General features: G+C 31.8%; 5 protein-coding genes across 5 annotated transcripts; 4 read left to right on the forward strand and 1 right to left on the reverse strand.

Moving 5' to 3' along the window:
* Positions 1 to 13,336: 13,336 nt before the first annotated feature.
* On the forward strand, positions 13,337 to 17,736 carry LOC145952198 (uncharacterized). The gene is made up of 4 exons (XM_083064422.1): positions 13,337 to 13,755; positions 13,854 to 13,936; positions 16,407 to 17,042; positions 17,189 to 17,736. Exons 1-4 carry the CDS (start codon positions 13,337 to 13,339, stop codon positions 17,734 to 17,736), a joined length of 1,686 nt encoding a protein of 561 aa, XP_082920548.1.
* Positions 17,737 to 25,423: 7,687 nt separating this feature from the next.
* Positions 25,424 to 27,904, forward strand: LOC145952199 (dehydrodolichyl diphosphate synthase 2-like). The gene is made up of 4 exons (XM_083064423.1): positions 25,424 to 25,683; positions 25,739 to 25,831; positions 25,934 to 25,996; positions 26,521 to 27,904. The coding sequence occupies exons 1-4, from the start codon at positions 25,424 to 25,426 to the stop codon at positions 26,966 to 26,968; spliced, it is 864 nt and encodes a 287-aa protein (XP_082920549.1). The 3' UTR covers positions 26,969 to 27,904.
* Positions 27,905 to 29,096: 1,192 nt separating this feature from the next.
* DDB2 (damaged DNA binding 2) lies at positions 29,097 to 34,290 on the forward strand. Its single transcript, XM_020354733.3, has 11 exons — positions 29,097 to 29,370; positions 29,469 to 29,559; positions 30,022 to 30,149; positions 30,726 to 30,848; positions 30,956 to 31,044; positions 31,141 to 31,261; positions 31,672 to 31,763; positions 32,478 to 32,607; positions 32,718 to 32,966; positions 33,063 to 33,259; positions 33,673 to 34,290. Exons 1-11 carry the CDS (start codon positions 29,164 to 29,166, stop codon positions 33,902 to 33,904), a joined length of 1,659 nt encoding a protein of 552 aa, XP_020210322.1. The 5' UTR covers positions 29,097 to 29,163; the 3' UTR covers positions 33,905 to 34,290.
* Positions 34,291 to 46,850: 12,560 nt separating this feature from the next.
* Positions 46,851 to 62,990, forward strand: LOC109811196 (ABC transporter G family member 31). The gene is made up of 24 exons (XM_083063053.1): positions 46,851 to 47,638; positions 47,884 to 48,004; positions 48,099 to 48,187; positions 48,432 to 48,516; positions 51,392 to 51,554; positions 51,934 to 52,010; positions 52,278 to 52,422; positions 52,896 to 53,197; positions 53,618 to 53,899; positions 56,178 to 56,494; positions 56,574 to 56,734; positions 57,228 to 57,331; positions 57,752 to 57,908; positions 58,060 to 58,125; positions 58,232 to 58,368; positions 58,506 to 58,838; positions 58,919 to 59,209; positions 59,308 to 59,391; positions 60,009 to 60,142; positions 60,353 to 60,580; positions 61,291 to 61,462; positions 61,548 to 61,635; positions 62,123 to 62,289; positions 62,521 to 62,990. Exons 1-24 carry the CDS (start codon positions 47,301 to 47,303, stop codon positions 62,800 to 62,802), a joined length of 4,323 nt encoding a protein of 1,440 aa, XP_082919179.1. The 5' UTR covers positions 46,851 to 47,300; the 3' UTR covers positions 62,803 to 62,990.
* A 734-nt stretch (positions 62,991 to 63,724) lies between these two features.
* LOC109811214 (vacuolar cation/proton exchanger 3) lies at positions 63,725 to 67,562 on the reverse strand. Its single transcript, XM_020374886.3, has 11 exons — positions 67,243 to 67,562; positions 66,620 to 66,687; positions 66,461 to 66,489; positions 66,115 to 66,311; positions 65,282 to 65,497; positions 65,009 to 65,122; positions 64,793 to 64,909; positions 64,651 to 64,704; positions 64,424 to 64,540; positions 64,245 to 64,338; positions 63,725 to 64,162 (listed from the first exon to the last, which is right to left on the reverse strand). The coding sequence occupies exons 1-11, from the start codon at positions 67,489 to 67,491 to the stop codon at positions 64,104 to 64,106; spliced, it is 1,314 nt and encodes a 437-aa protein (XP_020230475.1). The 5' UTR covers positions 67,492 to 67,562; the 3' UTR covers positions 63,725 to 64,103.
* Positions 67,563 to 72,089: the final 4,527 nt, after the last annotated feature.

Genomic DNA, 72,089 nt, shown 5'->3' on the forward strand with positions numbered 1-72,089 from the left:
CTACATTTTTACATATTTGCACAATATCATATTTTGCACCATAGCATATTGCTAGAATAAATTAGAGTCTCGTATGCTTTGTATTTTCCTCTGCTACCTATCGTTCTATGTAGAGACTCAGGAAACTTTGATGAATCTCCAATTACAGATATTCGAATTCCTTCCCTATAGCAAATGAAGGATTGTATATAAAGTGACAAAAATTCATCGCATATTACTTGATATAAGAAGGAAAAGTAAATTATAAAAATTAGAAGATGAAGAAAAAAAAATATTTGGTTATGATCACAAGAGTAAAAATGTGGAATGTGACCATATGTAATATCTTTGAATGCTTATCTTATCGAAAAATTGTGTTTTTGTTGACATGATGTGAATGTCATATGAAAGGGGAAGATTTACCCATATTTACATAACACCAAAAAATAACAAGATTCCAATGGCTTTCTATGAGGATCCATTTTTCCCTGTGTGTGCACTGTGCACTGTGCACCATCATCAACATCAGCTCAGTGCTCTTCTAGCTCAGTAGAGAGCACTGCTGATTGCTCCATCACAAAGGACAAGTGCACAATTCAGGAGAACAAAGTTACTGTCCCCACCAATAGTATCGATAAATTGGAGGGGTTGTTGGAGTTTGGTACCAAGGTCCTACAACAACAAAGGTTTGAAGAGCTTGGGGTGTTGCTAAAGCCATTCGGGCCTGAGAAGGTTTTTCCAAGGGAAACAGCTATTTGGTTGACCATGAGCTTTAAGGAAACTGTGGTCTAACTTGGGGGTATTTGGTGTGTGTGTGTTTTTTTTTCTTCTGATCATATATTTATATGGGCTTTAATTACTGATCATGAATTATTTGCGATTCTAAAACATTCAAAATGATTTGGAATTTAAACATCACAACTTGATTTGTTTTTGCCAAATTTATTAGATAATTACTAATTTAATATTTTTTTTCAAAGACTACAATCGCTGTAATGTTTCACTTTTCCTTATTCATGTCCGGAAAGTGAATATTCTATCTTAACTTAATATGGTAACAAGTATGTGATCCAATAGACTCTTCATTTATTTTTGTGTCAACATTGCAAAAAGCAAAACATGTTATATAAATGTATGTATATGATTGTGTTGTTGTTTTACGGAGAAACTTTTACATTTCTTTTTCTGTTGATTATTTCCTACACATATATAGAGGGAGAAAGAGAGAGAAGAGAGATTCGTTTATTCTAGAAGTAAATTTATCTATACTTTCTTTCAATAACTCATATTCTACATTAAATTTCAACGATCCAATCGTTGAATTTAAAATCTTTAATGTATAGATTAAATCTGTAAATTTCTAAAAAAAATTGAAAATCATTTGATACTTCATTTCATTAATTTAAATCAACAAATAAAATAATTTTATGATTATCCATTAATTTAAATTAATGAAATGAAATATCATATGATTTTTAATTTTTTTAAAATTTAATAGACTTAATTTATGTATTAAAAACTTTAAATTCAATGACTGGATTATTGAAATTTGATATACAACATGAGTTATTAAACGAAATAAGTCTAAGTAGACTTACTCTTATAATTTGATATATATATATATATATATATATATATATATATATATGTATGTATGTATGTATATAATAATAATAATAATAATCCAAATTAAAAACATAAATTCTAAGTTGTTGGTCAAGAAACATTTATACATGTTGTGTCTAAACAACCACCAACATAATATCGTCATCTCCAACATGTCAAAAGGTCTAACTTGCCTTCTGGCCTATCTCGCCCTACTCCCATATAATATGATTATTGCAATCTAACAAGAAAAACAAGGATAAGCTTATGGACAACAAAGCTACATATATAATATAACACCAAGATACTAATTATATTAATAATTTTATTCACAAATCAACAACATCCTAATCTTAACTGATCAACAAACTAACACAACCATTTCAACTACTTAACATGTCAACTTTATCATTACTGCACAACATGTCACCATCTCAAATTTTCAACCGCATATAAACAACACAACAACTCACAATTGAACAACAACAAAAATTAAAACAACACTACAACATCGCAACACAACAACATAATTTGTCATTTATCATTCAACTAAGAGATCTCTTACAATACAAGTGGACATGTGGAGAAAAGGCACACACTAGAAGGAGGTTGAATGGTGTGTATCAAAAACTCACATGTTATTATGCAACAAAAAGATAATAACTTAACAGACAAAGCGTTGGAGAAGAGTCAAATGAAACACTGAAATTTTTATACTGGTTCGTCTCAACCACCGAGACTACATCCAATTCTCAATTCAACTAGATTGAGTTTCACTATCTTAAACAAGATACAAGTATTTTTTCAACAAGCCACCTCTGACGCAATCCTAAGTAGTTTTTGACTTACCTCTTCAAGCAACTACCTAAGTATTTTTTGAACAATAAGCCTCTTTAGGCTTAACACCAAATATTCTTTCAAACAAGTCTCTCCAAGCTCAACACTAAGTATTCTTTCAAACAAGCCTTTCAAGGCTCAACACTGAGTATTCTTTCAAACAAGCTTTTTTAGGCTCAATCCTTAATTACGACAAAGGTAATAAATGATTACAAGGTTGTTTCATCTCTTTTATACATGGTGTAATCAACAATGAAAGTTAAAGTATTCAACAAAGAAGTATATACAAATTTTTTTGTGGCAATTCAAAAATGTGGGCAGAAGAAAACAAGTCGTTAACATGAGTAAGTAAATTTTTCTTTAAATTTGCAATCAAAATAATTAGTTGCACAATGATTTTGTATGGTTTAAATTCCCCAATGTATGGCATAACTAAGCCTACCTTTAATTACTATTACAATAATCTAAGCACAAAACCAGAGAGTGAAAATGTTATTCAATGGCTTGATCAAATCCCATAAGATAAATGGACTCACATAGGCATGAAGGTAAAAGATGGGGACATATGACCACAAATCTAATAGAAGCAATCAAGTCAGTACTTGAAAAAATCATAAATAGAGCGTTGATTTAATAGACTTGTCAAAAGTCTAATAACTTATTCAATCAAAGTGGGGGAGAAGTCACAACTAAATTGAGATCCGATCAAATATACTTAGAAATATTAAACAGGGTCTTAGTTGACGCACAAATAAAGGCAAACTCTCACCGTGTGCTTGAGTTTGACAAATGTGATGTGTTTTATAGTACAAGAGATGCTTTACACAAGAGAGAAATAACCAACTGGACAATTCACAATCACACTGGATGTAATGTGATGTGATTGTCTCAAATTCCAAAAATTTCACATGCCTTACTCAAATTTCATTGTTGTTTGTAAGCATGCTCATCATGATTACACATCTTACATACATTTTGTTTACACATAATACATTTGAATAAGCACATATGATTATTTGGAGAGTTGCACAATGAACAATATTAACCACAATGTAATGAACCACAATTCTGTCTCAATCCACACATGAAAAGAAATACAAAGAAGGTCATCCAAAATCTTAACGTATACATATGCACAAAAATGGATATAAGAGAGCTAGGTCAATTGAAAAGATGTTTTATGTATAGGAATCCAAACCATACAAAAAACAAATGTCCTCCTAGAAGCTTTCAGTCAATAATAATAATTTCAATTTTTTATTATTGCTCCTTTTCATTTTGTTCTTAATATTTTTTATTTAAATTCAATTTTAACAGTTTCATATGTTATTTAAAATCTTATTTTTACTATCTATAATATATTAAAAATATTTATTAAAATAATATTTTCACTTTCTCTTGATAAATTATCATACACATTACAAAATTTATTAATCATCATTAATAATATTGTCTTTATAACATAAACCAATACATTGTTAAAGTAAAAATAAAAATATATATATATATTAACTAATTTTTCAAGCTAACTAATTAAATATAAAACTATATATTAAAATAATAATATTAAAAAAATTTAAAAATATTATACTCCCTTAACCAATTTCTCAATACATAAATAAAAAATGAAAAATTTAGGTGAGAAATTGGTTAGTGAAAAATCAAAATTTCATAATGAATAGTAAATGTAACACTTTAGTAAAAATTTGTTTGAATATAAGTTAGAAGCATTTTTTAGAGTTTTTATATATTTAAAATAAAAGTATTTTTTAGTAGAATTTTTTTTTAAATATTTATAAAATTGTATTCAAACAAACTTTAGATATATTTAAGGTATAATATTTTGATAATTTTTTGTAAAATTAAATAAAAATTTATTAAGTCAAGAAAAATTAAAATTTAAATAGATCAAATTATAAGACTCTTTTTTAAGATTTGAGTTATTTTCATTTATAGCAAAGTATGATAAATCACATCTAGCATGTAACGCCCAATTTATAAAATATTAAGTATAATATTATATATATATATATATATATATATATATATATATATATAGATTGTTAGCACAAGTATATCCTTAATAATATTATACATAAAAATAAAGGAAGATTTTGTGAACTTGTTTACAAATAGTTAGCTTATAATTACATTACATATTATTTTAAAAATATTTACACCAACATGTGTAATTAATGAATGTAGGGATTTCCTAGCCAGAGGTAGGAACCACTCTCGGTCCATCAATGAATGTAGGGATTTCCTAGCACTAGTACAGAATAGTAAATTTACGTCGGTTATTTTTAGGGATTTTACGTCAGAAAAACCTCCGACGTAGAAGCAGGAGACGTAAATTTACGTCGGACATGACAAATCCGACGTAAAAAGTTATAAAAAAATTTAAAAAAAAAGAAAAATGACTGCAAGCAGAACGGCCCGTTCTGCAACCCGGACTTGGCTTTTCTTTTGGTTTTTCCTCTGGCTTCTCTTCTCTTCTCTTCTGGTTGTTCCTACTCAAAATATAAAAAGGAACACACATAATAAGTACAAAATACACATTTAGGATAACACTATCAACAAGAAAATTTTTTTTACTAGGAAATCACAATGTCAACAGAAAGTTTTGCTTCCTCACCCATTTGTCGTATGAATGGAGACTGAAATGTCAGAAATCTTCAAATCTTCAAATCTTCAAATCTCCTCCAGCAACGCGCGCGAGAGAATGAAGGTTTTGAAATCTTCAAATCTCCTCCAGCAAGTGTGAAGCTTCTTTTAAGTGCGGTGAAGTGGATTATTTACGTCAGCCTGGTGGGGGTCCGACGTAAATTAGCAAATCTACGTCGGCTTCTATTAGAGATGGCAAAGTAGGCCATGGCCCGCGGGCCGGCCCGTTGGCCCGCCAAAAATTGGCGGGCCGGGCCAAGCATTTTAACCCGCCAAGCCCGCCCCGCCAAGCCCGCCAACCCGCCGGGCCAAATAGCGGGTCGGCCCGCCACAACCCGCCGGCCCGCATATATATATATATATTTTTTAATTTAATTATTTTTATGTTTATTTTATTTTGATGTAGAAGATGAGGATGAAGATGATTAAGAAAAAAAGTAGAGACATCTTCTTTTAAGAGAGCTTCTAATATTCTTAAAATTAAAATTTAAAGTTAATTAATTATATTTAAACTTGTTTGTGGACTATCAAAAAATTTAGTGTATAAATAATTTGTAAGTTTATAATTTAGTTTTGATTTTGGTGTAAATGGACTAATTTCTATTTTATTTTGTTTTAAGTTTGTAATTTGTTTTTGTTGAACATATATTAAGTATAATATGTATGCATTTTTAATTTCATATGATTATATTTATTTATTTGTAGCAAAAAAAAATTTATTTAACCATAAAATAATTTTTTTTTTCCATTTTTTTTTATTTTTTATTTTTGTAAGCGGGCTGGCCCGCCAGCCCGCCAGCCCACCCTTAGGCGGGGCGGGCCAGCATCTCCAGCCCGTTTTACATTGGCGGGCCGGCCCGGCCTGCCCAGTTTTTGGTGGGCCAATGGCGGGTCGGGCCAAAACGGGCCGGGCTGGCCCGTTTTGCCATCCCTAGCTTCTATACTGCTCCGACGTAGAATTGCTAATTTACGTCGGACCCCCACCAGGCCGACGTAAATTAGCTTCTCTTTATTTACTATTCTGCCACCGCGTTTTTATAACGTCGGCGTTGGCCTATTCTGACGTAATTTAAGTGACGTAAAAGGCTCTTTTTGCACTAGTGTAGGTAGGAGAAAATGTGAAGGTTGATAGTGTCACTCCTTAAAAGGTAACCGAATTGGCGACAACATCCACACTTCAAGTGGTTTCGGAAAATACTGTTGATATGATAGAGGGGAAAGGACCCAGGATTTCCGATAGATCCATCTATTTTTTTCTACTATAGTTAATTAAATATTTTAAACAAGAAACATAAAGAGTAAGAACAATTATCCAATAAATATCAATAATTAAATAATATGCATAGAAATATTTTTAACTAATACTAATAAATATATATTAATTTTTTTCTTGATATAAAAATTTGAATTATACTTGTAATAAGTAGTCAAGATAAATGAGCATTATAATAAAAAATAACTAAAGGTTATTTCACTTTAAGTTTTTACTCATTTAAACCCACAAGGTAAACCTCCAACTAGAAATTAATTCAAACTTTATTCCTTATGACCAAAGAATAATATTTTTTTTTATAAATGCATGGAGAAATAATAACAAGATGAGTTTAAGATATCTTTAACAAAATTATATTATAGTTAATATTAATATAAAAATAATTAAGTTAAATAAGTTTGAGTATTTTTCATTATTTAAAATTTAATAAAATATAATTTACGTAAATGAAATGTATTAAATAATATTAATCAAGTAAATGACAGTGATAAACATCATAAAATAATTAAACAACATAAACTAGTAAATATATCATAAATTAAGCAAGTAAGTAAGGATAGGGACACCTCACTAAATAAATATACATAAAATATCATAACTAAACAAACATAATAGCATATCAAATTTTAAAAAAATAAAGGTTTCCTCCCTCTTACCTTAAGGAAAATGATATGACTTGAAGATATTCCAAAGTTGTATATTTCTTTCCCTCTTTCTTTTTTTCTTTTTCTCTCTTCCCTCTTATTATTTTTTTCTCTCCGTAAACTTTCGCTTTCTTTCTTCTCAAATTTTCAACTGCATGTTCTTCTCAATCTAAAGTCTATTTATAGTAAAAATTTGTAATGATTACTTGGTTAACATTTTATGAAAAATTTTCTCATTTAGTTTGATTTTAATCTCCTATTGCATGTTTAGTTACTTATAGATAGAGATTAATAAATATAGGATAAGATGATAGGATTGTATATATAGTAGAGATTTTTCTACTGCAGATTTTTTTTCCTCGTTTTTTTTAATCCATTCATAATATATTTATATGTATAAAAATTTAATACAATTACTTATATTAAACATTTGAAATTTTAACAATTTAAATATATATATATATTTATAATTATTAAAATATTATTTTAAAAATTATAAAAAAAATTGAATCATAAATATTTCTATTTAATTTACTGAAAATATAAAAATCATAAGATATCAAAATAAAATATCCATATTTATTTATTTTATATATGATAACTAAAAATTTTAAAAAATATTATTTGAAAAAATAATAATAATAAAATTAAGAATATTATATAAAAATTTAGGATATTACATAGCATACATAAAGTATTATTAACCATATCTCCCTACAAATTTAAATACCCAATCTATAATCTGTCTATTTATTTAAACACACCCCTCATCTTTATCTAAATCATGTGTGATTGATTTGGATGCATTTATAACCTTTATCACGTAGTTAATAAAATTTATTTAATAGCTTTAACGAGGTTTTAATCTTCATACTAGAAGCTCAATATTACTTATTTCACACAACAAAAACATGAAGTATATATTTATTGAACTTTTTATTTATTTATTTTATTCATCCATCTATCAAATTTATTAAGAATAAATTGTTTTTTTATTGAAAAATAAAATATTATACTTTTTTTTTTCTTTTGTGATAAGATATACAATTTAATTCATTTAACATAATATATTTAATATAAATATCATTTTTCTTTCTTGAGAAATATAAGTATTATACTATCAAGTCTTTTGTATGCTAGAAAATCAAATAAGTGATATTTTTTCTTAACCTTTAAAGATATAAGTATTATATTATTACTCTTCTATTACATTAATTTAGAATATTTAACTTAATTTTATTAAAGAATAATCATTATAAAATTTTAAATATATTCTTAATTCAATTATTCATAAAATATATTTTTATATTAATTATTCATAGAAAAATATCTTTAATTAAATTATATTTCAAAATATTTTTAATTCGTTACCATTCATTCACTTGATTAAATGTAAAATATATAATTAAATTTAAATTAATTTATTAAATTAATAAATAAAATATAAAATATAAAATAAATTATATATGGATACGTTTTATATATATAAATTAATAAATTTTGTAATAATTATATTTTATTTAATAGTAAATTTTCAATATAAATATATTTACTAATTTTTTTAAATATATATATATATATATAATATACATATTTTAGCATAATATTAATTACATATAATAAATAATACTTTATCAAAAACATCAGTATTCGTTAGACATTATTAAAATATTTTATTAGTAACACCAATAAAATAATACCTTAATAATTATATATTATCATTAATATATATAATTTATATATAACTTGTAATATATATTGAAAATAACATTTTAATACTTGTATTTGATTTTATTATATATATATATATTATTTTTGTTTTGATAAAAATATTTCATAAAATTAGCAGCAAAAATATTTTTAAAAAATATACATTTAATTTTAGAAAAAATTATATAATTTTTAAAACAATAATTAAATATGTAAATTAAGAGATAAATTATTAAAGTGAGATATATTTAAATTTGTTAAAGAAAAATATTTATTTTAACACAAGAAGGTGGGGTGATGTAATATTTACATTTATGAGAAAATATTAGTGTAAAAACTATTTTAATAATAACTTTTTTAATAAAAGTTAACAAAATTTTAATATTTTTTTAAAGATAAATAAAATACTATATATTAAAATATACTGAGAAAAGAAACTATAATTTTTTAAAATAAAAATAAATTAATATAATATACGTATCTCTCAAAAATGAAAATGTAGGTTATCAATATATCAATTTATGTATCCATCCTATCAATTCTATAGTATATACATAAGTAAGTCGATCGATAAAATAGGTAATTGATATATATTTCATTATTTAAACTTAGTTGAAGGGTGTGTTATTACGCATATAAAGAAAGAGTAAACACGCATCCAAAAATTTTAGATAGTGGGACAATACTTATTCATATATTTGAAGTATTTTAAATTTTACATATTTTTAGAAATATAAATATATGTCATAATTATTTTTTATATGTTTTTATATTTACGATTACGATTAAAAATGAAAATAAATTATGTCACATTATGTTATATTATAATTTAGTATGTTTGAACCTAACTTTCTTTAAAAATATATATCCTAAATATAACTTATGTATTTGTCATAAACATTTTTAAAATATTTGGTTATAACTACAATCTTAAAAACATATTTTATAATAATTTAACACTAATAAAAATATAAAAATAAATATGTTAAATTGTATAAAAATAAAGTTTAATTTATTTATAATATAAACATATATTTCAAACATATATATGTTTTTAATATCTAATATAATTTTTAGATGATAATTTATTTTAAAATATATTTTATAATAAAAATTCTAAATTGAACATAAATCTTTCAATCTTTTATATTTTGATTTTTTTAATAAATGTATACAATCTTAAAATCTTTACTATTTTAATTTTTTTAATTAACGTATATAATAAATAGAAAGTACAAAAGGTAAACATGCATGTTACAAATTTTATTTTATCAAAAATTAATTTTTTAAATATATTACATTATATATGTGAGCATTAATATATATATATATATATATATATATATATATATATATATTATAATTAAAATTTTTTAAAATTTGATTCATTATTAAAGATTATTTTTTATCACATATGAGAACTATTCTTTTTCGAAAGTTTAACAAATATCAAATAAATGAATATCTCTTTTGAATTTATATTTTACACATAAGATAATTTAAATATATATGTTTATTTTATTAGAATATAACTTTTATTTATTAAAATATGTATATTTTTTATTAAAAAATTATGTATGTGTAAAATAATAGTGGGGGGCAATTGCCCTCATTGTAACACCCCAGTTTTCATGCTTTCTATTGAGGGTAATTTAATAATTTTCAGGGTGACTTAGTAGCTCAGAACGGACCGTTCCCAAATTTGAACGGGACGTTCCCAAATTTGAACGGGACGTTCCAAACTACTAAAATAAGCGTGATTTAATAGCCTAGAACGGGTCGTTCCCAAATTAGAACGGGTCGTTCCCAAACTGGAACGACTAAACGAGATGTTCCAAACTACTAAAATGGCCTACAAATCCTAATTGGGAACGGGGTGTTCCCAAATTGGAACAGGTTGTTCCAAACCACCAAAAAGGCCTGTATACCTAGTTGAGAACGGACCATTCTGGTTTTAGAACTGGTCGTTCTGGTTTTAGAACTAACCGTTCCATTTTTAGAACGGGTTGTTCTAGATGAGAATTTAATACATGATGAAAGGATCTGGAACGGGCCATTCCGGATTCAAAACAGGCGTTCTAGCCACTCCTGAAATCTATAAATAGAGTACTCTGGCAGTGCTTCTAGACACACTTTCTAGAGACCAAGGAGAACCAAGAGAAGGAGATTGACCAGATTTTGCTCTAGCTTCGTCTTCTACTCATCCAGGTAAGGGGAGAGTGAGAAACCTCACTCGAGGGTGTGGGAGTAATTGTTGGGTAGTAGGATTGGCCCCCAGTCCCTTGCCTATGCATGGTTCTAGGAATAGACAAAATATGAATATTTTCTGTTTTGCTTTCTGATTGCTCTATTGTGTTCCCTGTTGGATGTGGTGTGTGAATATGTAATTGATTTCGAAATTAGATAAGTTTTTATATGAATTAGAGTGTTCCGTAAGTTTCTACGAGAAACCCTATGAAAAACAGGCAAAATATGAATTATTTCTATTTTGCTTTTTGAATGTTCTGTTGCGTTCCTTGTGTGATGTAGAGTATAAATATGTAATTGATTTCGAAATTAGATAAGTTTTGATATGAATTAGAGTGCTCTATGGGTTCCTGTGCGAAACCCTATGAGAAATAATTATAAGTATCACTATGTGAAATATGAACAAATGACATGAGACATGATGTGAATGAAATGTGCTATTGTGAAACGTGATGTAATGAGATAAGCTATGCGAATGTGAAATGTGATGAAATGAGATAAGCTATGACTATGAGAATGTGAAATGTGATGAATGTGATAAGACCTGAAATTTCATGATAAGTGAAATGTTGAGTCAATGAAATCGTGAATGTGTGACATGCATCATGTGCATATATGAGCTAACAAAGTGTACCTTAGGGTCACTGGTGATGTAACAAGCTAACAAGGTGTACCTTAGGGTCACCGGTGATGTAACAAGCTAACAAGGTGTACCTTGGGTCACCAGTGATGAAATGATGAGAAATGTGATTATGAGACACGTGACTGGCGCCACATGCATTTATGAATCGAGTCCATGAGATCATTGTATGATGAATGACTGTGCTTGTGTTACTGTTGTATGTATAATTTGAATTTACACCTGAATAATGTGTAGCTATGGTTGTGATTGTTATGTTTCGTGTGTATGTTGCCTAACTGTTATTTCTACACTTGGAATCGAGTGAGATATTTCTCATTCCCTTGTTATTCTTTGTATATGTTTAAATTGTGTTGTAGATGATCATCAGCACGAGGATGTTGGTGACGAGGTTTAGGCTTTAGTTGAGCATGCTCTAATAGAATATCTGACATCAGGGCATAACTAGATTTAGTTTAGGATTTCCTTATTGTTATTCTGTTTTGGAAAAGATTCATTTTGCTATGAATTTCGCATTTGACCATGTTTGAAGTATACGAATGTGAATTCTCTACTCTTTTGTTAATAGATTCTGTACTATCCGTACCGCTATGTCAGGCTCGAGCTCGGCATCTAAATGCAACGAGACCTCGGACACGTAGTAAGCCACGTCAGCCTAGCATCCAAACAGGTCATAAACTGATCTCAGGCCCAAGGCCCAACAAAACCCTAATCCACACAAAGGTACGTGCATTACTTATACGAGACTTATACTCCCACAAACACTAACTTTAGCATCGGAGTCTCTTTTGCAGGTACCACCCCCATCTTGGAGCATCAAACGTACCAGTAAAGGAGGCTCGCCGATCTTACCCAGAAGATCGTCCTCTACGATCGATCTCCGGTAAGAACATTTGGCGCCCACCGTGGGGCCGATCAAGACAGCTCTTATCGGCCACGCTTATGGTTTTCACCAGAAGCCATAGCATACGCGCAACAGACGACCTATATCACACAACTAGCATGGACAATGAAGCAAAATTGAGGAGACTGATCGAACAGGTCGAGCAGATGCGACAGCAACACACCACCGATCTGCAAAGCATGCGTGCCAAGCACGAAACTAACCTAGCAGCGATGCGTACCGCTAATGAAGCTGACCTGGCGGCACTGCGCGCCGAGAATGAACGTATTCGCGGTCAGCTCCCTCGGTGCCCCTCTGATCAACCCCCTCAACCGAGTAACCTACACGAGGAAGAGGGGCACTCGGTTTCTCAACCGCCGACAGCACCTAGGGCACCAACTCCCAGGCCTGCCACACATCGGTCGCACGCGTCGACGAACAGGTCGGCCCATGAAGTCAGCATTGCTCCTGCCGAGGCTCCAGGAAATCAAGCGAGCATCCACCGCCACCCTTTTGTGGATGGCATTATGGAGACCCCCCTACCTTTCAGCTGGAAACCCCTCCACATCGACCGCTACGACGGCACGACAGATCCGGACGAGCACATCGACCTGTATATCACGCAGGAAAACCTTTACACTAACGATGATGCTATTTTGTGTAGGGTTTTTCCAACCTCGCTTAAGGGGGTTGCGCTCAACTGGTATACCCAATTACCTGCTGAGTTGGTAGACAACTTCGACACCTTGGTAAGGCGATTCACGACGCAGTATGCCACGAGTCGCCCTCACCATGTCACCTTTGCCGCCTTGGCCAGTCTTTGACAAGGCGACGACGAGTCATTGAGGACGTTCATGGAGCGCTTTGTCAGCATCTTAGTGAAAATTCAGAACCTGAACCCCGAAGTCGCCTTGCACACCATGCTCATAGCGCTCAAACTGGGCCCTTTTGTGGACAGCCTGTGTCGCCGAGCTCCCGTCGACATGGACGAACTCCGTGCCCGAGCTGCAGGGTACATACAGATGGAAGAACACTCCGCCTTTCGTGATCAGGTTCGCAGAAAATCACAAGCGAAGCCTGACAATGGTCACAAAGACAAGATGAAGGTTACCAACGACAGCCAGTTCAAGAAGACCGCCAGGGAAAATAAGGGGGGGAGATACGACTTCTACACTCCCCTGAATACGCCCCGAGTACACATCCTGGAGGAGGCCACTAATAGCAACCTGCTCACCCTGCCACCACCAGGTCACACTCCCAACAGTGCAGACAAGTCCAAGCATTGCTGATACCACAGAAACCACGGTCACACCACTGAAGAGTGCTGAGAGTTGAACTGAGTGTGAACCTACTTGAGTTGAACTGTTGTAGAGGAGGAGAAATGGCACGCGTGACCTTGAGATGGAGAATGCTGAGAGTGAATGATGAAGAGAAGTTGAAGGAGAAGAGGAGACGTGAGAGAAGAAGAGTTGTTAAGTGAACAGAGAGAGTGGGAGAGTAAAAGAGTGAGTGGGAAGTTGAGAGAGTGAAGAGAGTGGGCAGTTGAGGGGTTGAGAGTGAAGAGTGGGAGAGTGGGAACGTGGGAGAAGAAGTTGAGAGGTTAAGGCCTCTGAAGGGGCGCGCCGGGCGTGCCATTTTCCACGACGGGCGCCATATCAGTATAAGCCCAAAGGTTACCCTAATCTAGTGTGGCGCCGGGCGCTGCCGTTTCGCGCCGGGCTTAACTAGGGTTACAACGTTCAAACATTCAATGCGCCGGGCTTGGGCAGATACGCGCCCGGCGTATTTAAGGCTCAGACCTTCTAGTAGTTAATGCGCCCGACGCCCCAATAAATGCGCCGGGCTTGGTCGTTCCAGGGGCTCTAATGAAGGCTGGGCCGGGCGCAATAAAATTGCGCCCGGCATGGGTCTTAGCAGAGGCCCATTTACTCTAGGTGCGCTGGGCGTGGCTAAGTCGCGCCCGGCGTGGTTAACTCAATGAAGCTTCCACCTAGATTTTTCCACTCCTCAGACTCCTAACATATTCTAATCTATATTAACCCACTCAAGCAAGATTCACACAATTAATACCTAACACAAAACACATGTAGCACAACACAATACAACATACATATCACAGAACATAAACAATCACAAAACAAGTCCCATAAACAAGTATAGCATACAATTATAACACAATCATAATAAAAGCTAAAACACAAGTAACTGAAAAGCACATAAAAACACAGTTTAGATCTCTGGGTTGCCTCCCAGGAAGCGCTTGTTTACTTTCCCGAGCCTGACAGTGACCAACTTGAATTGCTCTAATTCTCCTTCTCCTCATGTTGCTCTTGTTCCCCTTTGCCCCGTGTTCAACCTCATGAGTGCTCAACAACGGCTCAGAAGGATTGGTCAATCTAATTTGAACAGTACCTTGCATACAAGAGAAAGCTGAAGACTAGAGTACACAGGTTAGCTCCAACAATTCATTGCTAACATAAAAATAACAAAAACAATAAAGGATTAAATCACAAATAGCTATAAATACTAAATTGCCTTTCTAATCCCCGGCAACGGCGCCAAAAACTTGTTGAGATTTCCGTTGAAATACTTTTGTTATAATTGTAAATCAGTTTAATTCTATCAACGGTCTCAAACACGGCAAGTATACCGGCCATTCAAGTAGTAAAATTATCGTATCCACAGGGATTAGAAGGTAACATAAGCATTTATTGACTATTCGTGACTAAAGAATGATTCCAATTTCATAGTTGTCATGTGAATTCAAGGTTATGACTATTGGAATGTTAAACTACAAAAATAATTGATTGTGAGTGGAAAAGGTTAGAGATGGTATAATGGTTTTGTGAGGTTGTGGGGGTTAGATTTCACCGAACGTCAAACTAATGAATCCTTAATCTCTTGTTACATACATTGCTTAGTCAACCCATAAGTTTACTCAAACCTAATCCCTTAGAGAAAGAGCCTAGGTGCGGATATTGAATATCAATCCCTTGAGTACCCAATACCTACACCCGCATTACAGATTAGGGTTTAAGACTACTAATGGGTCAAGCTCTATCCCTAGATACAATCTTCACTAGGCATATGTTCCAGAACTAGTTTCAATGGTATTTCTCAATACTCAATGGAACCTTAAATCATGCAAAGGGTGATCAATTCAAAGCAAGCATTAAGCTTAGAAACGTACACAACAAAGAATGAAACAATACATATATATATCATTAAAAACGTAAGGATTACAATAGAGTACGTTAGTTACATCTAACCCCACAAAAATGGGTAGAACCACTCAACAATGAGGGTAAATACAAAATAGAGATGAAGGGAGAAGTGAAGAACCAAAGGAAAGATCCACACACGAACGGTCCCAAGCCCTGAGAATCCCTTCCGCAGCTCCTGGAGGCGCCCCTGCGTGAATGGGGAGAAAAGTCCCCGAAAATGCCTTCAAATACGAGCTTGGGGAGTCAGATTAGGGTTTACGCACCCGGCGTATAAATCGTTGCGCCCGGCGCAGGGCCTTCCAGTGAGGTCAAGTATTCTCTGCCTCAGAACATGCCCGGCGCAATTCCTTTTGCGCCCGGCGCGCATATTACTTGCAAAGACGAGGCACTCTATTCTTCTCAAGCCCGGCGCGGGTAATGTTGCGCCCGGCGCAGCCACTCTGCTCTGCTCCCTACTCCTTAGATTTCCAATCCTAAGGGTCTTCAATCCTCAAGTCTCTAGCTCAATACCTGCACAAAAAATGAGGTGTATTAAGGTATTGTTAGCTAAATTATGGGTTAGCTATATCTGCACACAAAATGAATCAAAAAGAGAACAATTATATTGCAATGGTTCAGAGGATGAGTGGAATTGTTCAATAAGTCTCATCCCAAAAAGAAGTAAAATTGAGACTTAACAACGGGTCCTCCAACTCTAAAGGTGGTGGTGCAGGTATCATCTTGGAAGGACCGAATCAAGTCACTTTGGAGCAATCCCTCAAGTTTGGCTTCAAGGTGACCAACAATCAGGCGGAGTATGAGGTGCTTCTCGCAGGGCTAAGGCTGGCTCATGACCTCGGGGCTCGGAGAGTGAGTTGCAACAGCGACTCAAAACTCATGGTAGAGCAGCTCAGCGGGACATACCAGGCCAAGGACGTTCTTCTACAACGGTATTTCCACATGGCATCACACCATATCTCGTCCTTCGACGAGTTCACTATCCAGCATGTACCGCGAGAACAAAATACCAGATCCGACCTCCTATCAAAGCTAGACAGTACCAAACGCCCCAGACAACATCAGACCATTACCCAAGAAACCTTGCATTCGCCCAGTCTGGACGACAAGGTCGTCAACACCAGCGACAGCCAAGAACAAGGGTGGATGATAGGTATTTGGAACTACTTGAAGTTAGGAACTTTACCCGAGGATAAAGATGAAGCTCGGAAGATGAGGGTAAAATCGGCTAAGTTCGTAATTGTCGGAGACGAACTGTTCAAGCGCGGCATCTCCACCCCTTTGCTCAAATGCTTGACCACACCTCAAGCCGCTTATGTCATCGAAGAAATCCACCGAGGTATATGTGGCATGCATTCTGGAGCGCGCTTGATGGCGATCAGGGTACTCCGAGCTGGATACTACTGGCCCACTTTGAAGTCGGATTGCCAAGCCTACGTGCAATAGTGTAAAGAGTGCCAACAGTTCGGCAACACACATCGACAGCCACCCGAAGCTCTTCACCAGATGATGTCTCCGTGGCCTTTTGCCCAGCGGGGAATGGATATCCTGGGACCGTTTCCCCCACGAAAGGGAAGCTCAAATTTCTCCTGGTGGCAATTGATTATTTCACCAAGTGGATCAAGGCATGCCCACTCGCCAAGATCACCACCGACAACGTCCAAAAATTCACTTGGAAAAGCATCATATGCAGGTTCGGCATCCCTCATTTTCTCGTCACCGATAACGGCAGACAGTTCATCGCACAAAGCTTTGAGGACTTCCTCCGGGAGCTCGGTATCAAACACCTCCCAACCTTGGTGGAGCACTCCCAGACTAATGGCCAGGCTGAAGCTGCCAACAAGGTCATCATCCGAGAGCTTAAGAAGAGGCTAGGGAACGCTAAAGGGCAATGGACCGACGAACTCCCCAGCATCCTCTGGGCATACCATTGCACCCCCCAATCAACAACGCAAAAAATGCCTTTCAGGCTGACTTACGGAGCTGACGCAATGATCCTAGTGGAAATCAAAGAGACATCTCACCAGCACTAGGTCTTCAACGGCGAGCAGAATGCCCAAGAGATAGCAACCGATTTCGACCTGATTGACGAGCTTAGAGATAAAGCTCGGATTCACGAAGAAGCTTGTAAACTCCGAGCTTCCAGAAGATATAATACGCGAGTATGACCTCGCTCTTTCTGAGTTGGCGACTTGGTATGGCGGCTGTTAGGCGACGCACGAAAAGACACGTCAGAAGGAAAGCTTGCACCCAACTGGGGTGGCCCATTCCGAGTTGCAGAAGACTTAGAAAATGGGGCGTACAGGCTAGAAGAACTCAACGACAAAGTCATCCCGCGGACTTGGAACGCCACGTACCTTAAGTTCTATTTCAGCTAAACCTGTAAGAATGAGCTGTGCACTCTTTTCCCGCCTCAATTTTTTGTCCCAAAAAATAGAAAAATGGGTTTTGGCTGAGAGAGATTTTAACGAGACACACATATACAATCAATAAAATAACTCATTCTTTTCCATTCATATTTTCTTAATTTTGCATCATTTTACCATAAGATGCTTTATGCTAAATCGAGGTCGAGTTCGAACCTTAGCACGACTTATTTTACTTTATGCCGAGATCGAGTTTGAACCTTGGTCCAACTTATCTTGCTCTTAGTCAAGGTCGAGTACGAACCTTGATACGTTTCGCTTCACTTAAATTCAAGGTCGAGTTCGAATCTTCACATGGTTCATTCCACTCTAACCCGAGGTCGAGTTCGAACTTCGGCATGATTGCTCTAATCTGAGGTCGAGTTCGAACCCCACTGCAAAAATATCTCGCTTTCAACCAAGGTTGAATTCGAACCTTGGTACGAATCACCTTGCCCTGTGCCAAATTCGAGCACCAAAGCGCAAAATACAAAGCAAATTCTGAATGTGTTTTAGAACAACACAAACAGGCAAAAACTAAGCCTACAACATGAACGCAAAACCAAAGGTCCAAATAAACTCATAAAAGGCGCAAGTTGAAAAGCTCAAAGAAAATGATATATATAGAGCAAGTTCGTAGGTTCAAAACATGAATCCAAACAAAAATAAGCAAAGAAAAATAAACTAAACTATTACAAAGATGACCTAGGCGGAGGCATTGTCGCTTGAGTTATCTTGAAGGTCGTCCTCCTTCACCAGCTTCCCAAAGCGCACCTCTTTCTCTACATGCATTGCCGAGAGGTCGACCCCGGGCGCGAGCAACCTCGCCTGGCGAGCTGCCTTGAGGAATCCCTTCTTGTGCTCGAACAGGATAGCTCACTCAATTTCCATGAGCTTCTTCTCCAGCCCCGCCTTCTTCGCAACCATCTTCGCGAGGTCCACCTTAAGTGCGGCGACTTCCTCTTCTTTTCCACCAAGAAGCACCTCATCACAAAGGCGCTTCTCGGCCACCGCCACCAGATCAGCCTTGAGGGAGGTTACCTCGTCTTCCAGGAAACGAACCCGACTCTGGGAAGAATTGGCGAGCTCCTGCAGCTCACTCACTTGGGCAGCGTGAGTCTATTTGGACCTTAGAGCAATCTCTAAGGACTTCTGAACTCTCTCCAGCTCCCTCCTGGTGGCTTGAAGCTCGGCCTCATTTTGTAGCTTAGCATCCCCGAGAGCGCCCGCCAAGGCCCGGTTCTCCTCCGTCAAGGCCTTATTCTCTTCCTTCAAAGGCTGGACTCGGCCCTTCAGCTTCGCCAGGTCCTCTTGCTGCTTGGACCACATGTGCTTCCAGTGATCCATGATGGCAATGGTCCTCTGCAGGAAGACCTCAGCAGAATCAAGGCCTTCCACTGGCCCGGCCATCTCGATCATGGCTTGATCGGTCGAACTCAGCGACTCCTTGGAGAAGAACTTCTCCGAGGTCACCCCCGCACTCCACAAAGAATTTATGTCCTCCAAAGCCCTCACATGATCCAGCCGCACCCGAGAACGATCCTTCCCGAAGCGATGGGCGAGGTACTGGCTTCTGGGGCGCTCCTTCGACGAGCCAGACGATGGCGCCGAGGTTGCGGGAGTAGGTGTCGGGACCTCGGAGCTCGGCCCCTTACCGCAAGCCTCAACAGTAGCAGAGGTCGCCTACTCGGCAACGGGGGCACCCACCCCTGGTGCCTCGAGTTAGGAGCCACCGGGACCTCAGCAACACTCCTCGCCTGCAGAAAATGGTCCTGAGTTAGAAAACCAAGAAAAACGCAGCATAAAAGGAAAGCCACAAAGCAAGGCACCAACCTCGGCGGCCTGGACGACCTGCTCGGCAACCGGGGCAGCTACCTCGGTAGCCTGAGCAACCTCCTCGGCGGCCACTTGGGGAGCTCTCTCAGGCGGTGGACTCCCCGTGAGGTCGACCACGTCGGCATCAGCAGCCTTAGAGGTCACCTCCTCAGCCTCTCGAGAGGTAGAGGTCCCCCCGACCTCCTTCTCTCCCCTCTTTCTTTTCTTGTGCGTCTTCAGGGGGCCACTTCCTCCTCTTGAGGCTCTGGGACCTCAATTTCGGCTACGTTGTAGCGATGCTTCAACTCACGCCACTTGTTCCTACCCATTATGCCTGCAAACACAAGGATCAGACACATCAGCAAAAAGAAACTTTTACAAACCCTAACAATCTAAAAAAGACAAGATACTCACTCTCTAAACCCCTCTCCTTGAACGCCGAGTTAGCAAGCGATAGGACGAGCTTGCAATCTAACGGACGAGGGAGTGCTTCAAGGTTTGCAATGGCAGCGGTATCCGAGGCCGACAATTGCAACTCCCCCACCCCGTGAAATCTGGCCGGGGCCGGCCGCCTGTAGAAGGGGAACTTCGGCAACCCGCCGAAATATAATACCCCATCTTCCAACGGGTTGACATCCATAAGCGCCACCTGGAAGAATTCTTGTTTAAAATTTTTGTAAGACTGGGAGAAAAGAGAAAATAGCCCCCAGCCTTACTACCACACAAAGACGCCAGACCATAAGGAGGGACGCCTAACTTTAGCTGATAAAAATGAAGAAAAACAGGAAGGGATAACTCTATCCCTAGAGCCGCTCATCGGACCGACAAGGCTCGAGCCGGATGAGCTTGGAAACAGAAGAGTCACAGATCCTATGCGATTTACGCATCACATTGATCTCCATGAACGACCTAAAGACACTTTGGTCCCCCCTTCTTTTTTTAGTAGCCACCGCCTTGCCGCGCACCTTGTCCTTGCCCTTGGCAGGCGTAGAAGAAGCGGCACCGCTGTTACCAGCCATCAAGAAGGAACAAAGATTTTAGAAGAGGGAGAAGATTGAGAAATCGAAGTACCTGGTACCCCTCTGACAAACGAAAAAGATAGAAACGAGAGGAGGCAAACTCGGTTGCCAGAGAAGGCGACGGAGGAAAACGGAGATGGCACAAGTGGGAAGGTGAAGAAAATCGGCGTGCTCAAGAAGCCAGAGAGGAAAGAGAATGCAAAAAGTAAAGTGAATAGGAAGGGGCGCGAAAGAAAGAAAAGGTTTTCACCAAGATTCAAACGGCCACAACACGTGTCAGCCAAGGAACAAAACTGGCGACACATTTAATGAGCCCCATTATGACGAGCACAAGTCATCATTGCGTAACCGTCACTTCCCATTAACGCGCCGCCCACGCGTTATGGGAACGAGGCAACAATTATGACACGTGGCAGCTTGGCAGACAGGCGTACGCGAAGGGTCACGGCCCCTTGACGAGCTCGGTCTTAACTCCTCAACCCACGATCTTCGGAGCTCGGGGGGCTAGTGTACTTATCCGTATCGCTATGCCGAGCTCGAGCTCGAGCTCGACATCTCAACGCAACGAGACCTCGGACACGCACTAAGCCACGTCAGCCCAGCATCCAAATAGGTCATAAACCAATCTCAGGCCTAAGGCCCAACAAAATCCTAATCCACACAAAGGTACGTGCATTACTTATACGAGACTTATACTCCCACAAACACTAACTTTAGCATCGGAGTCTCTTTTGCAGGTACCACCCCCATCTTGAAGCATCAAACGTACCAGTGAAGGAGGTCCGCCGATCTTACCCAACAAATCATCCTCTACGACCGATCTCTGGTAAGAACAGATTCATTATTTTAATTATAAATATTTTATTTAAATAAAGGATATGTTTTTGCATGTATGTTAGGATAGAGAGTGTCACATTCACACTCTTCCATATAGATCTGTGCCTGAGAAAAAGGATATCTTTCTTTAATGAAGTAATTTTACAGTCTTTGTTATTCTCTTATATTTTTAATTTTTATATTTAATTTTAAATTAAATTTTAATATTTTAAAATATCATCAATAATTAAAGTTAATATTATATCACAATAATTTAATGTTAAATAACACTTATTTATTATAAATCTTAAATATATAAAACAATAATTTACTCAATGCTTTAATTGGGTTTTAACATTCAAACTAAAAACTCATACGACACCACTCTATCCATTTATCTATTTACTTTATTTATTAATCTAACCACCCTAGCCATCCTTTTATGTACTTCCCTTATTTATTAATCTATCCACCTTATCTATCTTATAAATAGATAAATAGTACTAGATCGACAGACGATGCTAAAAAAAAATACTTTTAGAATTATTTATTAATTTAATAATATAAATTATTAAATAAAATAACTCTAAAGTCTAATTAATTTAAACTTTAAAATATTTCTAAGAATATTAAAATTCCATCAAATATATTTTTAAATATTTCCAAAAATGACATTTCAATAATAATATTATAAAAAAGTGTGATTTATGATAAGGTAGTAATATACATGCAAACAAACGTGTCCAAAGAGAATGAGTTTTAACTTTTAACCAAGAGGAATGGCAGGATGGGGGAGCATGGCATATCCCGCACGGTGCGAAAGTAATATAAAACCTTCGATGTGTAGATTAAAATTTCACTGGTTAGTCTCAGTTAGGTATGACAAAAATATCCGTACCTGCAGATATTTGTAGGTAAAATTTATTACGAATAATAAATGAATAGGCTAATTGGGTACTCGCGGATAATAGGGACAGATAATTTTTTACTCATTTATAAACGGGGCGGGGGTGGGTATGATGATATCCATACCCGTGGGTACCCGTTTAATAATATTTCTTAAATATCCTAATTATCCTTGTACCACATAATCCTGAAACTACACTCTCTCATCTTTTTTTCTTACAAAAGTAAGGTTGATGAAGTTACCAACATGTGTTAAACATGTTATAGAATTATGTTGATGTTGGATGTAATTTGATTAATTTTCTATCTTTGATTGGACCAATAAAATTTATGTATTTTAAGTTGTTTACTTTCGTTTGGAATTATGAGATTGAATTATTGTAGCTTTGTGATGAGACTTTAACTTACTTGTGAGATTGATGTATTTTAAGTTATTGATTATCTTGTATTTTTATTATTATTTTAACAAAATTAACGTTAAATACAAGTTCAAAATTAAAATTAAATTTTTATTTTTAATATTTCAATTACATTAAATATAAACTTAAAATTATTTGTATTATAATTTTTTTAAGTTAAAAAAATTATAAATATCCATGGATATCCGCGAGTATTCAAGAAATTCATGAATACCCGCACAATAAATACTCGCATGGATATGAGGTAAGTATGAGACTAATTTTCATTTAACAGGACGAGAGTGAATTTACTATTACCCGCCCCATGAGACCCTATTACCATCCCTATTACCATCCCTAGTCCCAACACTACCCAAAAGTAATATTCACCCTTTCATGGTAGATCAAAATTCCACGTGTAATGAAAACAAATCGAAAGTATTCACTTGCAGTAGCATTAAAAAATTAAATAAATTAAAATTAAATAAATTAAAATGGTGACCAGGCTCCAAAAAGTTTACTTGACACAATAATATCTTTTATTTTGTTTTCAACATTCAAAATAAAAATTTATATTAATACATTTACTGAGATTTTTTTAGGAATGTATTCAATTTCATATATCTATATTCAAAAATTATTACTTACATTTTAATTAAATAAAATAGTGCTCATATTTTAATAATAAAATAAAATTTAATATATTAAAATACTTCTTCCAGTTATATATATATATATATATATATATATATATATATAAACAAATGGATAGATTTTTTTAACCCTAATAATATCAAATAAATAACTATTTTAAGATGTATTAATTATTAATTTTTTTTATATTGTCTTGCAAGTAAGGATGGATCTATATGCTAGATAGTGGAAACACTTGTCCCATTACCATTTTACATATACATACTTTTTTTTTTAATAAAAAATCATTTTTAATAATAAATCATTTTTTAAAATTTAATTATAATATATATATATATATATATTAATGCTCACACATATAATATAATATATTAAAAAAATAAATTTTGATAAAATAAAATTTGTAGCATGCATGTTTGGCTTTTATACTCTCTATTTGTTATATACATTGATTAAAAAAATTAAAATAATAAAAAATTATAAGATTTATGTTCTATTTATAATTTTAATTATAAAATATATTTTTAAATAAATTATCATCTAAAAGTTTATATTAGATATTAAAAGCATGTTTATATTATAAATAAATTAAACTTAGTTTTTATAAAATTTAACATATTTATTTTTATGTTTTTATTAATGTCAAATTATTATAAAGTATGTTTCTAGGATTATAGTTCTAACTAATCATTTAAAAAATGTCTATGACAGAAAAATAAGTTATATTTAAGATATATATTTTTAATAAAAGTTAGGTTCAAGCCTACTAAATTACAGTTTAACTTAGTTTGAACTAGTTTATTTTCATTCCTTATTATAATTATAGATAAAAAGCTTATGATATATATTAATACATTTAAAAGTTATATGAAAATTTTTTAATAGTAAAAATAATAAATACGTATTGTCCCCACTATCTAAAGTTTATAGATCCGTCACTGCATGCAAGTATATATTTTTTGATGCATTAATAATACAAGTGATACTACTTAATGAAAAAAGTCGTCTCTTGAATTAATTACGATGTTATTTCAATAAAGCAAAACCTTCACACGATGATTATAACATTAAATTTAAATAATGAAAATATTAAAAAAATAAACTTATTTTACATAAAAAATGCTTCTAAATATAGTTAAATAATTGAGGTATTAATATGTTTTTATGTCAAAAAATTTCTCCCATATTGTTATTTTAAGAATAAATCATATTTTCACCCTAAAAAATACAAATATTATACTATTTTCTCATCTTATGTTAAAAAATATAATTTCCTCTTTGATAAATTTTAATAAATCACATTTTTTAATTTTTAAAATTTTTCATTAGTTTCTGTTACAAAAAATTATTATTAAAGCATCATTTGTATTAACATCATCTAAAAGATGTTAATATTACACCTCTTTTTATTCTTGTGCTAAAATAATCATTTTTCTCTGTTAATAATAAGGGTGCTCCTGAATGAAAAGTAGTGTAATATAAAAAGTGATTAAACGATACTATATAACATTTATTAATTATTACATTATTTAACAACTTTATATTAAATAATTATTTTATAAAATTTATATTAAATTGAAGGTTTTTTTTTTTACTTAGAGTATTTACGATTTTTTTGTTTTTTGCGCACACGGGTACGGGTTTTTATAAAGGAGGACGCACTGAGATGAAGAACACAAAGCAAAGCAACAATTGACGAACACAATGATGTCGTTAAGTCCCTCTATTCCTCTGGTCAACACCCTAATTTCTTCTTCTCCTTCTCCAAAGATTAACATTAACATTAAACCCACTCTCTCTTCCCAAACACACGTCTCCAAGCGCAGCTCCGCGGTTGCTCCTCCGAGCATGGCGCTCCGGGACGACGGAGCCTCCGTGGACGGAGAGTCGGGGGAGCCGTTTCCGGCGGAGCTGGTGGCGGAGCTGATGCCGAAGCACGTGGCGATCATTTTGGACGGGAGCGGGAGGTGGGCGAAGTCGAGGGGGTTACCGGTGTCGGCGGGCCACCGAGCGGGTATGCAGTCGCTGGCAAGGATTGTGCGGCTGTGTTGCAGTTGGGGAATCCAGGTTCTCACGGTTTTCATGTTCTCCACCGAGAACTGGCTTCGACCCAGGGTCATTCTCGTCTTTTCACTTCCAACTGCGTTTTCTTAATCTATTCGCTTAATCGCTTCTTTTGCTTTGCTCATCGTTATATCATCTAATTTTGTGCTGCAGGCAGAGGTTGACTTCTTGTTCGGGTGAAACATCCTTAATCTCTACAGTAGAGTGTATGAAAAAGTGAGACAAAGATATTCCCTCATTTTGTTTAACAAGGGGAAGTTCACTTATTTTATGATTAAGTCTATCTAAATTTATTCTGTTCAATAATTTATATTTTATATTAAATTTTAATGATCAGATGATTAAATTTAAAATTTTTAATGTTCAGATTAAATTTATAAAAATTTAAAAATTTTAAAAATTATTTAATACTCTATTTTATTAATTCAAATTGATGAATAATTATAAAAAATGTAAATTAATGAAATAAAGTATAAAATAATTTTAAATTTTTATAAAATTTTACGGATTTAATTTATATATTAAAAACTTTAAACTTAATAATTTAATCATTAAAATTTGATATAAAATATGAATTATTAAATAGAAAAATTTAAATATAAAATATGAATTATTAAATAGAGAAATTTAAATAAATATATTATTGGAGTAAAGAGATGGTTACTCGTCTAATAATGTCCCCTTTGTGTCAAATGATATTTGTGAACTTTACACACTCTATGATCCTTCCTTTTTGGTAGGGAAGGGATTCGATTATCTGTGATAGGAGACAGTTCAAAGTTGTCCAAGCCTCTACAAAGAATAGTATTTAGTGCAGAGAAGAATACAGAAGATAATTCAAGACTCCAACTAATTGTGGCAGCGGGCTACAGTGGAAAATACGATCTTGTCCAAGCATGCCAAAGTGTAGCGAAGAAAGCGAAAGAAGGCCTGCTTCATTTGGACGATATCAATGAAAGCATAATTGAACAAGAATTGAAAACTAATTGCACCGAGTTTCCTTACCCTGATCTACTAATACGAACTAGTGGCGAACTTAGACTCAGTAACTTCCTTTTGTGGCAATTGGCCTACACAGAATTTTATTTTGATTCAAAGCTCTGGCCAGATTTTGGGAAGGATGAATTCATAGAGGCCTTAAGTTCATTTCAACAGAGAAAGAGACGCTATGGTAGACGACATTCATAATCAGCATTTCCCTACAATACAATCCTACCTTCCATCATATATACATATTATTATTGTTGGTAGAAATTGGAATCAAAAGTCAAAATGAAATTTGATAATCTCAAAACTAGTATCCAAATAAATAAGATTTTTATTTACGAGCAGTATATTTAAATACTGATTGTACAACAATTATCAAATGCAATTCGAGAATAATAATATGTAATACATAAATATGAACGAATTAATTAACACATGATGAATAATGGCTAAAAACACTTCTGCATACCCCCACCTCCCAACACCCAAGTTTGAATCTTATGGAAACATTTTGAAACAAAATTGCAAACAACTACAACGGAATTTGAGATGTACATGGGTAATCATAACCCAATGTATAAAATGAGCTTCTATGTACACTGAGAAGGGATTTAGATTGTCTCCGGCCACCCTGCCTCTCTAACAAACAAATCCATCTTTTATAACTAACTAAATGTTCATTTTATATTTTAATCTTTTAAAAAGCATTATATACAAGGGTGAATATTATTATTGTTGAGGAAATACTTAGTTAGAGGATTCATTTGCATTGGAAAGTAAGACTTAATGAAAATAATTCATCAAAACTCTTATATATTAAATATAAATTTTTATTGTATAAGAAAGCGTTAGATAGAGAGATCGACCGTCAATCCATTATTTGTTGCTTGTATTATATGAAACGGGTTTTTCTAATTAATTGTATTATGTATTTTTGGTCTTCTTTATGATTTATCATTGTTCTATTTGATGTTATATATTTGCTATGCTTTTAATTTTGTGATTGAGCCAATATTTGTGTATTTTGGATTGTTCGTGAACACTTGTAGAAACCTTAAGGGTGTATTTGAATGAGAAATTTTAGAATTCAAAAAATTTAAAATTCTTAAAATTTGAATTATTTTTATTTCAATTTTCACCATTCTTTAAATGATTTGTTTGGGTAAGTCTATTGAGATTCATTAAATTTTAAACTCTTACTTTGGATATGATAATTTGATTTTTATCATAGGTAAAATTGATTTTAAATATATATATATATATATATATATTGAGATTTTAAGATTAAATTTTATAATAATAAATATAATCTATTTTTTAAATATACTAATAGTTTTAAAAATTAATATTAGATAATATTTAATAATTTAAAAAATATTTTTGAATATTTAATAATCAAGAGATAAGAGAGAGATATAAAAGATATATAGGTGAGATAAGAAAGAAAAAATATGAAGAATTTTAAATTTTTTTAAGAATTTGAAATTCTACTATTTTAAAAAATTTCACAAACACTTGAATTTTAAGTTCTATGTAAATTTTTCATTCAAACAAAACATTTCATCTAAAAGTATTTAAAATTCTTTAAAAATGAATTACTCTATTTAGATTTCTAATCTAAATACACCATAAGAGAATACATTTAGGTATTATTGTGCAAGTAGTTAATATAAATATGTATTTATGTGAAATCTTTGCCTTTTAGATGTGTAATATAATTATTTTTGAGTATTTTACCCATTGAGCATGTAAATTGATGGATTGGAGTACAAAATATGGAGATCGCAAATATATGCTACATACAAGAGAGTAAATATTGTATACAAAAATAAATCCTACATTCAAGTACCTATACACACCCACAATAACATAGCAATAACCATTAATAAAAATCATCATTACCCTAATTTATAATTAACTACAGAAGCTATTCTACTAATTTTATCTATTCTTACAAGGTGTCATAATCGTCGTAATTCTATTATGACCCTCAACTTCTCACCATCATTTTTTTTATATTTAAATTTAATTTATTTTTACTTTTAAAATTACTCAAAAGCTATTCTTACAATTCAACAACTTTTCACCTTTTAATTTTTAATTTACTTTTTAAGAAAATATATGGAGATACAAGTGTCTTTTTAACAAATTTTCACCTTTTAATTGTTAATCTTCATTTTGATTTACTTATAAAAAATTGAACGGTTGTAAGTTAAAAAATCATCGGGACTTTAACGAGTGCTGTAGGAAAAAGAAGGGCATATGTGTAATTTAATTATGCACGACGTGTGTCATCCAAAACCAATAAAAGAAGGTTATTATAGGCTTGGGTTTGTCCTCTACCGCCTCAGACTCTCATCAGACATCACAATCACGTCACTGCGAAGGTTTCTCTAATGCCAACGGTTACTCGGAGAACCGCGTTTCCCAAGGTTCTAATCGAGAGAGACTCCGACACCGAACAGAGTTCATCCGAAGAAGAAGAAACACTCGAAGAAGAAGATGGCGTTACCACTCCCAATACGGAGAAACTCCAACTGGGTTCCGACGCAAACACGAAATGGAAAACCCCCATCACCATTAGTCTCAAAAAAGTTTGCAAGGTTATTATTATTATTATTATTATTATTATTATTATTAATTTATAGTTGTTATTATTATGCGTTACAAAGTTGCTTCGTTTCGAATGGTTTTGTTCCAGGTGTGTAAGAAGCCTGGTCATGAAGCGGGGTTCAAGGGTGCCACATATATTGATTGCCCCATGAAGCCTTGCTTTCTCTGTAAATTGCCTGGTAAGTAATTGCTGTCACTCTTCATTTAGGATGCTTATCTTTGTGACAATATGTAATTGTTTTTTTCTTCTTAAATATGTTGTTAGATCATGAGGTAAAATTGTTTTTTATCTCCCAAATTTAAAACTGATGGAATTTAAAAAAGTGTATTTTAGCCTCATGTAGTGAATATGCAAAAGAAAAAAAAAAACTCATTTATTATTTAATATGTTGCACAAAATTTATCTGTAATGGTGAAAACATTATATTAAAGCCTGTTAATGTTGTACAACTGACTTAATTTGTCACATGTGGTGGTCTTAAGAGATTAAAATAATCTTTATTTTTCAAATTACAAAAATAAAAGGATCAAATTTAAATTTGAGAACCAAAATAAGTTTATATGGGGGATTAAAAACATATTTCAGTCTTAGTTTTTTAACATGTTAAGGATACTGACTTTATTGTGTTTTTGAATTGAAGGGCACACCACTTTGACTTGCCCACATCGTGCCACTACTGAGCATGGAGTTGTTCCAGCACCCCGCAGGAAAACGTATAAGGCATTGGAATATGTGTTTGAACGCCAGCTAAGACCAGCCCTTCCTTCTGTAAGCCTAATTTATTTGATTTTTCTTTATCAGTTTGCTTAATGTTGAGAATCAAGTTCGTTGTATGTGTTCCTTTTGCTGTTTTCTTTGTTACTATCATCAGGCAAAACCTTACTTGACTTGTGAAGGTAATACCCACCATATGTGGGTTTGGCATGTTGGCCTAAAGAAATAGTTGGCCAGTGTTGTCAACTTTTAATTAAAACATTGGGACTATGCCAAAGCAACCTTGGTCTGCTGAGTTTAATGTGATTAATGATTATCCTTTTAGTTGTTTTTAACATTTTTCTGGAATTTATTACTGTATTGCTCCTTAACATGCTTGCCTCAATCTATTTTTGCTGCGAGAGAGGGAGTTTATTCTTTTAGTCTTACCTGCCTAGTGATGTACAATTTATGTAATGAACTATATGTGCTTAAGTTGCAACAGTTGATAATATTGTCTGGAAATACAAAGTTTAAGGCATATGTGACTCTATAATGTTTATGTTTCTTCCAGGTTATTTATCACTCAGCCTAGTATTTTGGGGTTCTAATAGTGATAATTTTTTTTTTTTTTTTTCACTTCTATGCTAGATCAAGCCCAAATATGTGATCCCAGACCAAGTGAACTGTGCTGTCATCAGATATCACAGTAGACGAGTAACATGCTTGGAGTTCCACCCTACAAAGAATAACATCCTGTTATCTGGAGACAAGGTTATTAGTTATTACTGGAAATTACATTAGTTTAGGTTAATTTTATGGTTGCCTACTTGCCTTTGTTTTTAACCACTGATTTCTTTTTCTTGCTTTCATCCTAAAAGAAAGGGCAACTTGGAGTATGGGATTTTGGAAGAGTATACGAGAAGGTAGTCTATGGGAACATACATTCTTGTATACTGAACAATATGAGGTAAGCCGTTTTCATGAAACCATGGTCTTGTAATTGTCCCATTGCCTTCCTTCATCTTTGGATTTAAGCTTTTTGTCTTAATGGAAAACTTTGTAGGTTTAATCCCACAAATGATTGTATGGTCTATTCCGCATCCTCGGATGGAACCATAAGTTGTACTGACTTGGAGACCGGAATATCATCCTCTCTAATGAACCTGAATCCTGCTGGATGGCAGGTAACATTTTTCTCTTATTTCGTGACCTCTTTTTAACTGTTTGACTACTTGGATAGCCCAAAGGTAATTCTGGTGCACTTTTTTGTGAATTGTAACATCTTTATATTTGGACTCTTTACCTATTATGAAGTTCCTTTTTGCCCTTCCCCCCTTCCAGTTGTGTTATGCTGTAAGATTGTTATTGCCTTGATTTAGTTGGTTTTTTTTTTTTTTTTTGGAGGGATACTAGGTAGGTTCAGCTATGTTACTGTCTATGAGAAAGAAGTGAGAGAGAGCCAATTCAACCTGGTTGGATTTTCGGCTTTTAATTGGAAAGATCTGTAGTGGCATTATATTTTGGCTTAGCTTTTTCTATGAAAGTGTCTTTGACTTTTTGCAGTAATTTTTTATTTTATATGTCTTTTTATTAGGGTCCAAACACTTGGAAAATGCTATATGGCATGGATGTCAACTGTGAGAAAGGTCTTGTTCTTGTTGCTGATAACTTTGGTTTTCTTCACATGTAAGTAACCTCTTCGGGGTTCCTCCCCTTGAAATTATTTAATTTTAATGCAAAGAATTAAAGAAATAATGAAGAATACAAGTTGCTCATGATAATGTTATGAATGATTGCATCACTCTTTGAAAGCTTACCCAGTTTTTAATTTTTTATGTTTCACTGTTAATTCGTTACATTTCATTGTTGTTCTTAGCTTGCATTTCTCTGCTTGTATTTAGTGTTTTTCTGTAAAAGGGTAATTTATTACTTAAATGCTCCATCTCCATGTCATGATATGATATCATCTTATTACTATCTTTTCTAGGTGTGCACATAGTCATCAATTTAAATTTATGCTCACCATTTTTGGCTAGCTATAATTTTGAACTATTTTCTGATTTTCTTTCCATTGCATGGCCATTTGTGAAGGTTAGCAGTTAAAATGTGGTTGACGCATGTAGGAGCTTGTTTAGGAGAGCACCATGTTTAATATCTAATTATTTTAATGAGTACATTAATAATTTTAAGGTGTTAGAGAAGTTGATATTTGCAGACAGCAAGACCTGACTTTGTTCATTATAAGTGGTTTAAAATATATTTAATGGGGGACGTAAACATGAGAATTTTATAATTGTTTTTTTCTTGGTTAGGGAATGAAAGTTGTAGCCCTATAATGTAGCTATGCTTTTCATTTATGAAACTAATTAACCAAGAAATTTGTGTAACATCCTGTGGCAGGGTTGATATGCGTTCCAACCACAGCATTAGTGATGCAATTTTGATCCACAAAAAAGGAACCAAAGTTGTTGGTATCCATTGCAATCCAATTCAACCGGACATCCTTTTGACTTGTGGAAATGATCATTTCGTGAGTTTTCCCTTTTATTCATATATTGAATATATTCAGTTGATATTTGAACTTACATTGCATACTGGATATTCTAACCATTGAAATGTGTAATGGTTTCTATCTCTTAGGCTCGTATTTGGGATATGCGACGAATAGAACCTGGATCATCCCTTTATAACCTTGAGCATAAGCGTGTTGTTAACTCTGCTTATTTCTCTCCGTTAACTGGAACCAAAATTCTCACCACATCACTGGACAACCGTCTGCGTATATGGGATTCTATCTTTGGTAATATGGACTCTCCCAGCCGAGAAATTGTGCATAGTCATGATTTCAATCGATATTTGACACCCTTTAAAGCTGAATGGGATCCAAAGGTTATTTATTTCTTTATTTTTCTAAAATTTCTTCCAGTTATTTATGATGTTTCCTATTGTTCTTCTGCCTTAACAATATTATTTATGTAATTGCAGGATCCATCAGAGTCCCTTGCTGTTGTTGGTCGTTATATAAGTGAAAATTATAATGGAGCTGCTCTACATCCCATTGATTTTATAGATATAAGTACAGGGCAATTGGTTGCTGAAGTGATGGACCCTAACATCACAACCATCAGTTCCGTCAATAAGCTGCATCCACGCGATGATATCCTGGCAACTGGGAGTTCTAGGTCTGACTTATCTTTTTAATTCTAAATTAGTGGATAATGAAACTTTTGATTTTTCTTCATTTTAGGTGCAACAAAAGACCTAATGTTGAATTCTTTTGGCTGATCAAATTTTTTCACTTCTATAGATGAAATTTAGACTTTTTAGCCTTTTGTGATGATGGAACTTTCAAAGTAGAAATTACAATTTACAAGTTCTCTTTAACTAGCTCCTTAAGAACCATTATTTTTTTCCTCCAAAGAGTATTGTTATATACAAGTTCTCTTTAACTATCAAATTTATGCTTTGACAATCTTATTAATTTGTTAAATTCAGTACTTGACTTCAAATAATAGATGTAAAAAGCTATGATACCTAGGTGTGGTATGTCTGATTGGTTACTTGGTTCTTGGACTCACGTGGCATAACTTTTCAGATCTCTGTTCATTTGGAAGCCCAAGGAGAAGTCGGAGCTTGTTGAGGAGAAGGATGAAAGGAAAATTGTGGTCTGTGGAAAAGCCGAGAAGAAACGCGGTAAGAATGGTAATGACAGTGATGAATCTGATGATGAAGGTTTCATGTCCAAGCCCAAGAAATCCAAGTCCAAGAAGTCCAAGTCCAAGACTGAGTGGAAACTGTCTCGCTGCACTACCAAGGATAATTGCTGAATAATGAAGCCAGTCCTTGCAGAGTATATTGAGGATTTTCCTTTTTTGAAGGTTTTCCAATCTAATTGCAAATCCTGTATGGTGGCCAAGCTCCCCCTCCATGTTTTGTCTTTTTTGAAAGTAGGATGGGTGCTGTTATCACATTCTTGGCTTGCTCCCCTGGATGTAAGATTTGGTGTTTTTTGTCTTGAAGTAGTCATTTTGTATCTCAAATACAAGCCTTCTTATGCCACCATTCTACCCTTTGTAATTTGTAGTGCTAGTGTATTATATTAGAAGATAATGCACCATAGCATTTTAGGATATAGTAAAAGGTTTGTTGGAATGTTCCTTTTTGTTGATATTCCGAAAGGTATTAGCATCCTATTTTCATGCTTTTGTGATTCTATGAATGCGTTAGTGCAAAAGAGCCAGATAGTTTCGAAGTTAAAGCTTTATATTTTTGTTACCTTAATATTACATTCTTTTCCCCCAACCTTCTACAGCCATCCTTGATTAATGTGGCTGGATAGGTAGATCAAGATGTGTCAAAAATGGTTTGACCCAATGGGTTGGATTTCATAAAAAGTCCAAAAATTGTTCCGGGCCAATTTGGTATGGCTTTGCGGGCCAACTGTGTCAAACAGGTCAAAATTTATTGGGTTTATTTGACTTTATATATAATTTTTTAAATATTTTTCTTTGTAAAATTATAATTAAAAAATGGGCTAATTTGATCGGCCCGACTGATTAGCAGTTAGATCAAATCACAAAATAAGTATTTTGGGTCAGGTTAGGCCATTTCACTTAGGCTCATGATATATACACCTCCTTTTTTATATAAGTACACCTCTTTTTTTTTTTTTTATAAAAAAATTATAAAATATTATAAATTTTTAAAAAAATTTAATTTTACACTTTCAACTTTCAATTTCCTACTTTCTTCTTCTTATTCACACACATTTTTTTTTCTTTCAATTTTCACATGCTATCAAAATAGGTAGAGTGAAGGAAAAATAAGGAGGTGCATGTAAAAATTGAAAAAAGGAGGAAAGATATATGAAAAAAAAAGTACTAAATTAAATGTTGTGGATGTAAAATTAAAAAATTTTAAACAAAAAATTTAGAATATTTTAAAATTTTAATTTTTTTTAAAAGGAGGTGTACTTATAGAAAAAATGAGGTATATATATCATGAACCTTTCACTTATAATTGGTTGCATGCGTGGCCGACTCAGATCCATTTAATATTTTTGGCTAGATCTGTTCTTTGGTTATTGGAAAATACACTTGGTTAATGTGTGCGTAACCAAAGTACATATAAAATCTATAATATAAAGAAATAGTGACCCTTATTTGAAAAAAATGATTAAATTATCGGATTAGATATTTTTTTTATAGGAAATTTAATCTGTATTTATACTTATTTGGCATAAAAGTCACCTGTCTCATAATTTAGTATTCTTTCTTGGTAAGGAAAAAAAACAGTAAAACATATAATTGTTTTGTAGCGCATTTTAATATATCAATAATGCTTTCATTTTCATTTTTTATTTATTTATTAGTATAGGAAATGGACAAAGAAAATTAGAATGCTCGACACTATATTATGTATTAGAAAATAGTAGCATTAGAAATCATTTTTATTAGGGGTGGGAACTGATTTGATACGATTGAATTCAAAATATATTTTGATCTCATTTAATAAATTTTAATTGAATTATAATGGTTTGATCTTTTTTGTTTTTGGGTCTCCCATCAGATTTGGATTGGTTTATTGAATTTATCCTTAAAATTAAAAAAATAATATCATATTAAACACTTGGTAAAATATATTTTATATCCGGATAAAACATTCAATAATATAATCTTGTTCATTAACATTATGAAGTAATACAAAGTAATTTTTAAGGATAAATATTATGTCACTACAAAGTAATTTTTTTGTAGTGAACATAAGTGTTTTAAAACTCAATCAATTTTCACAATTAATATTAGATATTGAAAATGGAAAAATATTTAAACTAAATGACAATTATGTTTCCATTGATATTTCACAATAGTTTTTAATAACATATTTTGATAATTTCAAAATTACCATTGTTCAGAACACATGACCTAACTTAATTCAGCAAAACAAAATATAAGTTTGTTTTTTATAATCTAAAGATATTTTGGCATCCACTATTGAGACCGTTGATCAATTAGTCACTATATTCTATCTTTTGATCTATGTATTTTATTAAATATGTTAATTTAAACTTCACCTCATCCAACCAAATTAATAGGATGTCAAAGTTTTGTTGATCAACTTGTCATCTATTTATCACTTATATTGACTTAAATTATTTTAGATGATGAAAGAGAATGCAAAAGTTCATATTCAACTAACAAGTAAAAAACATAGACAACCAAATTAATATTTGAAGTCCTTTCAAGTGAATTTTTAACACTTTGAGAATATTTGATCTTCCTAATTATAAAATAAAACTAAAAGCGTGGTTCAATAATGTTAAAAAATTTAGATCAATCTAAAGGGTTATGAAAATAATATAAGGTTGATAGTCACAAGACTAAAAGATAATGTTTAGTGGGATTGCCTCTAAATTAAATATAAAATAAATATGCGTAATAAAAAGGAAAGAAAAAAAATACTTATGAGAAAAACTTTAAATATTAGGATAATTTTTTTTTCAACATCATATTTTCAAAAGCATATTGAGAGTTTTTCTTTCACGCTGATATAAAATAGTTACACATAGAAAATGAAGAAAAGAAAGGTCAATTAGTTTTTTTTTTTGTTTCTTTTTATTTTATTATTTTAAAATTTATTTGTTATTTTAGTATGCGAACCTTATTTACATGTGCTACTTATATGTTAAAACTCCATTTGTTACTATGATTGCAATCTACCTTCTATATAAATTATCATGTCCATCAAAAATATAAATTAGAGATGAAATAATTATAGAAAGTATAATGGTGTCAAAAAAAGTTAAGACAAACAAAAAAATATACAATCTGTATACCTTTATATATAGTAGAGCATAAAAGAGGAAAAGATGCACACTCTATTTTTGAATATTTATTTAGAAAATAAAAACAAAAGTTATTAAAAAGATAATGATGATACTTTTATTTAGTGAAAGAAAATAATTATTCAATAGTAATCTATTATTCTAAAAGATAATGTGCAATCAATAAAATAGTCTTTGGTTATAATGACAAAAAGATTAAAAATAATTTTTTTAGAAAATATAGATAAATAAATTGAGTTTTAAGAAAAGTGAAAATCAAAAACTTACATAGCATTTATATACGGTATATATTATTATGATAATATATTTACATTAGTTTTATATTTTTTTATTCTCCACTTTTTATTATTTTTTTTTGTAAACAAAACAAATTTTTCATAACAAATATTATGAATTTAACAATAAAAATTGTAATACTTGTAAAACAAAAATATCTTAAAAATACATATTTTATAAGTTATACTAAGGGAAACACTAGATGAGGCATAAATAGTGCTACTTAAAAGCTCCTACTTTTTCACATAGTAGTGTAGTAACCGTGATAGATATAAAAGATCAAATAAAGTAAAGAATGAATTCAGGGATTTATACTGGTTCATCTACTATGTTTAGTTCTTGATCCAACTAGATCAATTTCTACTATCTTGTAAAAAATACAAATATTCTTTACCAAGTTACTTTTGACTCAATCTTAAGTATTTTTTGAATTGTCTCTTCAAGCAATCTATCCAAGTATTTTTTTTCACACAAAGCCTCTTCAGGCTTCAACATCGAGTGCTCTTTTACAGTCAAGTCTCTCTGTTAAGAATCAATTTTACCTCTTTTTGGATGAGACTTATTGAACAAATTCCACTCATCCTTTGAACCATTGCAATATAATTATTCTCTTTTTGGTTCATTTTGCGTGCAGATATAGTTAACCCATATTTAGCTAACAATACCTTAATACACCTCATTTTTTGTGCAGGTATTGAGCTAGAGATTTGAGGATTGAAGATCTTTGGGATTGGAAACTTAAGGAGCTTAGGAGCAGAGTAGAGTGGCTGCGCCGGGCGCAAGATGACCCCGCGCCGGGCTTGAGAAGAACAGAGTATTGCACCTCTGGAAGTCACACATGCGCCGGGCGCGAGACTCCCCCACGTCGGGCGTGATCGAGGCAGAGAGTACCTCAAAACTCTCTGGAATGTATTGCGCCGGGCTTAATAGAGAATTGCGTCGGGCTTGCTCTAGAAGACACTGCGCCGGGCGTAAAAGGAAATTGTGCCAGGCTTATATTGAGGCAGAGAGTGCTCAGAAGACTCTGCGCCGGGCAAGAAGACTTATGTGCCGGGCACGAAACCCTAATCTGATCTCCCAAGCTCGTATTTGAAGCCATTTTCGAGGGTTTCTCCCTCATTCACACATTGGACGAGTTTTAGGAGCTGTGGAAGGGATTCCCAGAGCTTGGAGCTGTTCGTGTGTGGGTTTTTCCTTCAGTTTCTTCATTTCTCCCTTCATCTCTATTTTGTATTACCCTCATTTTAAGTGGTTCTACCCAATTTTTGTGGGGTTAGATGTAACCAACGAATTCTAGTGTAATCCTCACGTTTTCAATGATATATATATATATATATATATATATATATATATATATATGTTGTTCATTCATTGTTGTGTTGTTTCTATTCTTAATGCTTGCCTTGGATTGATTCTCCTTGCATGATATAGGTTCCATGGGTATTGGAAAATAACCTTTGAAACTAGCTCTGAAACAAATGCCTAGTGGGAAATGTATCTAGGAATGGAGCTTGGCCCATTAGTAGTCTTAAACCCTAGCCCGTAATGCGGGTGTAGATATTGGATACTCTAGGGATTGATATTCAATATCCACACCTAGGCTCTTGCTCTAAGGGATTAGGTTTGAGTAAACTATTGGGTTGACTAAGCAATGAATTTAACAAGAGATTAAGGATTCATTAGTTTAACGTTTGGTGAAATCTGACCCCACAACCTCACAATACCACAAAATCATTTCTAACCTTTTCCACTCACAACCAAATATTTTTATAATTTTCATTCCAGTAGTCATGATCTTTAATTCACATTCACATGACAAACTACAAATTGGAATCATTCTTTAGTCACGAATAGTCAATAAATGCTTGTTACCTTCTAATCCCTGTGGATACGATATTTTTACTACTTGAACGGCCGGTATACTTGCCGTGTTTGAGACTGTTAATAGAATCTAACTGATTTATAGATTAAAACAAAAGTGTTTAAACGGAAATCTCAACACTCTCAAGGCTCAAATAATAAATATTCTCTTACAAACAAGTTTCTTCAGGTTCAAATCCAATAACTCAGAGTTGCTAACGTTTACAAAGTTGTTTCGCCTTCCTATCAAGACATGATACAACAAATTAAATATAAAAACTTTTTACAAGAAATAATGTAATTTTTACAATGATCGATCTCTTTTTCTTTTAGAACTTCAAGTTTCCTTTTATATAGTTTCGATGAAGATGACCGTTGTAAGTTCTTGAGTTTCACTCTCATGACTTATTTTGTTTATCTTCACCATTTGCTTCTAGGAGAGAAGTGTTTGTTGGTGTAATAAATGTTTTGCATTAAATATTTTCACCAATAGCATCACTTACCCAGGGTCGTCTCATCTCTGGTCATATGTGTGAGGAACCACAATTACATCACAATCACAATCATCACAAATTTTACAATTAACAATATGCCAAGACCACGCCACAACTGACATAAGTGATACGGATTAATTGCCTCACTCATCCCACACTATGTCAGGGGCACGCCGTCCTTGTAGCATCACTTACCCAATGGTCGTCTCATCCCTAGTCATTAGTGTGAGGAACCACAATCACATCATATTCATATTCAATATAACACCCTATCTCATAACTCAAATTCCATATTACATACAGATAAGTCCACACAATACAATGATTCACATACCCCTCAAGCAATTCAACATGAATACACATCTATAACAGTAATATAATAATAATAATTATAAATCAATATAAAACCCAATTAATTCACCAATTTAATACAATATTAAATCAAATAGTAAAACCTCCAATTTTTCCAAAACCTAACTCACAGGTATTTTTCTACAATTTTCGTTCTCTCTCTCAGATCATCATTTTCACAAATTAAATATATATTTATAATCTTCAATACATACAGAATCTAATGGGATCATCAATTCCTCAAACAGAAACAATTATAAAATTATCCATAATTCTAAGGGACTATTTCTCTACCCAATTCCCTCTTGTAACTTTACATATAAATCTCTTTTTTTCCCCCATACCTCGATAAGTTGTAGTTAAAGCTGGAGCAGGATCTAGTTGGTCTCCTCCTCTAGGTTCTCCTCGATTTTCAGAGAATGTAGAAGGAAAAGAAGTCTGAACTAAAAGGTGTGCCTTTTGGGAGTGCCAGTGCTCTATTTATAGGCATCAGGAGTGGCCGGAACAGCCCGTTTCAAATTCGGAACGGCGTGTTTTGGTTACGTTATGTGTAAAGTTCACAACCAGAACGGTCATATTTGGAACGACCCGTTCCTAACTAGGATTATAGGCCTTTTTGGTGGTTTGGAACGCCTCGTTCCCATCTAAAATTTGTAGACAATTTTTGTATTTTGGAACGGCACGTTCCAGTTTGGGAACGACCCATTCTGAGCTACTAAATCACCCTCGTTTTATTAGTTTGGAACGGTCTGGTCCAATATGGGAACGGCCCGTTCTGGGCTACTACATAACCCTTATTGGGCTTTGGGCCTTCGCACAATCCATGAAAATCGGGCTGTTAGATCAGGGTATTGCGGTGATGAAACAACTTTTGGCTGCAGGTTTCCATGTTTACAAAGATTTGTTTATCCTTTTTTAACACAAAACATGTCTTTATTTCCTTTTTGTAAAAGGTTGGTACCAAGGAAATATTTATAAATTTGATCTGTTAAGGAATTAATCAAACGTAGTTAGTTTTTTATTTAGAGATTATAAATAATAAAGATTTAATGCATATATTTTTTTTAAGACTAATGATTTATTTTATCCATTAACATGATTGTCTTAGTGAGATCATCATCTTATACAAGATTCATCTTACTAGATATCTTAGAGAAAAATTCATCTTAGTCACTTCAAAAATCTTATTCTATTAATCACATGCTTTTATGTTAATTTGTTAATAGTAAAACTTAAGACTAAGGGGATCTATGATTTTCTTTTGACCTAACACAAACTAATAACAATTTGACCCGTGCATGTTACTTAGTGTGTGTTTGCTTTTCCATTTTGTAGTAGGCAAACGTGAGTTGATTTCAATCCCACCAAGACACATGCATTTCCATTTTGATGCATGCAAATAGATATACCAAACACAACCTTACTAGTTTGACACTAAATGAATAGATCAATTTCAAACTAAAAAAAGGTTAAATGAACTACTTATCTTTTAAATGAATAGCACAAATTTAATAATGTAACATAAATCTAACTAATATTTTAGTATGTATAATACATATGCATGTTTATTATATATAATATAATTAAAATTTATAATAAATTATATATAAAAATATTATATTTAAGTATATAACTCCTATCATGTAAGATAAAGCTTCGTATGTTGATAAATTAATAATAATAATAATAATAATAATAAATATTAGATAGATCAAAGGCTTTGATCCTAATATCAAAATTTGATATTCAAGACAAACTAATTAAATTTTTAATATTCAAATTCGAATTGATCTGATGGTCTAAACCAATCTAATTTTTTATAGATTGAATTAAATTTATTATTAAATCATCGAATTGGATCAAATCTGTAATCACTTCTAATTTTTATTATTACTTGAAATTTATTAAGAATCATAAAAAATTATATATTTTTTTTTTATTTGATAAGTTTATTTTTTTTTTATTCTTAAAATATTTTTAGTAAAATGAAGAACGTGTATAAGTGTATTAAAAAATAGTTTTGGAGAATGTGTTATTAATACTAATGAACATATCAAGGTGAATTTTATTTTTTCGTTTTTTTTGAAACCAAGAAATCGAAGTACTTTTGTGAGGTTATTATTAAGTATTAGAGTGCCTTAAATACTTGGATAAAGAGATGCTAATATGGAACTAGACATGGGCAGATATCATTTTAAACAAAAATTCACTGCAAAAACTACGTATTAAATCAACACGACAAAGTTGGGAAATGAAAACATAAGGAAGAATGCTTTTATGTGTGCTTTCGAAACCGTTTGACATTTGATGACTTCATGAACCCAAAACGACAAATGTTCCACAGGAGAACATGCCCAAAGATATAACCAAGTAGTCTTGCTTTTTCTTTTTCCCCTTTCAGTTCTTAGATCCAAACAGTATTTGATCTCATCGATTTTGTGCATGTCACACGTGGAATATATTTTACAAATAGTTCTAAATTTTATCTTCTTTTTTTTTTATTTTTTTTTATTTTTTTTATTTTTTACCTTTATTTCATTTTTTTATAACACCATTTATTATATCTATGACTTAAATATACATAGTTTTTTTAAATTAAATATAATTTTAGTTTCTGTAAAATAAACAAATTTTGATTTTGATCTTAATTTTGTTGTTAATCCTACTATCATGTGATCTTTTTAACTAATTGTGTATTTATTAGAGTCAAGTGATCATCTCAAGTAATATTCACAATTGTATGACATATATAATATTTTATCACTAAAATATTTATTAAGATACTTCTAAAGTTTTTTTTATTGATTTTTAAAATAAATATTATTTACGTACCTTAAAGTGATTATTAAAAATAAGATCAAAAGTAGTGATTTAAGAATTTAAAAAGATAAAAATTAAAGAAAAATATTTAATAGAAATTAAAATCAATTTTTATTCATTTTACATAAATAAAGAATAATATTTATAAATTTTACAAAGATAATTTTTTTTACAATGATCAAAATTAACACTTTTACATGAACTAATTAAAAGCATATTTATTCCTATAATTTGTTTTTGATTAAGGTAGTATATACCTCAAAGGCTATATATTTATTTCAAATTAAGCAATAAATTGTTAGAACATTACTTATTTATTGTGTTATAATTATTAATAGTCTGACACTATTTTCATTATATCTATTTATAGATATATCATTTTCTCATTATTAATATATTTTTATTTTATGTTTCATTTGATGTTTTTACAATTTTTTTTTATTAAATTAAGATATATAATTAACATATTTTTATCTTTCTATATTAAATTTATACCGTATAAAAACAATGGTGATACTTTGTTGGTAGAAATTTTGGCCAAAAATATTATAAGATGTTGTAATGACTGATTTGCAACAATGAATGACAAAACAATTGCACTATAGGGAAATCAATTGTTTGTTCAATTAAAAAACTACTTCTCAATGAAATATCGTCTGCTCTATTGTAATTCCTAATTTGGAATTGGAATATATATATCCATGACATGAGGCTAATCCATATGATAATTCAAGGGTTTCGTGTCAAAATGGGAGATTTCTTATGCTTGCTTTGCACCATTACGTTCTTTTGATCGGAAAGGCATATTTTTCTTTATATTTTTAAGGCATGGAAGATCTACCATATATTGATGGTATTTAAACCTTTTCTTTTAACCCCTTTCTTCATTTCGTAATTGAACTGATTCTATTATTCGTGAATTCCTTATTAATAGAAACTAGAAAGTTGCGTGTATTGTTAGGCAGCATACAAATTAGTTTTTATAGGAAAAAAAGAGTTTAAGATATGTTTTTGAGTGTATTGGATTGAAATTTTAAAAGATAATTTTAACATAAAAAAGGTTATATATTTTAATAGATTTTAAAAGTCTTTGTTAAAATGTTATGACTTTTAGGAATTTTTTTAAAAAAAATTTTAAAATTTTAATTTTAGTGAAGATTTTGTAATTCAAATTTTAATGGATTTTGGTAAATTTATAATATAAGATTTTAAAGGATTTTATAGATTTCACAAGAAAACATAAATTCGTAATACTACAAGATTTAATTAAAAAAATATATAACATAAATAATAATAAAAAAAAGTAAAATTAACATAATTTTTTTTTACCATTTGACAAATAAATTATCTCTATCTTTTGACAAATAATTAACTTTAATGTCCTTTTAACTAATATTTGTTCATATACCTAAAGTTATACTAACACTTAATGTATTGATATATTCTCTTTCATACACTTTAGTATGAATAATATATTTAAAATTATGATCTTCATTAACCAATAGTGTAAATTTCATTAATTGGTAATCTGAACAATATGTTTAAAATTATGATTTTCATTTTGAGTTTAGGGTTTAGGGTTTAGGATTTAGAGTTTTCACTGGGAATTGGTTGCCACAAGCCAAATTACAATTGGACTCTATACTTTGATGCTAGACTATAACTGCAAATGAAGTTAAAGCAGTACAAGAAGTCCATATTCTAGAATCCTTATAAGCATGTGTTGGTAGTGAGGACTGGAATTTCCTATATGGCATCTATAGAAATTGAAAAAGAAAAAGGTTTAGGGTATAAATTGAATAAAAGAGAGTATGTGAGGGAATTTGACATCGTATTACCTCGTTATGATTTCATGTTGTCATATCTTAATCTATAGCCAAGTAAGTCTTCATGGGGCGTGCCTATAAATCTTAGCCCCCTTCCTAACCACACCAAAAAAAATTTGTACATTGATAAAATTTTAGGTAGAAAATTTTAGTTGTTCGATGTATTAAAGTGGTATAAAAATTAATTCATACCTTGATGCTAGCAAAAATGTAATATCCTGTTGGACTCTTGGTTGGATGAAAGACATGTGATACCAAGCCCAAGATTGTAGAAGCAAAGAACATCCACCCATTTTCTTTGACGATGGATAAATTGCCCTACACATTCTCTATATAAATGTGCCAAACAAGCAGAACCCCAACTATATCGTCCTGTACGTTCCAAGTCAGTCAACAGTGGTAAATACATTAAGTGAAGTCTGTTACCTAACTTGTTTGGCATAATGACACCACCAATCAACCCTAAGATATATGTCCTACAATGTTGGTGCAATTGTTGTTCAGTGGGTTCATCTGGTAGTGCAATTGTATGGTCTCTTGACCATTTTAGTTTTATGGTTAAGCCAACTAGAGCTTCCCCTTTCGGAGGTACGAAGCCAAAGAACTCGTAACACAATTCATCCTAGTCAAAGAAAGTTGGTCGTGTGACTGCTTTGTCGTCGATCCTCAAACCCAGTTGTAGTGTCACATCTTCCAAAGTGACCGTGCACTCACCAACTGGGAGGTGAAAGGTATGTGTCTCAAGTTTCCACCTCTCCACTAAATATGTTATCAGACAATCATCCAATGTCTAATTTTGGCAACCTCACCAAAGCCAGCAACCTCTAACAAATGTTCAATTCTTGGGTCAGGTGTAGGCATGGAATGATAGTAAGATTGAATTACTTGATCACTTGTTGTCTGAGAATATGGTAGAATTGAAATGTCAGTAATGAATAATATTAGTTGTAAAGATTATGCAATATATATTAACTTACCATAAGATGAGTTTCATTTGACCTATGGAGGTGTTGTTTCCACAACATAGTTGAAGATGAAGAAGACATTCTTGAAAAACAATAGCAACAAAATTGAAGAGTGCAATAGTTGAAGAGAATTGATCTTTTGTTGTGTGTTTAGGGTTGGAACGTATGTAGTGTATATATAGTGCAAAAAATTTGAATTAGTTTGTCTCATTTCGTCAGGAATCCAAAGACTTTGTGTAGAGTGTCATGACCTTGGTCCCAGAGCGTCAGAAAAATCCAGTGACTTTGTGCAAAGTGTCATCAATTGCTTTGTCCCAAAGCATCAGAAATTTAATGCTTTACGTAGAGTGTCATTGCCTTGGTCCCAGAGCATTAGGAATCCAATCTTTGTGTAGTGTCATCAATTGCTTTGTCCTAGAGCGTCAAAAAACTAATGCTTTACGCAGAGTGTCATTGCCTTGGTCCCAGAGCTTCAGGAATCCAATTACTTTGTTCAGTGTCATCAATTGCTTTGTCCTAGATCGTCCAAAAATTAATGCTTTATGCAAAGTGTCATTGCCTTGGTCTTAGAGCGTCAGGAATCCAATTACTTTGTGTAGTGTCATCAATTGCTTTGTCCTAGAGCGTCAGAGAATTAATGCTTTACGCAGAGTATCATTACCTTGGTCTTAGAGCGTTAGGAATCCAATTACTTTGTGTTTGTCCACATTAGCTTGCAAACATGTTGCTTTAGTTCTATATAATGTTCTGTAACAAAGGCTAAAATGCATTAGATTGAAACATCTAATCAATGGAGTCATTAAATGTTCTGATCACTATTTATTATGATGGACAAATTGTCTTCACTGAGCATGGAGATATGTTTGTTAGCAACGAGGTTAGAACACTACTGGTAAACAACAAGATGACTTATGAGCAACTTAGGCAGGTATTAATATACCTAATTTCATGTATCGGTGGTGTATATAACTAATATTATATAGTTTAAGGTTTATGTTATTCATCTACTATGTTTGAAGTTTGTTTAAATTATTTTTTTTAAAAGTTATTTTTATTTTAATGATATAAATGTTATAATTATTGTACTTAATATACAATGTTATTAATATTTAATAAAATAATATTATTATTTATTTAATAATAAATTTAATTATCTATAATTATTAATACAAAATTAATATATTTATTATTACATTACATTATTCAATTTTCTATATTAAAAAAAAAAGTCACTGAAATCGTAACAATAAAATTTTGATATACACATCCGAGGGCCTATATTACTCTTGGTCCCGCACGCTAGCATCCGTCGTAATTTAAAACCTCAAGTAGAATTAAGAGTTTTGTACAAAAGTCACGTGTGGTATGAGTGATGGATGCTGGTTCACAAAATCACCGGTCACCACACGACGATCCACAGAAGCCTCGGAGTCGAAAGAATAGGACAAAGTCTTCAACGAATTCGGTGGCATGCAACCAACACGACAGTACTGGAGTTGCGAGTGAGTTTTGAGCTTTCCATTTCCAAAAGGCGTAACTAACTTGGGCGCGAAACACGGGGCACTTTCGTCAACTCACAACCCTTCAAAATTCGCCCATCGCATCTTCTTCGTCTTCTTCCACACTTTTATTAAACCAACCAACACACCGCCAATGTACGCTCTTCACACACAGTCTCCCCAATTTTCAATTTCAGATATACTCGGTTCGTTACGGATAACAACTTTATCCTTTACCTCTTCTGCTTTCGCTCTCTTCTTTAGATTCAATAGTTAGAGAGACAAACCATGGCGGCTTCCGATGGAAGCGAGTACTACGAAATAGGATCGATCGGAAGCGAGAGCTTCGCGATGCCTTCCAACGCCGAGACCGTGGCGGAGGACGAGGAGGAGCTCCAGTGGGAGGCGCTCGCCAGGCTGCCGTCGCAGAAGCGCATCAACTTCGCGCTCCTCCGCGCCTCCTCTTCCCGCCGGCAAGTTCCGACGCAAGGTTCCGCTCCGGATAACTTAATCGATGTCCGGAAGCTGAGTCGCTCGCACCGCGAGCTTGTCGTTAAGAAAGCACTCGCCACCAACGAACAAGACAACTACCGCCTCCTCGCCTCCATCAAAGAACGCCTCGACAGGTTCCGATTCAAATTATCGATTATCGTTTGCTTCTATTTTTGGTGTTATTTTCAATCTGAATTAAATTTTTGCCTCGATAATTGCATTTGCATGAGAAACATCTTCACCGCGGATTAGAGATGTGAAAACTAATTCTGATTTCTGATTACAACATCAATACTTCCTATATTCTACATTTGCAACGATTCTTCAAAATTACAGATCTATATATATTGCTTCTGTTGTTGTTTTTTGATTGCGATAGGGTTGGATTGGAGGTGCCGAAGATAGAAGTGAGGTACAAGAACTTGAACGTCTCTGCTAACGTTCAAATCGGTTCCAGAGCTCTTCCTACTCTGATTAATTACTCTCGCGATGTCCTTGAGGTTAATTTCGTCCTTTTTTTTCCCACTTGTTTTGAATATGCCTCGTTGTTTGAGGTAGTTAATTTTAATAAGAGTTTCATGCGGTTGTGTGCAGAATTTCCTAACGATGTTGAGGATATTTCGGCCTAAACGGCATTCCCTTACCATATTGAACAATGTCAGTGGCGTCATCAAGCCTGGAAGGTAACCGAGTGAATAAAGTTAGTTACCATAGATCAAATAAGAGTGCTTTTTGTTTCGCAACCGAGTGGATCGAGTTAGTTCTCTTCTCTGATAGGCATCATAAAATTTAAGTGATTAATTTGGATTTAGGACGCAACATGATGGTAATATTATCACGGGTGTAAGTTTCTTTATTTGATAGGTTCAGAGCTTTCATGTGTGCGCTGTTGTAACCGTTATACTACTTTTTTTTGCTGTACTGCAGGATGACTTTGCTACTAGGACCTCCGGGAGCGGGCAAAACCACCTTACTTCTGGCTCTCGCTGGCAAGCTTGATAACAACCTCAAGGTGACGATGTATTTATATTTGTTTGTTTTATTCCTAAAGAAAAATTGCAAATGTTTAATATATGGGTTGGACCGACGTTGAATTAGAAAATTAAAAGATAGGGAAAAAAAGTTGAAGTGTTTTTTTTTATTAGCTGTTAAATTTAAATTAAATTAAAAATTAAAAATAGAGTTAAATATATTTTTAGTTCTTTAAATTTAGAATAAATTTATTTTTATTTTTTAAATTTAAAGTTCTTAATTTTAGTCCATGTAATTTCAAAAAAAATTATTTTAATTTTTATATTTAAATTTTATTAAAAACTTTATCAAATATTATCATATAAATCTATTTATTAATATTTTTATTAGTGAAAATATTATATTAAATCAACTGATACTGCATAATTGTCCTAATCCATTATTTATAGATATATTATTGATAATTTGAGAAATTAAAATAAGATTCTTGAAAATTACAGAAACTAAAATAATAATTTTAAATTTATGGGACAAAAAATAAATTTATCCTAAATTTAAGGAACTAAAAACATATTTAAGTATTAAAAATAATTTTTTTAAAAATAACTCCTATATACAAAATATGAATAACTATCTTGGTCAATATTGTTTTTAGAAATTTTTCTTTGAGGAGAAGATTTTTAAGAATTTTTTGAATTTTATATTTAATTCAAATTTTATTTACCATAATTATTATAAATTAAATTTTAATATTTTAAAATAAATTTTTAATAAATAAAAATATTGGTACAATTAAATTATTTATCATAATTTTTAAATATAATTTATATATTTAAAATATTCACCTATTCAAATTTTAAGTATACTTAAAAAATTTAAATATAATATTTATTTATATACATAAATTATTTTAAATTTTAATTATATGTAATAAATATTTAACCTATACTAGTAATAAATATTTTATAATTAATGATAGATATGTTACTCATTAGATAAGAATAAATTAAATAAAAAATATTTATTAAACTAAAACATTTTTATTCATATGATGTATCAAAAATTTAAATTTAAAAATCAAATTCAAATTATAATTTGTTAAGATTATATAAAATAATCTTAAATTTTGATTTATTTTAATAAATGAAACCGTTCTCCATTTTGTTTGGTTCATTTTATTTTGGTGATAAATAGTTTTTATTTAAAATTTGATTGATCATTTTTAATAAGATTTTTTTTAAATTTTTTTTAAAATTAAATTTGAAATCTTGTTTAAGATATCTACTTTTACAATTTTACTTGGACCAGCATTATATTTGATAAATGTTCTTCAAAAAAATTTTAACGTACAATAGCCATACTGAAATTAGAAATAAGATATTACCCCAAATCTCCCGCTATTAAGTCCTTAATAGTTTAAATTTTCTTCAGCTTAACACGGTATTTAAAATATTTAAAATATAAATTTTATTTAAGAGAAATTAAATTAAAGTTAAAGTTATGACTATTTGAAAGGAATAAATATTATTAAAAAATTAGATAATCAATGTAAGAAAAATCTTATTCATTAAGTTGCTTAATCAATTATGAAGTCTTGTTCTATCGGTGTATATTTGGACACACGTTCTATATATACATTCATCAATGAAATCACGTCCAAAATACAAAAGCTACCACATGTAACTTTTGTTTAGACTTGGAAAACGTCCAAGACGCGAAACCAAACACAGTCGATCACGAGACTAAGGTTAGCCTCGTGTGCAGTCCTATCTCGGTTAGCCATGGCTCAGACCTTGGTAGGTCCAAAAACAAAAATTAATTAAAAAAATAGATAATTAGGAGATCTAAAGTATTTCTAGGAAAAAAATACTTTTTTAGTTCCTTGAAAATTTATAAAATTCAGTTTTAATATCTTTTTTTTTGGAACTATTTTAATCTTTTAATTTAAAAATACATCACTTTTATTTTTAAAGGAGTTCAGATAACATTTAAAAATAGTTATAAAGTACTATTAAACTACTTTAAGGATTGAAAATAGTATATTTTCAAATTCGAGAATCAAAATAAAACATTTTTTTATGAACTAAAACCGATCTTAAGAAATTGAAAAGAAACTAAAAACATATTTTATTCATATTTTTATATCTTTTAAATGTTATTTAACACTTAAACATAAGAGAAGAAATATAAATATAATAAATATGATACGATAAAAAGAAATAATGAAAAGTGCTTAAAAAAATAAACTGTTCACTATCATTATTCTTATAAAATTATGTTGTAAAAAGACGAGAAGTACTGTTACGTATATTGCGTGTTTTAATTTGGTTTGTAATTGCGCCGTTCTCCCATGTTCATATTTAGCAAAATCTAAGGTATACCTTAATTTAGGATAGTAAATAGAGGAATTAGATAATTTTTTAAAAGGATAATTGATTGTTAAAAAATAATCTATTAATTTATTTAAATGCATTAAAATTTTATTTAAAAATTCAATCTATTTAAAGAAATTTTTTTATCTACTTTATTAATTAATAATTTCTTGATGAAAAGATATCTAACTTATTCATGAAAAATAATATTTTAAAATATTTTTAAAATACAAATTATTACATTCTTATATAATCTTTTAAAATTTATAATAATTTTTATGTTAAAACAGTTTTTAAATATTAATTTAATAAATATCTCATTATAATTCTGTGAATTTCAAAAAATTAGTGGATGAATAGATTAGATTTAATTTATTATTTATTTTTATTATAATAGATAAATTTAAATAAATTTACTTGTAAATAGTTTGGATAAATGGACTCTTTTAGCATCACTTAGCGCTAACCTTTTTTTCTTCTTAAAAATTAGTTTTAAAATGCGTTACTCTTAAAAAATTTCTTCTTACTTTTCTGTTTTTACAGAAAACTGGCACTATAACATACAATGGCCATGCGGCAGACGAGTTTTATGTTCGACGGACTTCTGCATATATTAGCCAAACAGATAATCACATTGCTGAATTGACAGTACGAGAAACTTTGGACTTCGGTGCTAGATGTCAAGGTGCAAAAGAAGGTTTTGCAGGTAAACATTAATTGAATTATGTTGAAGATACTTGACAAATAAATTTCTGATTTAATTATTTTTTATTTTTATTTTTATAAATTTACCTTTTAATCTTTATAAATAAAATTATTTTATCTTAGTCTTTATATATTGTTTTTGTTTCATTTCAATCTCATAGTTTTGTAATCTTTATCTTTTAATTAGTCTATGTAGCAATAAATGAGACTAAAAAAGAAACAAAATATATAAAAATTAAAATAAAACATTTTTAAATATAAAAATTAGGAGGTAAAATTTATTAAAATTCAAGAGTAATTAAACCTACATTTCTATCACAAACGTGCTTAGCTCCTGCAATTTCCTGACAAGTTTAACTGTTTTCTTCCCATTCTCGCAGCATATACGAATGAACTGGGCCGCCTAGAGCATGAAAGGAACATACGGCCTAGTCCAGAAGTTGACGCGTTTATGAAGGTTATCATCCTAAATGTCTAGTAGTGTAAATCATAACGCATGCCTTCACGTGTCTTCTAGAAGAAATTATTATGGACTCATGGTGTTGCTCGATCTCTATGTGTTGTGTATTCAAGTTTTAAACTTATGAAAAGAATTAATAACCCTTAATCATGTCTAATGAGAAAATTAGTTGGAAATATAATAATCACGGCGTACCTAATAATTTATTTTATTATGACAATGGACTATCGTGATGTCTTATGTGAAATTTGATTAATTTTACAGGCATCATCCGTTGGAGGTAAAACACACAGTGTGAATACAGATTACATTTTGAAAGTGCTTGGTCTCGATATATGTTCAGACACAATAGTTGGCAACGATATGCTTCGAGGGGTCTCCGGCGGCCAAAGGAAGAGAGTTACAACAGGTTTCTCTCTCTCTCTCTTCTTCGAGAGTTATCTGTATTTGTCACCACTCTTCAGCATCTCTAGTATTTGTTTCTGTCCCAGGTCTTACTTTTTTTATTCTTTAGGTAACTTAATTTTTCTAATTATAATTGTAATGTACTATTGAAGCAATCAAATGGAGATTTCTGTTACAATTCTGTTTCAACATCAGATAAAAGGATAACAAGACATATGCTTGTTGAAGCTACTTAATTTTCCGTGAAAAGCCTATTGCATTGTTGCTTGAACCGAGGCAAATGTTTAGCTAATAGTGTTTGTAGTTAGTATATATATTGCTTCTTGGATTCAATAGGAGTTTCTAGATAGTCCAAAAATGACGAATTTTTGCGAATATTTTAATCGCATCTGACTAGAGGACTTCAAACACAGTGATGACCCTGATTAAAGTCGTTCATTTGCAGCAAACATTGACTTCTTGTATTGCATCTTTTAGGAGAAATGATTGTTGGTCCAAGAAAAACACTATTTATGGATGAAATATCAACTGGTCTTGATAGCTCTACTACGTACCAGATAGTAAAATGCATAAAGAATTTTGTTCACCAGATGGAGGCTACAGTACTCATGGCTCTCCTTCAGCCAGCTCCTGAAACATTTGAGCTATTTGATGATCTGGTGCTTTTGTCAGAAGGGTACGTAGTATATGAAGGCCCTCGAGAAGATGTGCTCGAGTTTTTTCAGTCATTAGGTTTTCAACTTCCACCTCGTAAAGGGATCGCAGACTTTCTCCAGGAGGTATATCTTCTTCACATAATCTCATACGATCAAATGCTTCCCTTAACTATTGTCTTACATATTGAATATGTTTCCATATAAATATGTTTTTCATATATAATAAATAGTGATAATCTATTCATTGAATTAATATTTTAATTGATATTAACCATTTGTAACGAAAAGATTGTGTTAGATATATTTTAATATTAAAAAGTGTAGATGATTTTATTAATTAGTTCAAACAGAAGAGTAAAAATAATAAAATTTAATCCTTAGAGAATATTGTGAGAAATAAAAAATTTATTGAGATTTTTTCTTTTTAATTTTTTTTTAATAATAAAGATTTTTCTTAATGTGAATTATCAGTAGTATACTTATATTTCAGCTTTAAATATGATTTTACCGTAACATGTTGCTTAACTTCTTTTCTGTTGTCAGGTGACCTCTAAAAAGGATCAAGCACAATACTGGGCTGATCCTTCAAAGCCATATGAGTTTGTCTCAGTTTCCGAGATTGCGCAAGCCTTTAGAAATTCCAAATTTGGAAAGTATGTGGAATCCATGCAGAGTCATCCATTTGATAAATCAAAATGTCATTCTTCAGCTTTGGCTAGAACTAAATATGCTGTGTCAAAGTGGGAGATGGCTAAAGCTTGCTATGCACGAGAAGTCCTTTTGATCAAAAGACATAGCTTTCTTTATATATTTAGGACCTGCCAGGTATTCTTGACTATTTTATATAGTATTTAAACTAGTTATTTGAATTACTTTTCTTTGTCTTTTCTTATACAAAAGGAAAATTAAGCAGAAAAAGAAAAAAGCTAAGGAACTAAACGGGGTAAAGCACAACACCCCCAACATCTTCAGATAAGATGAGGCCAAAGAGAGGGGGAGTTTCAGTTGAGATAATCCAAATTGATACTATTATTTTTTAAAAAAATCTTGTATATTAATATATTGAAGTGAAATGTTAATAAAAAAAATCACATAATATAAGAAATTTTAATTTAAAAAAATGAATTGATAAGCTAATTAACTAAATTTGAGTAATTTTTAACTCGTTTTTTAGCCTAAAAAAAGAGATCATGTTTAAAAAATCTTAATTCATCCCATAAAAAATAGGTGAGTTAAAATGGGTTGATTCATCGGTTTAATTATTCCTTTTGCCATCCTTAATATTGAGTATATTTTATTTTTTTATTACCCACTCAATGGAATCTAATTTAAGATTTGGCTTATCAAATGTTATTGCAATTTGTTTTTCATGACATGTATGTATGATTGTTATCAAAGGGAGGAAAAGAAAAGAGAAAGACAGTAGAAAGAAGTTAGAAATTTCGTATGATTTAGAGGAGAAGATGAAAGGAGAAGTAGCTCTTTTCTTACTTAGTTTATAAGAGAAAATGATAGATTTTCAAAATTAATTTACTGTAATTGAAAATTTAATAACATAAATAAAAATATTTTAAATGTCATATTAAAAATATTTTAAAATCTCACTCCTTCCCTCTAGATTTCTTTGATATTAAAAAGAAACTAAAATTAAATAAGAAGGATTTTTTTTTTTGCATGTCCCTCCAATCAAAAGTCATGGTAAAAAAGTCTAAGATTTGACTCATCAAAGTTACACTGCAAGCGTCGTTGTTACTTGAATTTTTTTTGCTTTTCATTGGCTTAATTACAGAGATAATAGTGCATATACAAACACTTGTGTGAATGATTTTTCACTCCAATCAAAAGTTATGGTAAAGAAATCTAATTTAATATTTGACTCATCAAAGTTACACGGCAAGGATCGTTGTTACTTGAATTTTTTTGCTTTTCATTGGCTTAATTACAGAGATAATAGTGCATACACTTACACTTGTGTGAATGATTTTTCACTCCTGCTTAGGTAGAAATGTTAATTATCAACGATAATTTTATTGATTTTTATAAAATATAATTAAAAATTATATTTATCATAATTTTTTATTAGTTTGCAATATAAAAATATCTTAAAATATACAGAAATTAGATTATCGGAATTAGTCTACTGGTTAAGAGAAAAAAAGTTGGAGTAAAAACGAGAAGACTTAGATTTCCTCTTTATTGTGTGCATGTAATCTTTTCTATAGATTAAAAAAAACATAGAAATTAATTCCTTAATTATATGCTTTAGCGTACATCTTTTTGACAAAATTCGATGACAAAGGATTCTGTTAAATAGATTGCAAGTTCGACCCAATTAATTATTTTTAAAGCTTAATAAATCATTTAAAAATTTCAAACAATACAATAAATACTTATTAATTAACCTTAAAAATCAATATGTATACAAATAGGGTTGTAATCTCCTGGAATTAACTACTAGGGTTAATCTAGTAGTTGAGTGAGGAGGGTTTATGGTAATTAAAAGTATGAGGATCTAGGTTCAATCTTTATTATGACCATCTTTGTAATCTTTCATATCTTTACCAACAAAAAAATCCCCTGGAATTGGTCAAAGTAATTTGAATAATTTGCATAAAATTCTTGCTGTTATAATAAAAGAAAATACAAATAGAGTTACAATAAATTTCAACATCACAAATTATATTGTCTGTAATTTGTTTTGTGTGCATATATGTCCAATATATTTTTTTTTAATATGTGAGAATAATATAATTGATTAAATCTTATTATTTTTATTAGTTAAGATTTAATTAGGATGAATTTAACTTTTCTTTTAAATAATCTAATTTAAAACTTCACTCAAAATCCTCAAATAAGTTAGTTATTGATTTTAATCTTAAATGAGATCGTACTTTATTTTAATCTATATTTTTATAGTAAAAATAAAGTAAAATTATATATATATATATCCAATACAAGATTTTTTAATGTATTTTTTCTTAGGAAAAATACATTGACACTATTTACCGGTTCTCAGTTTTTTTTTTTCAATTTCGTTTAACTATTCTCTTTTGCATTTTTTTGGGTCGATATTCATTTACATTTGATTCTTTACTTGCCAAAGGTTGCTTTTGTTGGATTTGTCACATGTACAGTATTCCTGCGTACAAGGTTACATCCCACAGATGAGGTTTACGGACACCTTTATCTTTCTGCTCTATTTTTTGGGGTGGTTCACATGATGTTTAATGGGTTTTCTGAGCTGCCTCTTATGATCACTCGGCTTCCAGTATTTTATAAGCAAAGAGACAATTTATTCTATCCTGCATGGGCGTGGTCTCTCGCCAGTTGGATACTACGTGTACCGTATTCCGTGGTTGAGGCTGTTATATGGACTCTTGTTGTATATTATACTGTTGGATTTGCTCCAGCAGCGGGAAGGTATCTTAATTTTATTATCTTTATGTTTGGAATTCTCTTTTTGACCCTCGTAATCATTTCATTTTGTTAAATATTTCAGGTTTTTTCGCTACATGTTTCTACTTTTTGTAATGCATCAAATGGCATTAGGTCTCTTCCGGATGATGGCTGCTTTGGCACGAGATATGGTTCTTGCTAATACATATGGATCGGCTTCACTAATGCTTATATTCGTACTGGGAGGATTTATTATACCTAAAGGTAGGCAGGCAGCAGCAACGCAAATTGTTAAAGAAAAGTTAAATACATTGTTATTTAATTTGTTAGAAATATATATATATATTAAAAATTTAAAGATTAGACTTTATAAAAATAAAGATTAGTCAATTTTAAATATTTAATAATTTAAACAATGTTTTTGAAATATGATAATTAAGAAAACATTTATATTTTTAATCAAAGAGGGAATTAGCCCAACAAACTTAAACCATTTCTCGAGTTCTATAAAAAAAATGAGAGATAAAAGACACAAATGAAAAAAGAAAAAAAAATGAAAAATTTGAAATTTTTACTTTATTAAGAGAATTTAAAATTTTACTATTTTAAAAATTTTCTCAAATGCTTAAATTTTAATTTCTTTACTCAAATAAAATATTTTATTTAAAGCATTTAAAATTCATTAAAAAAATAAATCATTTTCTTAAGAACCATCATTCAAACACACTATCAGTAATTTTGGCTGTTATTTCTTCAGGAATGATTAAACCATGGTGGATTTGGGGCTACTGGTTGTCACCCCTTACCTATGGTCAACGAGCTATTACAGTTAATGAATTTACTGCTTCAAGATGGATGAAGGTATTACGTTTGGCCACGTAACATTATTATTCTTTTTTTTTTTTACTTTATGAATTCATGTGTTAATAGTTAAAATTGTCAAGGACTAACCCTACACCAAAACTTAACCTGTCAAGAATGATATTTTATGTCTAGAAACTTCTCACATGATAGCCTTTTGGGCTTTTGTTCAGCACAGCAAAAGCATAGGATAGGAGTGACATAGTACTAGTGTACTACCTTAACTTGTGCTAAAACTTGATTTAATTGCGAAGAATTAGTGAACAAGGATTAAACTTTTGACCACCTGGTTATAGTGACGTTAATACCTCTCCAGAGTCAACTCATCAAAATCTTGGGCTGAAGGTGTGAATCATCATGTAGTAATTATTCGGAAGGCTTTATAGAATATTCATGGTTTACAACGTTAACTATCTGCAGAAATCTGCAACTGGGGACACCACAGTTGGTTACAATATCCTCCACTCAAACAGCCTACCAAGTGAGGACCGCTGGTATTGGATTGGTCTTGCAGTTTTAATCCTCTATTCATTTTTTTTCAACAACATGGTCACTGTGGCCTTAGCCTATCTGAATCGTAAGTTTTGAATAATATTTCCCAAAATATTTTTTAATTTAAGAGCATGTTTCCTCTCTTAATATTTAATATCTTTAGTCAGATATTTGCTTACGTTATCTTCATCTAACCCCCCTTTTCTTCTTTTTTGTCCTGTTACTTTTTAATGAAGCAATTCGAAAACCACGAACAGTTATGCCTTCTGATGATGACTCGGAAAAGAATTCTTCCAGAGATGGTAATGGCCAAACTTTGCATGAATAATAGTCCAGAGACTGAAAGATTGATAATGTATTGAGTCTATTGATCAAAATTGTCTCACTGTCCATCACTTGGTTGTTCAGTCAGTAATAAGGTCAATGAAATGAGTACCCGTGCCAGACCCGCAAGAGAGGACAGTACTAAGAAAGGAATGATTCTTCCATTTCAACCACTGACAATGACATTTCATAATGTCAATTATTTTGTTGATATGCCAAAGGTTGGGGGTTATTTCTAATTTTATCAACTGATACACTATGCTAAACTGTGACATACACACCAGAAAATATAGGAGATCTTATTTCTATTAACTAGTTCTAAAAGATTTTTTTTAATTTTATTTTTTGTTTTTTACAGGCGATAAGCAAGCAAGGCGTACCTGAAACTCGGTTGCAGCTCTTGACAAATGTCAGTGGAGTATTCTCACCTGGTGTCCTTACAGCATTAGTGGGGTCTAGTGGGGCTGGAAAGACCACCTTAATGGACGTACTGGCTGGCAGGAAAACTGGAGGGTACATAGAAGGGGAAATTAAAATTTCGGGTTACCCAAAAGAGCAACGAACATTTGCCAGAATATCAGGATATGTTGAACAAAATGATATACATTCTCCTCAAGTAACAATTGAGGAGTCGCTATTGTTTTCTTCATCTCTTCGCCTTCCAAAGGAAGTTGGATTTGCTAAAAGACTCGTAAGTTGTTTCATGACACATTTTATATCTGATCGTACTGAATTATTTCCAAATTTTTAATTCACTGAAATATTCTACAGGAATTTGTTGAACAAGTGATGAAACTAGTTGAGCTTGATACTTTGAAACATGCTTTGGTTGGTATGCCAGGTAGCTCTGGCTTATCAACAGAGCAGAGAAAGCGATTAACAATAGCAGTGGAGCTTGTAGCAAACCCTTCCATTATTTTTATGGATGAACCTACTTCTGGACTTGATGCACGTGCAGCAGCTATTGTAATGCGTGCTGTTCGAAATACCGTTGATACTGGAAGAACTGTGGTTTGCACTATACATCAACCAAGTATTGATATATTTGAAGCATTTGATGAAGTTAGTTTAATTACAGTATTTTTATATTTTTCTGTTTTGATAACTAATGATGCACTGGCTTCTATCAGTCTCTAAAGCTTAGTTTTTGCTCTACCTAGTTACTTCTTATGAAACGTGGGGGACGAGTAATATATGGAGGAAAGCTTGGTGTGCAGTCACAGATAATGATAGACTACTTTCAGGTGAGGTTACAGTTAAGTTTTGCATTGTTGTTGTTGCTGCTGCTGCTGGAAGAGTGATATTTGTAATTTCTTTCGTTGCTGTCTAATGCCTTCTTGTCCAAATGGAAGCATCCTGCTTCTCAATCAAACAGTTTTTTCTTTATTGATATTTGATACATCAAATATTAGGTTTTGCTTGTACGAATTTGAAAATTTTCCTGTTAGATGCTATACTTAGCTCAATTTTTTAGTCTTGTTCTCAGTTTGAAGATTCTTCTTGGTACTTCTAGCTTTTAATATAAAAGGAGGTACCACGAACAGAGTAGGTCAGACTAAATTCACAGGATTAGATCCTATTGTGATGAATATATCATGTGGGAGTAAAGGCGAAAGAAAGTGAATACGTAGACAGTGAATCTTTTGTAGTCTATGTTAGCTTTTCATCTTATCTGGCATTTCTTATTACTAAGATATCCATGAATATGAATATGTACGACACAAGAATGCCTCTGCCTAATTGTTCTTCTTCCTCTCTTTTTTTGTGGATTTCTCTGTTAAAACAAATTTCAAGATGCAAGTATGTTTTCATTTGTTGTTTATATTTTTGGTTTGTGGTTGTTTTCCTATCCGCTCTGCAGGGAATCAATGGAATTCCCCCCATTCCAAAGGGCTACAATCCGGCTACCTGGGTGCTTGAGGTTAGTACACCTGCTACTGAAGAGAGGATTGGTGCAGATTTTGCTGAAATTTACAGGAATTCAGAGCAATACAGGTGCTTCTAATTTGTAGTTTCTTAAGTGCTATTGCTGAAGTCTGTTTTCCATTCCCTTTTTTTTCTTCTAAGGATAGGTTGGAGTGAGATGATACGAGAAAAATGGTCTACTTCTAGTAAGGGAACAAAACTATGATGTTACAACCCTAAAGCTAGAGGTGGTAGGATAGAAAGATTTCTTTTAAACTGTTTAGTCAATGTTTTTCTCAGGGGGGTGGAGTCTTCTATTTTGCAATTTGGACATCCTCCTTCAGGCTCTGAACCATTGAAGTTTGACACCGAATATTCACAAAACCTGTGGAACCAATTACTTCGATGCTTATGGAAACAAAATCTTGTGTACTGGAGAAGTCCATCGTATAATGCCATGAGGTTATACTTCACCACAATAAGTGCTTTGATATTTGGTACCGTATTTTGGGATATTGGTTCAAAAAGGTAACCGTTCTCTACGTTATCATTTTTTTTGTTTGATGATTTCTCTATGTTATCATTTTTCTTGTAGAAGGAATTGTCTTAAAATATAACATTAAGCCAAAGAAGAGACCGAAATCGGAATAAATTTTATTTTTATGTAACTGCTCAAGTAGAAAAAGAAATGAGACTGAGAGTAATAAAATGATCATGATTATTACTTGGTGTTCCAACCTCAAATTGGCCAGCATCCTTATTTCACTACATTTAAAGTATTGTCTGTTTCATTACTTATAAATTGTCATGATTTTCTTCTTTAAAAAATAGCACAATGGGTTAAGAAAAATATTTATAAACTATCCTTTTTCTAGTGATTTTCAAGTTTGTCAAAAATTTTACATTGCTTGAGAGTTAAGGTTAAAGTAATTTCTCCCTTAGCTCTTAAAGTGTCATGATAGTCCACAAATACTAAAATGGTCAATACTTTAAATGTCATCACTCTAATGTTGTCGCACTTAAACTCAAAACACTAGGGATCTTTTGTCCAAAACAAAATCAGACATAATTGAAGCCACTGATTATCCTAAAGTCAACCTTTTATATATTTAAATCCGATTTTTCTAAGACATCAGAAATTTCTTCTGTTTAATGGAAGATTTATCAAAGTTTGTTTATGATGTCATCAATCTCTAACCCCTATACTAATAAAACAGTTGTCATTACTAATTCTGTAGGGAATCAACTCAAGAGCTGTTTGTAGTCATGGGAGCTCTTTATTCTACATGCATGTTTGTTGGGGTAAACAACTCTTCTTCAGTACAGCCAATTGTTTCAATAGAAAGGACTGTGTTTTATAGAGAGAAAGCTGCTGGAATGTTTTCTCCAATCGCTTATGCGGCAGCCCAGGTAAGTCTTACAATACTGGAAATCTATTCCATGCTTAGATGTGTTATGCAAATTGCTTGTAGTAATCGCTTAATATGATTGACAGGGGCTTGTAGAGATACCATATATTGCTGTTCAGACAATAATATTTGGTATAATCACATATTTCATGATCAATTTTGAAAGGACAGCTGGTAATATTTCTGATTTCCATTTGTAGATATTTATTGTTTTATATTATTTGGAATCCACTCACATTTTAGTGATATACAAACAGGGACCATAACCCCTCCTTCCACCCAAAATCGTTTAGTGTGTTGAATTATTTACCTTTGAGTAATACATGTTTCTTTTGGTGTTCTCGTTGGCATCCATAGATTGATTATTGACAATAGTGAAAACTTCATTGGACCCAGTTCCATCCATAAACTGTGCATAAAATATGTTTTCAAAAAAAAAATAAGGATTACTTTTCGTTTTTGGTCGAATATTAAATTATTTAAGTTTTCTTTATTAGTTTCATTTACATTAGATTATTTAATTTTTGCGTTTAACATACATTAGCGATTTAATTTCTTAAGTGTGCTTTCTTCTAAAATGAAAAAGAGAAAACAGAAATGGTTTTAGATGTTACATGTGAATAAAATCTGTGTTAACAGGATAATTTTCTGTTTATTGCAGGGAAGTTTTTTCTTTATCTCGTGTTCATGTTCCTAACGTTCACCTACTTCACCTTCTACGGCATGATGGCTGTTGGTGTTACACCTTCCCAACATCTAGCAGCTGTTATTTCTTCAGCCTTTTACTCCCTGTGGAATCTTCTTTCAGGTTTTCTCATCCCAAAAGCGGTGAGTAATGCCATACTGCAGCACAATCGTTAATGCAGTCATTGGTAAAATGTATTCTGTGTGTTTTTCTCTTGCGAGCAATTGTCTATTGATTTTTATACTTTTACATGCGCTACCTATTCCAGAAAGAAATAGAGAAATGAATCTTTGCATTGCAGCTAAAATCCATGTAGTTTCATGGTTTTCTAAACATTGGATTTTAATGACTCTTCACTCCTTTTAATGTCTCAGAGTATTCCCGGCTGGTGGATTTGGTTCTATTATATCTGCCCGATTGCATGGACGTTACGTGGTATTATCACATCCCAGCTTGGTGACGTGGAAACCAAAATTGTGGGACCTGGATTTGAGGGCACCGTGAAAGAGTATTTAGCTGTTTCTCTTGGATTCGATGCTAAAATCAACGGATTTTCTTCTGTGGGTATTTCAGTGGTCGTGCTTCTTGGATTTATTGTGGTGTTCTTTGGTTCTTTCGCTGTATCAGTCAAAATCTTGAATTTCCAAAAGAGATGAGAGAAACACAGCACGTAGATGATTCTGACATTGGATCATATCATATAGGTGATTATCAATGCATGGGGTCTGATTATTGAATAAAATTAATGACGAAATTTGATCCAGCAGACGAAGTTTTTCTTTCTTTTCTTCTTTTGCTGAATTTCAATTTTGAAGCTAATATAAATTTGGAATTTCCAGATTTACTTGGATTCTTCTCATAGCATTGTGTCTGCTGGACTGCTCATAGGCATTTCGTTGATCTAGCATTGACCCCTTTCTTTTGCCCTTCTAGTTTCCTTTTTCCTTAATTTATTTTAGGTTTCGGCTTTTTCTTTAATATCCTTAATTTGTTTGTTAGGTTTAGGCTTTGTTTTTAATCTTATTTTCACAAAGAGGTCATAACACATCAATAAAAATTATTAAAATTTTAATAAAATATTAATATAAAACACCAAAACTTTATTATTACAATGTTTTGAAATTTAATATATTTAATTAAAATTTAAGTGATCAAATCAGATAATTGAAAAAGTACAATTAAATCTTTTATTCAATAATTTCACGATGTACAAATTTAAAAATTTATATTCAATGATATCTTATTTTCAATATATTACTTTTTACAAATAATTATTTTTAAGTTTGATTATCAATTTATTTTTATAATTTCATGAATTTTATCTTTTAATTTTTATAATTAAAAATATTTTATCTTAATAACTATACATATTATTTTTTTCTTTTTAATTCTTACATGTTTATAGACTATACCTTTTAGTCTCGATAAAAATAGACTAAAAAATGATTTATGTGTTCATATATATATATATATATATTAAAGAAATTGAAAAATGTAAAATTTATGAAATCATAAAGATCCAAAGAGTAGTTGAACTTTATTTTTACTTCCAAGAAACATATATTAGGGATATAAAAATTACTATATGAAAGACAATTTTATTAGAATTAATTTTTACATCCGATGAAAAAGAAATTATTAATTAGTCATCGGTACATGAAAGTGATCATATCTATAAAGTGTGGGAAGGGAAGACATAAAACTAAAACAAAAAAAGGTACATAGGCGCGATTTCAAACCCAAAACGTCATTGTTAAGCCTTATTACGAAGAAAGAATTATATAAAGCATTGAAATCTCTACTTTTGAAAGTTTATGATGTTGCTCAATTAAAGCCTCAGTCAAAGGCGCTCAATTTCCACCATGAATAAAAATCCATCTCTGCAATTGATCCCTGAGACGAGGTTCAGTTATCCATAGAGTAACGTTGTTTATCTTAGTAGTGGAACCAAAGTCATTCAAGTTATAATGGCTTCAAAGGATGGTTTACCTCCAAAATTGCCCCTAGGATATTGCTCTGTATCATATTAAAACCATGTAAATTCAATAATCATTTTATTTAATAGTCTTAAATATTGATTCGATATATGTATACTTACCAATTAGAGGAGTTTTAAGAACAAAAAAACATGCAGCAATGACAATGTAACATAGAGTAAGAACCACTCCTTTCATGTAGTGTGAAGTTCCATCCTATATAGTAAAAAACAATAAATCACATCATTAAAAGAAAGAAAAAGTGAAGATGGCATATATAGAAGGCATTGTGCATATATACCTGTAAAGTGAAGGCTGTAACTATAATTGTAAAAGCGAGACATCCAGTTTCAAGAAGACTGAAGTCCAAATCCATTCGTATACCCATTATCCATGCAACAACTACACTTAATGGAACCTGAAATTGATTAATCATTAGATGATCAAAATTTGTTGGTATTGGCCAAAATAAAAATTTCCTTTATTCCTTTCCAAGCATGATCATATTATATGATAATTCAGCCTTACCACAAACATAGAAATTTGAGTTGCAGATCCCATAGCAACTCCCAAAGATATGTCCTGCATGAAAATATTAACCACGGCACCATGCATTAATTGTAAAGTCAATTAATAAACTTAAGCCTATGTACAAATTGACAATCCGTACCAACTTGTTCTTGTAAGCAAATATGATTGAACCAGCATGTTCTGCAGCATTTCCAACAATTGGTAGCAAAATTATGCTGATGAAACTTACAGAAATGCCCCAAGAATCTGAAGCAGCCTAGTTAAAAAAAAATGATAACCCATTAATATAATTAATGCTTGGTTCGTGTCATTATTAAAAAAATTCATGACTATCAAAATCATTATAATTAATTACCTCAATGGTTCCCACAACATATTCAGAAAGTACAGATATGACCAATGTCATACCCACCAACCAGGTAAATGCACTCCAAAATCCTATCACAGGCTTCTCTTCATCTTCGTCCTCCTGCAGATCAAACAGTTAAACCCCGCACCTAATATTTATTTTAGCTGGATAATTGATTATTACAGATTTTTTTCTAGGGCTATAGTTATATGTAGTAAAGTTGAAACATAAACAAATTGTGGCTAAATAGTAAATGTCAAAATATTACGAAATGATCACCTCTTGTGCATCAAACAGTTTTCGATGAGTTTTTAATTGGAAGACGATGTAAGCAACGTATGCTAGAAGCATAACAACGCTGCTTGCTCTGGACAACTGGAGAGTGTTAATGGCTATAGAATGATCGCCCCCTCCCAACGCGAATTTGAACAGTAATGGCAGCAAATGGCACAGCAACCCCAGCAACAATAGCAGTGAATTTACATCTGCCTGTTTCTGTTCATTCAATAACAAAACAATTTCATTAGGGAAAATTAACATAAACTTTAAGTAATTCAATTTCCACACTGTTTAAGTGTCTTTAAGATTTCCTAAAATATGATGAATTTCGCTTCTGGTCAAGAAAAAATTATTAAGTGATTCATGATCATCAATCATCTGTTGATGATCCCAATCAGTTACTAAAGTTAATGACACTAATCAAATGTCATAGAAACTAATTAAGAGTCACGTAATACATATAGAAATTTATGCCTTCTGTATATTAAATTTGATAACAGATTATATTGGTTTTCACTATATATGTACCGATGTATTTACTATTTTGGTGGAGTTCACTCTTTGTGATATCTTCACCATCAATTTGTTCGTATTAAATCTTTGTCTTTCTAAAAAAAAAAAAAAGAAAGCGTAATACATAACCCGATAATTTCTCCAGATCAGGTCAGTGATGTAGAGTGAGAAATCAAATCCGTCACAATTTAGTTTAGATATCCCCCCACTATAATTGGTAATTTTTAACTATAGAGATAAAACTAATTTTAATTAAATTTTAAGGATTTAAAACACATTTTACTTTAACTTAAACAAAATAATTAAGAATTGATACATACTCTATCATATCTCTGCTCCCTCTTAAGATTGGCTAAACCACCAATGAGAAGTGAACTGCCAAGAACCAAGAGAAGGTTTGAGAGAATGGAACCGAGCAGGGAGAACTTGACAACATTTACTTTGTTCTGGTGAAGTGCAAATAATGCTATGATCATCTCTGTTGCATTTCCACAAGTTGCATTCAGAAGCCCTCCAACTGAACGTGCATCCACACATACCAAAACCAAATTGGTTAATTTCCTTTACACCACACTATAATGTGCATGCTAAATCTCCTTGCATAATTATTTCATTTTCGTTCTATAAACTTTTCTAGCATTTATAGGAACTCGAATTATATGATACCTGTTGGGCCAGTGTAATATGCAATTTGCCTTGAAGATCGTGAGATCGAGGTGAAATTTTTGAGTAATCGCAATTTAAAAAAAAGAAAGTTAATTAGAAACATGTATAATAGCATATTTTAGTGAATTTGTTGAGTTAGGAGGAGACATGCAAACTTACTCAGTCAGGAAGCTGACACGTTCAGCTAGGGGAGCAAGTCCAAGCAAGCTGAAAGCAAATATCCAAGGCTACGTGCCAAAATTTTAATTAGAAATATGATTAACCCTTTTATAATCTACTTAAATTCTCTAGTTAATTAAAAATCCAAATTGTTGCACATTTTTTAAATAACTTTAAACTAGTTTATGATATACTATATTCATAATAACGGGTTATTCATGCAGTTAAAAAAACTATAGTAATCAATTATTATATTATAGTGATTAAATATTAATTAATTTATTAACTAACAACCCAAACAACACATTTCATTAGTCGTACATTTATATATCATTAATTGGTGTAAAAATTGTGTAGAAAAGTGGCGTGTGTATATACAATTGATATTTAAACATGTTATACACTAATAGTATGTTTTGAAACACATAATATACCCAAGACTCAAGTATTGTGGAGGAATAACATGATAAAAAGAATAAAAGATCATACCAGTAATTGTGGAGATTAAAGTAATACATATAAAGTCTGAATGCGAATATTGTGAGAGAGAAAAAATGGCTAGTGTAAATTGGGTTGGAAATAAGAATATGTATAGTTTGCATGAACCACATAGTGATACTTACCCTTCCAAAGCTACAAAAATTTGCAACTACAGCCAAAGGAACTGCGGGGAAAAGCACAACAAGCTTAGTGCCGAAGATGACCTCTTTCAAATTGGTGATGAAATTTCTAAGCATTTGGAAACGAGCGTTATTGTTTGTGACCACAGCTATTTCTGACTTCTTTCTCACCATCGCCGAATTTGCATTCCTGTTGTTCTCCAAATCTTCATCCATTGCTCGTGATGTGGTGGCCTCAGTGCTCATGTGCATTAATTTCAATAATTATAACCTCTAACTTCTTTTCTCTATTGGAACGGTGAAGTGTATGTGAGCTTAAATATGTAGGACAATCTAGCTTATTTAGTGTACTGCGATAAGCTGTGTTATAGATGAAAAATTAATTTGGTACTTTCGTTGCATACACATAACCATGGTGGCTTTCCAATGTCTGTAGCCATGTAAGCAATGAAACTTCTAGGAATTTTCCCGACTCTTCTTGCGTGAGCCACATACGTTCATGGGAAATTGTGATATATCAGTCGGTGAACTCAAACTCTTGTGGTAGAATGTAGAGAATAAGATAAATAGTACGTAAAAATGAAATTTATAGTGAGAGCTAAAAAGTAAAAAAGAATATCTATTAAGGGGGAAATCTCGTACTTATTTACTATAATGATGCAAGCATGAATCTTCCTATGTTAGTACATATATATCAACTAGTTTTTCATTTTAGTGTATAGTTTGTCATGTTTATTTTGGCATTATGTAGTTTGTCATTTTGCATTGCATTGCATTGCTTAACAACCTTGCAATAGACAACGGGAAATTCATCGCTGATAAAAGTTGCTTACTACTGTTTGTTTTTTATTAGAATCCGCTTGTTTCGCGATACAATTCAAATTTATGTTTATTTTATTTTAATAATATTATTAGAACAGTGATTAAAGTTTTTAAGAGCGCTTTTTTTTTGCGTAAAAGGCATATTTAATTAGTCCATCTATGAATATTATTATAGACAAAAAATAAGTATATTTATGCTCTATACTGATATAAATTTTTTATATAGTAACGATAAAAATTAGGCTAAAAACTTAATTTGGTCCCTTATAATCTTTTTTGTTTCAATTTAGTAGTTTCTCATTAATTTTTTGTCTCAATTTGGTCCCAAACTAATTAATTGGTTTCAATTTAATCCCAAATTAATTAATTAATTTCAATGTGGGACTTCCGTCTAAATTATTTAAACGGAATTAACTTTTCGCCACGTGGCATCCACGTGGATGAGAATTTTTTTTGAAAACACCTGGACCGAAACGGCCCGTTCTGAAACCGGAACGGGCCGTTCTGGTTGCAAAATTAAAACACCACCAGTGACGCAGAACGGGCAGTTCTGAAACCAGAACGGCCCGTTCTGCTTTCAGAACGGGACGTTCTGGATTCAGAACGACCCGTTCCAAAACTGTGAAAAAAATATTCTTTTCTTAATTGTGTTTTTAATATTATAATTATGCAATTTTGATCTCTAAAGTTTTAATTGAATAATTTCAGTCCTTAAAAGATTATAGTTGTATAATTTTAGTCTCACAATTTTTAATTGAACAATTTTAATCTCTCAAATATCATAATTGTGCAATTTTAGTCTTTCTCATTAAAAATTTAATAATTTTAAAATTTTAATATATATATATATAATGTTTTAAAACTATATAATTGTTTGTTTATTTAAATTAACGTATATTATTATTATTTTTTAATATATCAAATGATATATATTTATTATTACTAAATTAATAAAATTTATATATTATTAGTATTTTAATATTACTGATAAATTAATATCAATAATATTTTTACTATATTTATAAATAAACTAATAATTTGATAAATATAACTTAATATATATTAATATACTTTTAAAAAAAATAAATATATAAGATCCGATATATATTTCTAATTAATATACTTATATTTTTGTAAAAGTATATTAATATATAACAAGTTATATTTATCAAATTATTAGTTTATCTATAAATATATTAATAATATTATTGATATAATATCAAAAATTATAATATACATTAATTTGAATAGATAAATAATTATTTAATTTTAAAACATTATATATATATATATATTAAAATTATTAATTTTTAATGGGAGAAACAAAAATTATACTATTATGATATTCGAGAGACTAAAATTGTTCAATTAAAAATTGAAGGACCAAAATCGCGCAATTGTAATTCTTTAAGGACTAAAATTATGCAATTAAAATCTTGGAGATCACAAAACTGCACAATTGTAATACTTGAGAGATAAAAAATGCAATTAAACCAATATTCTTGATTAATTTTATTAAAAAATATAATAATTTTGAAAAATATTTTTTTATGGTAAAAATTTTAAAATTACTTATTTTTATAAAATATAATTATCTTATAAATAGAGTAATAATTTTTTCTTTCTCTTTCTGTTTGAAGAAATATTTAAATATCACTTTATAATTTTTTGCAACTTATTTAAGATTAAAAGAATAAAATGATAAAAACTAATAAGATAAATATAATAAAATAAAATATAAAAAAATATTAATATATTTATTTTATTAGATATAATAACATAATTAAAATATAATTAATAATATATATTTTATAAAATTATTAATATTTTATATATAAAAAAATAAAATAAAACCGGAACTGTCCGTTCTGAAACCGGAACGGGCCGTTCTGGTTGCATTTTCGGTGTGTTAATTTTGCACCTGGAACGGGCCGTTCTGGGTGCACTTTTGGTGTGTTAATTTTGCATCCGGAACAGCCCGTTCCAGGTGCAAAATTAACACACTGAAAATGCAACCAGAACGGCCCATTCCGGTTTCAGAACGGGTAGTTCTGGGTCCAGGTGTTTTAAAAAAAAAACTCTCATCCACGTGGCATCCACGTATGCATCTACGTGGCGTCCACGTGGCCAAAAGTTAACACCGTTAAAGCAATTTGGACGGAAAGTCCCACATTGAAACCAATTAATTAATTTGGGTATTTTGAGTATTTTGTCTTCAAGTACTTCCTCCCCTTTCACACTTATTGAAAACACAACATTAAATTTAGTATTTTGAAAAATATTTATTTTAGTATTCTAGAAAGTACTTTTTAGAAATGTATTGATTTACATGATTCCATAAAGTAGAAATTAGTTTTCGAAGAAAAATTAAGGTTTAAAATAAGTGTTTCAAAAAGTATTTTTCGGAACACTAAATTTAATATTGAGGCTGAAGTGTGAAAGGAGAGGAAGAAAAAACAGGTGTCTAGCTTGACATCTTTAACATTATTGAAGAAACAACACATATCTACAATGTTATCGTGCACAAATTTTATGATTCGGATGCGTGAAAAAATTGAAAGTTTGAGAGAGGAAGAGAATAATGTGAAAAATAAAAAAGAAAAATCTACCTACTAAAATAACTGAAAAGTGACAAAAAGGTAAATGACTGCATATAAAAAAATAATAAAAAATAATAAATAAAAAAAAGGTGTGTAAAACATAATGAAAAAATGTTAAGACGAACGTTGGAATGAGGGAAAATAAAGTGTGTATGTAAAAATTGAACATTAAAGATGTGAAATTAAAAAAAAATAGAAAATATGAAAAAATTAAGGATAGTTTACCAACTTATTTTAAGAAAAAGAAAAGAAGTGAACTTATTAAAAAAAAACAGTGAAAAGTCCATATATCGTGAACCTTTTAACTTAATGTTAGGCTTGGTATTTTTTGAATCTAACTTTTAATGGTTCGGGCTGATCTGTCTGAGTGGGCCAAATTTATTAGGCCTTTTTTATTTTTGAAAACAAAACACCCAATTTGATAGATTGGTCAACCTCAAGATAAAAATTAAAACCATCAATGCGGTATTTCAGTTATAGTTTTTATTTGTTCTTTATAGTCATCGGATACTTCTACAAGACTTTAACATTCTTAGTTTACATTTTGTTTATATTTTTAAATATTTCCGGGAAAATTAAGAATAAACATAACAGTCGTGTTTTCTCCCATTTGTAACCTATTTAATAAATATTAGTGATTTGCAGCAAGATCTAGGATTAGTGTCCTAATTTCCCACAAAATGAGGATGCATGAGATAAGTTTTTTTAAAATAATAAATAAATAAATAATGTACAACAATGATGATTAATTAAAAAATATTAATTAAAGTTGTAATAAAACATGGGTATATAAAATAAAGACTTAACAGCAAAATACAGTTTGTTTTTATTTTTATAAAATTATTGTTAATGTGAGACCCGTGGCTGTCCCCCCTTCTCCCTCTCAACTCTCTTTTCTCACTCACTCTCATTTTTGCCTTATTATCTCCTTGTCTTTGGTCTGATCTTGTTCTCTTTTTCCCCAAGCTGAAGTTGTGAGCTTAGGTGGTGCACATCTCGTGGAGCTTGCTGAGGAGTAGAGCTTTCTTTTCTCCTTCTCCATTTTCTCTTTCGTTTCTCCTTCCCGGAAGCTCGGATTCTTCGCACCGAGGTAAGGGAAGCTAGTTTTCGCTTGGATTGGTTGGAAATGAGTTTAGAAACTCATGAGATGTTTGATGTTGGCTGATTCATGGGCTGTCTTGAAGGAAAATGTGTTTTCGGGGTTGGATAAAATTTGGGGATTTTCTGGTTGTGTTGGTTGCATGTGGGTAAAGTTGGGGTTTTTGGTTTATTGATGGAAGGTTGGACATTGATGATTTTTCTTCTTGAGTTTTGGATGCATGCATGTTGTGATTCTTGAGGTTTTTGGGTTGCATGTGGTTGGTAGTATTGCATTTAAGTTGTAGCATGGTTTGGGTCTCCTTGGATTGCAAGTTCATGGAGGTTTTG

This window comes from Cajanus cajan, chromosome 9, assembly GCF_000230855.2.
Source record: "Cajanus cajan strain Asha chromosome 9, NIPB_CcT2T_4, whole genome shotgun sequence".
Taxonomy (NCBI): Eukaryota; Viridiplantae; Streptophyta; class Magnoliopsida; order Fabales; family Fabaceae; genus Cajanus; species Cajanus cajan.

Coding starts and splice junctions, on each gene's coding strand:
- LOC145952198 (XM_083064422.1), top strand. CDS start 13,337: ATGGAGCGCTTTGTCAGCATCTTAGTGAAAATTCAGAACCTGAACCCC. Junction 13,756..13,853: donor ACTCCCAACAGTGCAGACAA/GTCCAAGCATTG, acceptor GAACTGTTGTAG/AGGAGGAGAAATGGCACGCG. Junction 13,937..16,406: donor GTTGAAGGAGAAGAGGAGAC/GTGAGAGAAGAA, acceptor CCAACTCTAAAG/GTGGTGGTGCAGGTATCATC.
- LOC109811214 (XM_020374886.3), bottom strand. CDS start 67,491: ATGCACATGAGCACTGAGGCCACCACATCACGAGCAATGGATGAAGAT. Junction 64,705..64,792: donor TTGCTTACAAGAACAAGTTG/GTACGGATTGTC, acceptor ATTTTCATGCAG/GACATATCTTTGGGAGTTGC. Junction 64,541..64,650: donor CTCAAATTTCTATGTTTGTG/GTAAGGCTGAAT, acceptor AATCAATTTCAG/GTTCCATTAAGTGTAGTTGT.
- LOC145952199 (XM_083064423.1), top strand. CDS start 25,424: ATGTCGTTAAGTCCCTCTATTCCTCTGGTCAACACCCTAATTTCTTCT. Junction 25,832..25,933: donor AGAACTGGCTTCGACCCAGG/GTCATTCTCGTC, acceptor TTTGTGCTGCAG/GCAGAGGTTGACTTCTTGTT. Junction 25,997..26,520: donor ACAGTAGAGTGTATGAAAAA/GTGAGACAAAGA, acceptor CCTTTTTGGTAG/GGAAGGGATTCGATTATCTG.
- DDB2 (XM_020354733.3), top strand. CDS start 29,164: ATGCCAACGGTTACTCGGAGAACCGCGTTTCCCAAGGTTCTAATCGAG. Junction 31,262..31,671: donor TGAATCCTGCTGGATGGCAG/GTAACATTTTTC, acceptor TCTTTTTATTAG/GGTCCAAACACTTGGAAAAT. Junction 31,764..32,477: donor AACTTTGGTTTTCTTCACAT/GTAAGTAACCTC, acceptor ATCCTGTGGCAG/GGTTGATATGCGTTCCAACC.
- LOC109811196 (XM_083063053.1), top strand. CDS start 47,301: ATGGCGGCTTCCGATGGAAGCGAGTACTACGAAATAGGATCGATCGGA. Junction 59,210..59,307: donor TATTTGAAGCATTTGATGAA/GTTAGTTTAATT, acceptor TGCTCTACCTAG/TTACTTCTTATGAAACGTGG. Junction 60,143..60,352: donor AGGAATTCAGAGCAATACAG/GTGCTTCTAATT, acceptor TGTTTTTCTCAG/GGGGGTGGAGTCTTCTATTT.